Here is a 72,089-nt window from a genome sequence, read left to right as displayed (position 1 = left end):
AAGCTGTTGGAGCTTGGTTGGGATGTGCTACCCCATTCGCCCTATTAACCAGACATTACACCCTCAGATTTTCATCTCTTTAAGTCAATACAAAATTCCCATAATGACAAAAACTTTAACTCTTTGGTCGACATAAAAAAACACATTTACAAGTTTTTCGCCGAAAAACACAAGTTCCGTGAAAGATGGAGAAAGATTATGGGACAAAATGGCACTTATAATAATTCAATAAATGTATATCGAAATTTAAATGTACTGCGTTTGAATTTCCTTTAAAAATCGGCACAAACTATCCGGACAACCCAATACAACGTACATGTATATTAACTGATTTTAATGAAAAAAATTTAATATCTCGTTTTTAATATTCATTATGCTTTAAAAATAAGTATAATTAATATAGGCACAGGAATTGGCTCCCCCATAGTAATCTATCTATTACAATTAGACTATACATTTTCTCAGAAATTTATAAATTTATAGTAAAAAATTGTGAAACTGTGGTACAGTAAAATTTTAATCTTCTATTTATGAAGTATATCATTATTCTGTATGTGGAGAGTTGTAAGCTATAAATAAGTTCATACAAAATGCAATTTACAAAGGAAATTGAATGTACTATTTGAATTATATGAATATATGTACAGAGTGTACAGAGCCATAGGCGTATTCGGCATCATCGAAACGATGAAGATCTGCAAAAAAAAGTTGTCGCAAAATTGTCCGTGACCTTGAGTTTTAAGCTCAAATTTTTTCTATTGACATGACACGTAGAATATAATACAATAAAAAGAAATTTGACTTTTTACAGATCTTCATCTCTCCGTAGATGAAGAATACGCCTATGGCAGCGAAGACCAAACATTTCTTTACACCCTGTACATATATATTAATATATGTACATATAAATTATATTAATACAAAATATGTAATACATTATATTAAAATGTATTACTTCTAGTACTTATACAGAATGAGTTAAGTGTACTGTTACTAAGTATTTGTTCTAAAATTATTTCAGCTATCGACTTTATTTCTTTTAAATTAAATGATGGCTGATTATTTAGTCTACATAAGATTTTTCTAAAATGTGAGACATGACAAATTTTTAAGACTTATCGAACTGACAATGAGTAACATTTGCTTGAAGTATTTGTAAAGTAAGTAAAGTAACTATAGACCTACAATAAATTTTATGTTTCTACAAAGAAATTATTAAGGACAAAGAAGTTCTAATGATTGCAGCTATGGAGAAAATAATATAGAAAGGGCTTAATATGCTGACGCATTCTAAAAAATTGTAGATATCTTATTTGTAGCCCTTCCTTCTTACAAAAATTTCTTCCCACCCCTCTTGCCCCACTTAATTTAACAAATATGAAGTTAGTAGCTGCTACAGATTTGAAAAAACAGATTGTAACATATTGTATAGCTCACACTGTACATTTCACTGTATTCAGAAAAAAACGCTTTTAATCTTCGGCAATGATACAGGAAAAATGTTTAGGGTTTGCTAGTCGTTCATGTCAAATATTTCTGAAGCTGTTAATCGTAACAAATTAATAATTCGAATATAAGTAAAGAACAGTAATCAAGAAAAGTACTTGAATAACAGGCTATGCTCCTTTCGCTCAAGATTCTGATTTACTCTAATGATTAGTAATACATTCTTGCTTCTCCATTTTCTTCTTTCTTCTTCTAACACCGCTTTAACTCACCTCCCGCGTGAACCATTCTCTTTCCAAGCTTTTCTCCTTATCTTTATGTGTTATTCCCCTCCCCGATTCGATTCTCCGATTTTATCACTTGCGGCAGTCGTCAAGCTTCTAACCGACTATGCACACATTCCCAATGGAAACATCTATATACATAGGACGGAACAAAAGCCAAATGTTGGTTGATAACTCAACTGTTAAAGAGAACCGCTAATCGTGACTGATGGAGAGACAGGAGAATAGAACCGAGGTGCGCGTCGCGAATAAAAATGTGACAGATAAAAGAGAATGAATGTCGGGACGGAAAAAAGAGCAATAGAGAAAGAATTATAAAAAGAGGGGCGTAATGGAGTGAAGCATGTTGAAGAATATCTAAAATGATAACAATGAGCGGAAAGAAAAAAAAAGAGCACAAGTAAAATGGCGGGAGAAAGGAATTTAATACATTAAATGCAGTACTATTAGCAAAGTTTAGTAGATATTAACCTCAAAGTCAAATCATTACAGTTAATCAAATCGTCAGGCATCTTTATTACGTAAAGCAAATCTAAAGGTGTTGATGATTCCTCATTTACGGGAGACACGATTTTTCCAACAGTATCACGGAAATTTTCATTCATTTCAATCATTCGTTTTCACGTTTATGTTTTATCTTATAGCAATGTGCAAAATCTAATTAATGATATTTTTTGTTATAATTAAGTAAAAAAAATGGAGTACTCTACAATATTGTATATGTCAGCTTAAATGTAAAATGTTATTGTCGTATTTATTTTCTGTAATAATTACTCTTTCTGACAATAAATAAAGGTTCACACAAAATTTTTAATTATTGATTCAGTTTTGCTATACGCATCTTTAGAATCAGATTATTAGTAATTCGTTTGTAGTTATTCACGGCATATTGGAAACACGATGATTACGTATTTCCATACTTCTTTCCTGTACTAAAGTATTATATTGACGTTACTATTAATAATATCGACACATGACCGCCACAGCTGCATTTACAACGGCTTCTGACATAGACTAATGAATCCCGGGGGAAGAAGATGAACTGACAGAGTTCTAAGGGTGTCGATTTACTCTTATTACACCGGAAACTTGTCTTCACCGCAGTGGGGTACCGGTTGGTACGACATTCAAATGTCGATCAAAATTAGTCGAAAAAGATGGAAGTCTGCTAGCAGCTTGAACACCATGGAGATCCCTAACATGGTAATGAATTGCATTATATGAATTTTAATTGAAATTTAGAATTTGCTACGGTAACATCTCGACTTATTTCATCCGTATAATATATTATATATAATATAATAATGGCATACATCTTTGCCTAGATTAATTCGTCTCCTATTTATTCGCAAAAGATATCTAATACCTGCAAGTTACAATTAAAGTAACAATTCTATGATATCAAGTAATTATTCATTTTTTATTACAAATTATTCTCTGAAAGTTCAATTTATTTTTTATAACAAATTAGTAGTTTATATAAACAGATAGGAGAGGAAGAAAGAAAGAAGTAGTCTGAAATATTAATCAAAATAGGATTACCAGTTTTAATATCTTTTTCTTTTTCTTGCATTAATTAGATTTAAGTTAGAATAGTATTGATAGTATTGATGAATAGTAATCTTTTATCGCAGTAAATAGAAAAGCAAACAATTAAACTTTTGCGGAACACATACAATCAAAATATATTATTCATCCCACTATTGTATAAAATATGTCTTTTCATAATGTAGAATTTATATGTAAGAAAAATGTGTGGATGAGTACACAGATGATGCTAAACTTTTCATCAAATATTTAAAAATAAATTTAAGGGATAAAAAATCAATTTTCTCAATAGATTAAAACAAATAAAAAATTATAGAAATATCAATATTTTACTAAAAATTGATGTTAATATCAACTAATAATTTTGTAATTGTTTTAGTCTATCGTGTAGATTAATTTGCTACTCGCTCAAATAAACTTACGAAAGAATTCACGTTTACCAAAATGCAAACTCTGAAAACCGATTTGATATTTTTAATTCAAAATGATAAAAAAAGATAGCTACCGAAATATATTGAATATGCAAAATCATATCGGATTAGCCTCCTTCCGTTTCCATTTTCAATTTGAAGAAAAAAAAAATTCAATCCTGGTTAAGTTGAGCAAATAGGGTGGGGGTAACCAGTTTGTACACCTTTTGTCAAAGCTTTTTGATCGCCGCTCTTTTAGCCCTTTTTGAGAAATCGTCAAAGATGTAACCAGAATTCATGCACTTCTGGCACACACGGTTTTTATTTAGAGAGAAAACAACATGAATAATCCACAACAAAAATAGACGATCTTTTACGAAAATTTGCTACCGCAATCTCTCTCCCAAAACTTTTGGGATAAATCATAAATTAAATCATTCGACATACATAGGTTAACACCTCTTTATAAAGAATAAAAAGCAGCATCGATCGGTGCATAAGAAAATATGTAGTTCCATTTAAAAGATCAAAGTTGACCTCATAAGTCCTTGACGTGTTCCCCTACAAAAAAAAAAAAACTAATAATTCCAGTATATTCATCTCTAGAAACCATTTAATATCCATCCAAACATTTTTCGGTGCGAATAATAATGATAATGACCTAAATCAAGGTGGTAATATCTGGTGGCCCACCCTGTATATATAGTTTTCCTAAACAGTTTTTTGATCGCGTTATGCCGGAGTCTACCGGGTTAGAGCATGGCTCGATAATCGGAATACGGATCGAGATTCGAAGAAATCGTTTGAAAAAAGGAACCAGTCCTGTTCAAGTTCTCGATTTAACGACACGCATGGACAAGAGGGGAGAATGAGAAAACGTTGAGCTGCAAGCGACAAGTCCTGCTCACTGTCCCATTCTGCTTGAGCTGAAACGAAGGTCGTACGGACGAGAGAGATTTTGCGAGGAAGGTCGGCAGAACCAGCTGGAGAGTGGTTCACACCCCCGGAAGACGACGGTGGTGAGAGAATATCGTCTCGGATAGGTGAAAGATGAAAGGGGTGCGAGCGGGAGGTATTAAGCTGAGACTTATTCCTCCAGTAATTACGACTAATAGCCACCCCCTAGCGCCGGAGGAGCGAAACGAAATAGAGCCACCGGTATCTTGGCGCTGCCTGAGAGAGCCCGAGAGAATTCAGCGCGTCGGTAAACATCCGGACCATAAATTTTTCCAGGATTCCGAGGAATTTTCGTGCACTCCTCGAGCTCCTTGTAGATGTTCGGTGACGCTCCTTATTACCCAGAGAGGAAATGTCTTCGAGCGATTGTCGTGTTACTACTCGTCGTCAAGAGTGAAAAGATGCGACTGACTGAAGTATATCGAAATTGGAACAAATTCGCGCCGAATAAAATGCGAATCGATGGTTACCATCGATACCATATGTGCGAGCGCTATGATGAGTTTGTCTTCGACAGTTTCTGCTCGCAGACTCCGTTCCATCGAATTTGAAATTTTCGTCAGAAAATTAAGCAGTTTTTTCATTATCGGTAATATTTAGTATTTTCCTTTCTAATATTTAAAATGTATAGTATTTTAAGTTACAGAAATCGTGAAAATTCCAAAATGCAGTACCTAAAATATAAAAATAAAGAATTTGATATATGATACAATTTATTTGTATCGTCTGTTATAAACTAATGTTATATTACGTTACAATATTATATGTATAGTAATATCTATAATAATATTATAGGACAACATAAAATTGATTATCATTTATACAGTTGTAAGAAATCAGGAAATTAAACATTAGATTAGTGAACAAAGTTATGAAGTACCTCAGAAATTATAGTGATGGCCTCATATTGTATTTATAGTAAACAGTACTATTTGTGGGACTGTAGACAATATCTTCACCAGTTTTAATCTGAATTAATCAGATCATTTTAATCAGATCTTATAACAGATTCTGTTTGAAACATTCATTGCGAGTCTGGGGTTAAAAAAATTGTAATTACGAAGACTATCACTGAAATAAATGCTAGTAGCGAACGTGTTAAATTGTCCGTTATATTTGTGTGTGATTGAAGTAAAAATGTTGGTCGTTACTAATAAGATGGCGCTAGATACACATGCTAACTAATCTTGGGCAGTGTCCAAGTCTGAATCTGATAAACGATTACTCTTCTCGAAAGTTTCAATATAGGATAGAATATAATGGGGCATCTTCTGGAAAAGTTTTTTGATCCCCATCCAAATTTGTACGACACACTTACAGTGTCCCCAGAATTATTTACTTGTCCTTATTTCGGGGGCTGGGTAGATACCCCTGCCCACGGAAACAAGGATTACATAAATCTTCCGGGTACTCTTTTCTACCATTTATGTTCTTCCGCACTTTACCAACTTGCAAAACGTTGCAGACCTGTTCCTCGCCGGTCTATCTTCGATCTCGGCCATATTTCGCAAAAAGTCGGCAATTTGCTTCGACCCGTTCACTCGTAAAACGCTCGGCGCCGGTGAGAAAATCGCCACAATAATGGCAACCCTATAGACAGCCTGCAATGTATGTAGCACCGAATGGCTTTCCCCCGTGATTTATGCGCCGATCTTATCGCGTCTTTATTCCCTCAACTCATTGCAACGTTCCGGGCACGACCAGCGGGGCTTGCATTTCGATGAGACGCGAGCATCTTGCGTTCCGTACGAGAGAAACAATTACAGATTGGAAATTGCCAACAACGGTTCGAATTGATAGGTCACCTCCGCTATCGAAGTTATCGACGGTATCGTTAGTATCGATGCGACACGTTTCAGCGATCGCACGAATGTGGAACAAACTATAGCGTGATTAAAAGTTTCAAGAGTTTTGAACCATTGAGTCTCGTATAAGGGTCACCTTCGATTATGTCAATAGAATGCACAATAGTTTTCCTCGAATTCGAATAAAGCACCAAGTTCTGCGTGAAAAAAGTATTATACCACAGAGGGCTCAAAATTAATAACTGCAGGGACTTTCTCAAACTCGTTTCATTTTTTAAACATTAAAAATGAAGTTTATCGCGAGCTATCAACGATGGCCGTAAATTATTAGGACGTATTATTATTAACTGCAGAAACACTAGAAAACATTATTCCTTTACTCATAAATTTGTCTTAAAAATATTTTAGAAATTATCCATTTTAAGCCCTATCTGGTGTAATATTTTTTATGGAGAATTTGGTACTTTATCCGAATTTAAGGAAATATATTAGACATTTCATTCAAAAAACTGAAGGTGACCCTCGTATCTCGATAAAAAAGAAATGTAACAAAAAAGAAGTTGCAGCACTGTACGTCCTCCTGAAAACCATGCAACATTTGTTTGAACAATTTATTCGTACCACAAATAACATAAGAGTTACTTGAAGTCGTCAGGTTACGAGATTCAGCTTATAATGATATCCAAATGTGAGCATCTTCTCCAGTACTACATTCATTTTCATTGGTATTAAATTGTTTGCATCTGTGACTAATTATTCAAATATATACGAAGAAATATTTTTTCGTGACTTTTTCTCAGCATAAAAGTAGTTTTGATGACATTTTATTAATACATAAAACATAAATAATAGTAATACAATTGTACTTTACATTCGATTATACAAACCCACAATACCAGATGTATCCAACAATTCTGGTATGTATTTCCCGATAGAATATAACGATCAATCATTATCTCAAGTCATATTTACTTTTACGATACATAATATTTACGAGTGTAGCCAAATTTCTCGTTTTAATGTGAAAACAGATTGCGTTGTGTCTGAACATAGATAGTACGTTATTTATTGGGCTTTTGTTTTCGCGTAGACGTTATTTTACGGACATTTGAATGTAACGTACATCTCTCCGCAATTAGTCCGTTAAATCAAGCTTTCACTGCAGCATGCTTTTATTACTTGAGTCCGACCGAATGTTTATTAATCCATTTTAATCTACTCTGCAAAATTATTCGCGCGGACTTAACGTGTCCCTCCATGAATGTTGATTTACAATTATCCACGTAATTTACATAATTACGTACACAAACAGTTCCAATTTGAATCAATAAATAAAAATTGTACCGCATGTTTAGCAAAATATAATCAACGTAACAGGAGAACAACCTTTTTGTTTAATAAAGTATATTAATTAAAAATCGTACAAATTGTAGGAAAAGAATTAACATACTATACATGTAATATGTGTAATAATTAACATAAATAATTAACATACAATTATGTGAAACAGAAGCCAAGAAATTTGAGGCAACTCGAATAATCGTTTCCCCGGTTTTTGATCATGTTAACGGTCTACCACAACTGTTTCCTTTCATAAGTTGCAAGATCTTTTACCAAATTACCATGCGATTTTTTTTTTAATATTTGAAATTATGGGAACAGTTGCTTGCTGACTTTTTTATTCAATCATTTTTGCAGTTTTGGTTTCACTTGATTTCTCGTTGCGACCCATGTCGACGTAGGTTAGGCCTACCTGACTTCTTCTTCGTCGCAGGCCACACGGTTCCCACCATCAATCTGTCCGCTCCTCCGCAGACTCCTTCTTATGTTATAATACAGATGTTCGGTTGCGGATTTCAGAAGTGATACGCGGACGATTGTTCCACCCAAGGTTGTAAATCTTGGGCCCGGTTGGATCGCGGACGCGTCACTTCCGATACCGCCGATGTTTACTGTCCGCCAAATTAATCTTGAACAGCCGTTTCAATATTTAAGTGATTGGATTGAGTCGGAAGCGCGTTTCATCCAAGACCTGCTAGAGGATTCGTCAGTAAGGCTGATCTAGTAGACTCTGCCTTAGACGCGTCGGTTCTCGTTTCGTGTGATTTGTTTGTGTGTGTACGATTGCGAGAGCGTTTCGCGTCGGATCTTGACTGTCTGAGACCCGTTTTCGAATAGACTCAGAACTGGATGTCTCACGGTTCGTGTTCGATCCCACCGAGTTTTTCTTTTACATATTGTCAATCATCGCGAGGCAACAGCTGCATAGAGTACAAGCTGAAAGCCATTTTATGCCCTTCTCCGATTTCTAGCCATCTTTCGAAAATTAGAAGAATGCTAATAGGCCGTGCTCGAAGGCCGTACGCACGGCTCCCGAGGGTTTTTTAGCTGATGGCATTGAAAAGTGGCCATAAATGTCAATCCGGGAAATCCTCACTCCGCGTACCGCCCGCAATGTACCGGAGGTCCCGGATTCGAACAAAGCGGGCCTTATAGCCCGCACAAGCGTCTAACAGGCCAAGAGCCCTCTCTCGTGCCACACGTGCGCGTGCCCCTTAACCGTCGTCACCGGACCCAAGCTAAGGGGCAATAAATTCGTTAGCGAGCCACTTAGGCTAAATACTCGGGTTGTTCCGGGGTCCTGCAACTCGTTTTTTCCAATTTCCCTGGTTTGACTTGTGGGTGGAGACTTCCTCCTTGTTCCGTCGCAAGGAACAATTCAAGTGGTGCTTGCCTTCGGACAATTGTTTATGATACGCTCGTAACTAAGTGATCACCTTCAACGATTAGGCACGGCGCAACAGTGACGACAATCCAGGCTCGTATCACAGCCTGCCTTTCGTTTGTAGTCACTTCCTATGGTTACGGGACGTCATAAATTGAGTCCTACGAAGGACCACCCAAAACAAAAGGGCACTGTTCAAAAGTGTTAAGGGTCAGCCTTGTTGAGAGATCGGCATCAGCTTACGCTCTCCAGGGCAAGGCCCATTCAGCTCACCTAAACAGAGTGACAATCAGTCAATGATGCACGGATTGGGTAACGCAACATTCAGCAGAACCAATCAGTGCACTTCCTCTTCCATGAGGACTGCCCTCTCAATACATAGAGGAGTCTCACGAGACGGAAGAACTAAAAATCAAACGCTCTCACTAGTTTGATTCAGACATGAAACATTCAGTTCCAAGTCTTTTTCGAACATTCAATTCCAAGTCTTCAAACGTGAAACATTCAGTTTTGCGAAGACGGGATTTCGTCGTCGGGCTATGCGAGCCTGGCAAGCGATCAGCTTTTGTCCGAAACGATTCTCGCGAGGACGAGCGGTTTTTGTCAAAAACGATGCTCGTGAGGACCGCTCGATCTGAGCTCTCTTCTGTTCGTGATCGCGTTGCGATAACATCGTGCGTCGCGCGTGCATCCAAGGTTCGATATAGCTCAACAAGTTTCGACGTGAAACATTCAGTTTGAAACGTGAAACATTCAGTTTCAAATCTATTCAAAAAGATGGATCTCCAATAACCAAGATCCGACGCGGAACGCTCTCGCAATCGAAAACAACGACCAAGCACGAGACGAACCGACGCGTCTAAGGCAGGGCCTGCTAGATCAGCCTTACCGACGAGTCCTCTAGCAGGTCTGGGACGAAACGCGCTTCCAATAAAATTACTCGATCAAATATTGAAACGGCTGTCCAAAATTAATTTGGCGGACAGTATTCCTCGGCGGTATCGGGAGTGACGCGTCCGCGTTTCATTTCTAAAATCCGTATCCGAACACTCCTCCACCGGGGAGGGTTGTCCCGGAAGATTCTTCCCCCTCGGGTCAGCCAGCGAATGAGAAGGACTTTTCCCCCAAGTTGGGATTTTTTCTTGGCACCACCGAGGTGACCAGCGAGCGGACCCCGGGACGGACCGGGACTTAGATTCGACACTCGTTCGACTTACACTCGACTTGCGTATGACGACTCGTTAGAAACTCGTCTCTTTTACTCGGAAATTCTTCGATATTCCTTATACCGCGTGAGTCTACTGGCTCCTTGAATTAGTTGCCTAAAGTTAGTTCTGCAGGCAACAGTTGTTATGTTATTACGTTATTAATAAAGATCTATTTATACACGAACGAAACAATTCAGTTTGAGTAAAACTCGAGAGTGATTTCGACTTTCAGTTCTTCTGTCTCGTGAGGCTCCTCTATGTATTGAGAGGACGGTCCTCATGGAAGAGGAAGTGCACTGATTGGTTCTGCTGAATGCTACATTACCCAATCAGCGCATCCTTGAATGATTGTCACCTTGTTTAGGTAAGCTAAGTGGGGCTTGCCCTGGAGAGCGTAAGCTGATGCCGGTCTCTCAACAAGGCTAACCCTTGACACTTCAGAACAGTGCCTTTTGGTTTGGGTAATCCTTCGTAAAGGCTTCATTTGTGACGTCCAGTAACCATAGGAAGTGACTACAAACGAAAGGCAGGCTTGTGACTTGAATGGTCGCTACATGTTGCGCCGTGCCTAATCGATGAAGGTGATCACTTAGTCACGAGCGTATCATAAATAATTGTCCAAAGGCAAACCCCACTTGAACCGTTCCTTGCGACGGAACAACCGGCCTGGGCAACTTCTTCCCCGTTGTCGCTTCACGACCCCTACCAACAGTGTACAGGTTCCCCCCACTACTGGCTACTTCATATCACCCTTCTTTTATCATGGAGGTAATCAGTATTACGGATACCCCCCCCCCCCCGAGAGGAAGTCGGGGTTATGTGGGACTCCCCTCGGCCTGGCGGACACCCGAAGAACGGCCGACGGGACACAACGTATACCGCACTAAATCCTCCATGTCCGTCCATAAGCTCCTGGGGATACCCGTGATCCTGTGTACTCGTCCTCTCCCTCCTCCGAACCTATGCTACCTGAGACCAACCAGCAACGAGCGACGCGATGGCCTCCTCCAACTTCATACTACCCTACCGTGCTTTTATCACTCCTGGAGACAACCTTCTACATAGGATTCTAGCCCAGCGACCCCTTCTCCAACAATCCATAGGAGCATGGTGGGGGGTGTCTAAGGAGTGGGAACAAGACTCGCTTATGGCTCGCGAGTGTTATAGTATACGATAGGAATAGGGCCGCGATAGAAACAAATGCCATGCGTTTCTGGTGATACGACCGTCTGAAATAGCGGGGGAACGTCACTTCCCACCTGAGCGGAACGAAGAAGTGGGATACATAGTCGCCAGATCAAAACTTATTCCCCCACTCTAATTTCTCCTTCTACCACGCTATTCCCCCATGCTTCTGCCACGACCCGGTCACGTGATGCGTTCCGTCTCTGTGGTGCCTGTGTCACAATGTCACGTAACTACCGCGGTACTGGCAGAGAGAGGGTAACTTTTTCCCCTCAATTTGTGCTCCCTCCCCTCATCTGGTACAATGGTGGGAAAACCCTGACTTAGGCCTGACTTAGGTTACGTCTGTTGAGCTGAACTATACTTTTAAAACACGAAACTAACTGTTGATTGCGTGATCATTCGCAAATTAGCGACCGTTAATTTTGGGGCACTGGTCTAACACTGTTTGGGGACCAATTAACCCAAATTAACTCAAGTACCATACATTTTAGTATAATTTATTTTTTCCTAAGATTTTCATTTAAATTGATTTTATTTTTATTCTTTCGACCGCGAAGGGGACCCTTTGACTGAATTAGATCCTGAACTGCAGCCCATAAAGAGCGAGGTGAACTTTATTTGCTAACACTGTGTGTTTCATCCTGAAAATCTACATATGTAGTTTCCGAGACATTAAAAATAGTACACTTGTGCTATCACTTTGTCCAGGAGTGTATTTCATGGGATCTCAATTAAAATGTGAGCCACGTCTTTAGTGTTCTGCAACACAGGTAAATAATCCTCACCGGATGATGAAATTATGCGCGTTAACAGGGAAATTTCGTCAATAATCTACGGTAACGTTCTGACTAGTGTTCCTGATTTCTCAACATTTTTCATTTCTCGAGAAATGAGAAATAAGACTATATTTCTCGATAGTTCTCGATAATTCTCGAGAATTTTTAATAAAATAAAAAAATTTTGGGAAATTTTTACCAAACTTTTATAAAGTGAAACATTACGCTTTTCTTTTGAAATGACTTCTTAAGAAGCATAATGCTTCTAATGTAGAATCAGACGATCTACTTCTTTTTTTTTTTTGTAACAAAATCTGTAGCCGTAGAAAAATTTCTTCCATTTTGTGCGGATGTTGGCTTTATCGTATACAGAACAGAAGATTGGGTGTCCTGTTTTCAGTGGACTAAAAAATTTGGAATTCCTTTGTTAGAGCCTGGAATTTATTTTCTTCTGCCGCTAAACTCTTGACACTAAATTCTTGAAGGCTATCTGCAATTTCTAATTCTAACTGTTTTTCCAGTGATAGTTCCTCATTCTGAGAATCTGAAAGTTTTTCACTATTTTCATAAGAATCATTGTAATATTTTCCAAAAAGTCTGCTTAGAATTTGTTTTGCGATTTTATACGTGTTTAGTCGTGCACCTTTTGAGTGGTGCAGCTGGTGCAAGGAACACTCTTGTGCGTGTCGGTTTGCACTTTCGACTCTGACATTAACAGAGCCGAAGAAATAAAAAGAAGTACGCGGATTTGGTGGTGGACTACGACTCTACGGTTGCTCGGAGGAGTAGTGGTTTATTCGAGGCTACTTGGTTGACTGGTCTTGTCGTCTCTTGTCTCCTTGCAGCTAGTCTCGGTGTGGGTGGGGTCTAAGAATCTCTGTCTTCTAATTTGTTCGTGATTGGTTGACGCCTACCATTGCCAGAGGGAGGGTGACCTTGTGCCGAGGTGGCCGCGTGGTACCCTCACTCGATGGGTCCGGAAAGGCGTTATAAACCTGGGCCCGGTAGGGTGTTGTAAATTTTGTCCCGGGCCGCTACCATAAATGCTAGTGCATTACAAACGTGGTAGACTGGAGGTAGGCCGAAGTCTGCCACCCAGATGTTTGTTTTCGTCTTGTGACGGAACAATACGTATCTGCCTTGGATGTTAAACAAAAAAATGTATCTTCTGAATCTTTTTACAGAGATTCTGGATTATGCAGATATTTTATAGGGGATACAACAATCTTGTCTCTTCATTTAGATATTTCTTCTTTAATAACAACAAGAAACTCATTACTCGATTCAGTATTCAGTTTTTCTAAAGTTTTAAATAAGAAGTTAAGAGAATTTAAGAATTTATGTTATAAAATAAATGAGATTCATAAGAATTTTCCTAAATTTAAATTTCTTGAGAAACACTGGAATTTTTCACGAGAAATGAGAAATAATCAATTATAAAATTTCTCGAGAAATTCTCGAGAAGGAAGACTAGTTCTGACACAGAAACTGCGAAACACGGTGACGCATCGAACGACCCCCGGGTGGTTTATCCTTCAACCCTATCATCAACCTTATCTTTTGACGTGTTGCCTGCAACACGCTCAGCTAGAGAATGTGCGTTTCTATGAAGTATCTAGGCGGCCTCTGCACAGCAGAAGCTAACGCGAGAGAGATATGTTTTATGGGGTAACATTTCCTTGGCGGTGTTGGCGTGTACAAGCAGCTACGGGGAAGTATCTCATACACCAGGAGTACACACCGTCTCCATGAAACCCCAAACAATCTCCCTATTCCATCCACATACCCCTCTATTTCATGTTATTTCTCGATCTGTATACCTTCTTGCCGTGCTCCTAGCGCTCCTTGTTTTCTGCCCCATCGTTTCCCCCTTATCTCGATACACTTTTTCGTCCCCTCTTTTCTGTCCTATGTCCTCTTCTATATCAACTTCAAATAGCTTCACGTGTTTGCAGTGACACGTCACACTCGAGTACTTCAGCGGCCGGCGCGGCGCGGCGGCGCGACGGTGGCATCGCGTTTATGTGACTTTTTTCGCCCAACGGTTATCGACTTGCGTCACGCAAACCGGACTTTATTAATCCCCTGCCTACCAAATTAAAGCACAGGTTTTTAGCACTCTTTCTTTCGTTCTAGGCTACAACCGCCACTGGTGCTCTGATCATTTGCATTCTGAGTATTTAACAGTGAAAAATAATATACAGCGGATGGTAAAACTATTAGATCCATTTGCATTACTTGACGATTTTACGTTAGAACGATCAAGTTTTAACCGCAATTGTATCCTAGGGTTTCTCATGACTCCAACAAAATTGCTGTATACAACTAATTCTCGCTACTGTGTTGTACGATAATTGTAAATATCAAGTCTCTTTCACTTCTTAGAACATTTGGATTATTTAGTCTGAAATTATACAAAATATATTCAAAGGTATCTTAGAAAATTTATACAAAATTTTAAAAAGGTCCTAGTACGATGCTTCGTAATCTGAGTGAGTGAACATTGTTTAAAAGTTAAATGAAAGCTTAGCTACGCTGAATTTTTAAAATACAAAAGCACATTTAGCAGCACTGTAGACAACATTAATCACCACATGGTAAAAAAATGTATTTTTGTACTGTGACTCTAATATTTTGATTATTACATAAAGTTCATCCGACCAAGCTTGAGTTCCAGAAATATCTTACGTATTAATAATAATAGAAAAACTCGCCCGACAAGAACGTGATTAGGTTTAAAGCGGCACAAAATGGTGTTAACAAAAAATTAAAAATTTCAAGGACACCGATGTCATTTAAAAAATAACTGTATATTTTTATTACTGTCACGTAATAGCAAACGTCAAAATAAATTCAATGAGAGTTGATATTAAGACATCTATGTGACCTTGAGTATGAAAGACAAATCGAAATAAATATAATAGAAAAGTAAATGCAAATAAAAACTGATAAAGAACTGCATTTTAGCATCGTTCGTTTATCGTCGTCACAAATTGTGCAATATCTACTAACCCCTAACTTTGTTTTGCTACCTAGGCTACACAGAATGTTACATAAAGGTCCCGTGTGCAAGGATCTTCGTCCATAAATCATTATCACGTTTCCACTATGTGTAAGCTTACGATGTGTCAATTGCCACTGACAATGAGTGAGGTATGGTTAATTTCTTTAGTTCCGTAAGCAAAGCTGCAATGTTCCGACTGTACTAAAATTTTTAACGAAGATTTTGAGGTCAAGTACGGTAATGAATATTTAACACTACGACCTTATTTACCGCGGTCAAATGACCGGTTTTAGATTTTACAATTATTGAAATTAAAAAAATTCATTTGTAGAAAATAATGAAATAAACCTGTCCAAACGTCTATTTTAAAAATTGCGGACAATCTCGATAAATTTAGCCATTTTTATAAGGCATCCTTTGCCAGATACTTCTAATGCTTGGTAGATTTAGTGTTAAAAGATAAATGGACGTACACTAGCCTCTCGACTGTACCGTAAAATTGTAGACGCCCGGAAAATAAAAATTTCTTTCTGTAATTGTTTTTTATCTGTTTGGTCTATCTTTGAACATATATGAACCATGTTTTACTGTACATTTCTTATAGATTCAAGGTTCATAATTATTAAAATTTTATTATTTTATACATTTATTAGACTATCATTATTTTATGTAGCCATTGAATTGTCATACTTTACATATTTATGAAACTAGTATATTGAAAACATTTTCATTTCTACGTTATACTTGCGACGTACAAACATAAACTTATTTATTTTAAACAATTTAGTGATATAATAATTGTAGACCATAAATGGGGAAATAATTACAACATACATACAGTCGCGTCTGTATTTAAGTTGACGCGGTCGAATTCCAAGAACCCGTTGCTTTGTTTTTCTAATGCACATGTTGTACTTGATCTTCTCGTCCTTTGCTTCTGTTACCATTGAGCATGACCACTGTCGCAGTTAAGCACAAAGTTTCGAAGCGAAGGATCGCAGTAAGCGTAGTAATTACAAATATCTGAAATCCTTGTCCATATTTTACCAGCCGGAAAGTAAGTTGAAGCAAATAATTTGTTCATTTTCCAATCAAAATTCATGGTGTATAATTACTTTTTGATAATAATAGTCATAAAAAGTTTAATTGTAAACCTAGATAAAACCATTTCAAGCATGATCATGCTTGCAAAGAAGCTATTCTGAAACGAAAACTATAAACTACAGAATAAACTATCACTCATTTTTCCTCGTTATCGAGTTCAATACGTGCATGCACCTTCTGCATTCCCTTGCTAAAGCCAGACTGGTTATCCGGTACCATTTCATTTCCTTCTTTAGCCTATTTGCAAATACTGACACGTACGTATATTTTATATCCTGTCACATTAACGTCGCTTCTCTATAATCCTCTAGTCTCCTGTGCATCTGCCTCTTTCATTATTCGAATCCCTCCTCATCGATTCCTCTTATATTTTTGTACATTATTTGTAGAGTATTTTCCTTATCATAACTCACGATTCGTTTTATATGTGATTGTAGCACTGACGCTCTACACTCGCACGGCCGTCAGCAAGTCTTCCTAGACCCAGCTTCACAGTTTCAAGGAAAACGACAAATGTTGTTCCGTCTCAAGACGAAACATATGTTTTATTATATGCAAACATCTGGATGGCAGAATTCGGTTTACCTTCGGTTTGCCACTTTTCCAATTGTACTAGCAATTAAGGTAGCGGCCCGGGACAAGGTATACAACACCTTAAGAGCCCATCGAGTGAGGGTACCACGCGGCCACCTCGGACTCTTCCCATACCCAAGGGGGTGAGATTGCTGGTAAACGCGCGCACGAGGTTACCCTCCCTTTGGCAAAGGGAGGCGTTGACAAAAGTCAATCACCAATCACAGGCAAATTAGAAGACAGCGTGACTAGCTGCAAAGAGACACAAGAGACGACATGTCAATCGATCAACCACTCTAACGCAGTCAAGTTCAAGGCAATTAGTCTTCCTCCAATCGACTAAAAGTGTAGAATCGGAGTCCAGTATCGAAAATTTCACGTATTCTTTATTCTTCGGCTCTGTAGCGTCAGTGTCGAAGGTGCAAGCCGACACGCACAAGAGTGTCCTTTGCAGAAGCTGCACGAATCACAAGGTGCACGACTAAACAAATGTAGAATGTATTGAATAAACTGTGACGTGTCATGAAATATTTTGTAAATGTTTTTAATGTAAACTTTTTAAAAATAGTGTACTCTAGTATATATTATGAAATAAATTAACTAAATAACCATTTTTACGTAAATATTAGAAATGTGTCTGGGTCTAAAAAGACCTACCGGTGCGACTGCCGTCAGCGTAAAATTTCGTCAGAGTCAAACACAGGGTGAGTCACGGAAAAGATAACACTTGATTTTCTCTGTTGGTATGAAAGATAAACGTAAGTTTCAAAAGTGAAATGAAACCGTTCAAAGGGGGCAATATAATGATATCGATCGATTGTGCGATCAACATTTTATTTTACGTCATTTCAAGGTCATCGATATTTTTTTTAATGCAACAATGTATGTTTAATCTCATTATGCGATGGCTAATGCCGAGACGAGTTCAACGACCTAAGGCACTATGATCTTGAAATGATCTTAAGTCCATAAATCTGAGTTCCATTACACAAAATCCCAACGTTTCAAATTGAAATTCCTGAGCGCCTGGTGAAAGATAATCTCCATTGTAGCCATGAGTAAGGATTTAATCAGGATATGCTGGATAAAAGAATTTATTTTTGGGTTAGGAACAGGGGTACAGGAAAGTGAGGTATATGTATAAATTCATTCAATTGCTCGCATTATAAATCACAATCATGCAAACTTTCTCTCATCACACGTATACTCTAGCTAGGTTCCGTGGTATTTTCGCAACCGATCCGAAGATGCTCTGTCCTCTCTCGCTCGACAAGGCGTCCAGGTATTATCGCCGTACTCTCCTTGTCGAGACGAGCGGCCAGGAACACTCTTCCGTTCCCTCTCGGCAGGCGTCCAGGTATTGTCGCCGTACTCTCCTGCCGAGCCCTGGGCGGCCAGGAGTTGACCCGTTCTCTCTCGTTCGACAGGCGTCCAGGTATTATCGCCGTACTCTCCATGTCGAACGAGCGACCAGGAACAGACTCCCGTCCTCTCCCGTTCTCCCGACAGGCGTCCAGGTATTATCGCCGTACTCTCCTGCCGGGGTGCTAATGCTAACCAAGAGCGGCCGTGGTCCTTACCTCGTCCTCTCTCTCGGAATAGCAAATAGGCCGAGTCCCTCCGTGATCCCTCTATTTATATAAATTCGTTGCTATCCGCGAACGTGAAATCAACACCCGGTCGTTAAGCGTGATTCGACTTTTCGAGCGCTCCCCTCGCGTCGCTTCCCCGCGTGATTGCCTACAAACTCCCTTCGCGAAACTTCTAGAAGCTTGTCGTTCCGCGTTTTGTTTTACTTTTTCCGTCTCGAATTTTCTATACATGCTACACCATCTAAATGTATTCAAACAATACACAACTTTGAAACATTTACTACGTGTCATTGTCGTCTACTCATTGCAGCAGTGTATCAGTATCAGTTCGTCGATAGACGTCTCAATGTGCATTCTTCAACACAAGAAAAGATCGATTTAATTGTTGTGTATAATGAGAGTCATCAGTGACTTAGAGGAGCCGTTTGTCTGCATGAGGAGCAATTGCCTGAACGCAATTGTCCGTACCCTTCGAATTATTCAATTAAAAAATTTAATGAGACTGGTAGTGTCGAAAATAAAAGATATGGGCGAACGTAAACTGCAACAAATTCAGCAAATACGGTGAATATTTTAATTACAGTAAATATGAATCCACACATTAACAGTAGACAGCTCGTTCGAGAAAGTGGAATTAGCCAGTCAAAAATTATGCTTTTATACGAATACTGTATTCCCAAAAATTGCATCTCTATTACATATCAGTTCATCAAGAATTCCAGAACCCCAGGGGTTCGCAGGCCAATGCTAGAGCCTGGCAGGTTCCTGGCGTGGCGGCACGAAGGCAGAATGAACAAGATGTATTTATTTAAAAAGCTATCAACCAGCACTTTTCAGAGTTCGTCGTGGTAATAGATGAGGAATACGTTGTTAAGGAATTTAAACGTTATAACAAACAACATAACAATTTATTACTACGCTAATAAACCTATCTGCGCCTCAGCCGCGCCTGTAGGAGAGTCCCCCCTATCTTTTGACTCAAACCTGAACTTTCTCGCATGTTTAGTTTTTGCGTAACACGTCATTTTTTATCAAAATCATGCATTTTTACAGAAACCAATGTTTATCGAGAACGATGCGTGATAGAGCAATTCTGCTTTCTAGACTTCGTTTTAGAATGACAAAGTTTAGAATCACCCAACAGGTATTGCATAACACAAAAAAAGTTTTGTTTTGTTGGACAGTGTAATTTTATAAAATAATTCCTCATTTTTCCGTTTTTATCTTTTCAGGTTCCTCCCCATTTTCCTTTCTCTCATTATTAAATATGTTCGAAAATTATGTGTATTTACGTTTGCCTCTTCTGCCTCCTTCGATATCTCTTCTAATTATTCTTCTCCGTTTCTCTCATAAATAGCTGCTGGTCCATTTTCGTATTTATCCTCTCTTCCTTTCCTTCTCCTCAATTTCCTTAATTCCCTCGTCAGCTCTGACCCCTTGTCCAATACAGTCCCTCCGTTCCTTCTGTTTCTCCCTCTCCCCTCCCCCTCTCACTCCTCCTTCAATCATCCCCTGCATTTCTTTCCTGCTCCCCCCTGCAAATCTATATCTTCCCCACCTTCCACTCTTTGTCTCTCCCACTTTACCTCTTGTTGGAATGTTCAAATTATGCGCCATTCCAGAAAATTCGTGGACCTTCTTTCGTTCTAGTTTCTTTTGTTTTTGACCGCTGTATTCAGAGAGTGTGTGTCTTTTTCGTTTGTCTCTTGTACGACGCGCGCGTATTTATTTTTCTTTATATGTATCCAATATGTAAAACTAACATTATTCAAAATAAAACTAACAGGTTATGGGCCCAGGAGACCCTGAAGACTCAAAGTCAGGTAGTACATATGAGTAATTAAATGTGCGAATAGTGACCGAAAAAAAAAGTAAGGTTATCCTACGTGCCACGTGTTCGACAAAAAGAATCGAAAATGAATATTGCTAAGGTAGACCAAGTTCAGAAATTAAATTCTGCAAATTACGATACATGGAAAATCCAAATGAAGAGCATACTTCGCTACAATGGATTATGGGGGTACGTAGATGGAAGCGTTACAAAACCTGCAGAGAACTACCAGGCATGGACTATAAACGATGAGAAAGCTCTGGATTCGATTATCCTCAGCGTACAACCTGACCAATACAACTATGTCAAAAGGGCAGAAACCTCTGCAGATGCATGGCAAGTATTGAAAGAAAAATATGAATCTAAAAGCCCAATGAGGCAATGCGTTTTGTTTAAGCAGTTGTACCGTCTAAAGAAAGCTTCAAATCAAAGCATGACACAGTTCATAAATGAATTTATGAACATAGCGGAACAACTAGAGGAATGTGAGCTAAAATTGCCAGAAAATCTATTATCTATTTGGTTGTTGAATTCATTGCCTCATGAATATGAAACTTTGTGTATAGCAATTGAATCAAGAGAGCAAATGCCACCCTTAGAAGAATTAAGAAACAAGATACTCGAAGAGGAGTCAAGACGAGCTGAGAATACAAGGGAACACGAAGGAGGCGCAGAAGAAGCACTACTGTCGAGTAGAGGTAATTCATATAAGAAAGGTACACACAAAAGCACTACACACAATGAACAAGGAAAGAAGTTTGAAGTTAAGTGTTTTACATGTGGTAAAGTAGGACACATTGCTAGAAATTGCAGATCAAAAGCAAAATTAGGAAATAAGAGAATGACACAGGATGCATTTACAGCCACTGCTTTCAGCACTACCACACGAAGAGCAGGAGTTTGGTGCTTGGATAGCGGAGCAAGTACACATATGTGCTACGATGAAAAGAAGTTCCACAATCTGGACAACAATGAGAAAACGAGAATTTATACAGCAGCAGAAGATAGCATTAATTCGCAGGGACAGGGAGAAATAAACATAAATATAAAAACTCCCAAAGAAACAAAAAGTATCAAATTACAGCAAGCAATGTATGTTCCAGAATTTAAAAGCAACTTATTATCTGTGTCGAGTATTACAAGCAATGGATATTCTGTGGTGTTTTATGAAAATCATGCACTCGTGAGACGCAAAGATGGATCAACAGTAATGAAAGCAACGATGGAAGATGGCTTGTATGTGATAAAAGAACAGCAAGTGCAATCGGCTATGATCTCTCAACAGTGCAATAAGAATCTAATGAAATGGCATCAAAGAATGGGCCACTTGAATTTCGAGGATTTAAGAAAACTTAAAAAGAAAGAAATTGTAGATGGACTGAGAGACGAATTGTGTTTGAAAAATGAAAACCCAGTATGTGAAGTATGCATGAAGGCAAAAATTCATCAGCAACCTTTCAGGCAATCAACAAGAAGAGAAAACGACGTCTTAGATTTAATACATACCGATATTTGTGGGCCATTTAAAACCTGTTCGCTAGGGGGAGCGAAATACTTTGCAACCTTTATTGACGACAAAAGTAGATACATTGAGGTAGCAATTTTGAAGAAAAAGTCTGACATCTTCGAAGCATTTAAAGAGTATAAAGCTCGCGTTGAAAAGCAGACAGGGCGTCAAATAAAGAAGATTCGAAGTGACAATGCCAAAGAATACCTATCTCGCAATTTCAATGAGTTTTTAAAACAAGAAGGTATTCAAAGAGAGTTGAGTGTGGAATACACACCGCAACAAAACGGCGTGGCTGAGCGCGCAAATCAGACGCTAGTAGAAATGGCGCGTTGTATGTTGTTGCAATCTAATTTACCATACGAGTTGTGGGCTGAGGCGGTGTGCGCAGCCGCATACATTAGGAATAGATGCCCAACCAAGGCGTTAAACGATGCAACTCCTATTGAAATATGGACCAAAAGGAAGCCATACGTAGGATATTTTAGAACATTCGGAAGCCGAACTATTGCACTCAATAAAAATAACAGAGGAAACAAGTTCGCAGCAAGAGGAGAAGAATACATTTTAGTCGGATATTCTCAGGAAGCAAAAGCTTATAGATTATGGAAAAAGGGAACAAACCAAGTAGTGAAACGAAGAGATGTACGTTTCATAGAAGAAATTCCAGAATCAACGAACTTCGAAAAGGAGAAGCAACCAGAATCTGAACTGGAACATTTGACCTACGATATGATTGAGAATTCGAAAGAGCCCATGTATGAGGACCTGGACAAGGAAGAAGAGCAGCATGAAATGATAAATGAAGACAACTATAAAGATGATCCTGAAGATTCTCAAGAAGAAGAGGAAGAAACAGCAAGAGAAGAACAGGAAATTAATCAAATGTTGGAACCTACCCCACGAAACAGAGGTTGCGGACGACCGAAATTGGAAAGAACCGGACGGCGTGGTAGACCGCGAAAATTGTATCATAGCGCTAATGTTGCAAAATGTCACGAATGCAAAGTACCGAAAACGGTTGAGGAGGCGATGCGCTCGTCAGAAAAATCATTCTGACTAGAAGCTATGGAGTCTGAGTTCAACACTCTAAAGGGCAACAATACCTGGAGTTTGGTAAGTAGACCGTCGAATAAAAAGGTTATAAAGAATAAATGGGTTTACAGGATAAAGCGAAACCAGGATGGAAGTATTCAAAAATTTAAAGCCAGGTTAGTTGCACGCGGAGACCAACAAATACCAGGACAGGATTATGACGAGACGTTTGCGCCTGTAGCAAGATTTGAGATGTTGAGAGCACTTTTGGCTATAAGTGTTGAAAATGAAATGTTTGTCCATCATATGGATGTCGTTTCGGCCTATACGCAGGCTGAGTTGTCCGATGAGATATACATGGAACAGCCAATATTATTTGTAAGGAAAGGACAAGAAGATAAAGTATGTAAGTTACAGAAATCATTGTATGGATTAAAACAGGCAGGTCGCGAATGGTATAGTAAATTAAATAAGTATATGATAAGTATTAACTTTATTAAGTCCGAAATAAATCCGTGTGTATACGTTGATAACTCAAATGGAAGTGATGTTATAATAATAATCTACGTAGACGACTTGCTAATAGCCTCTGCTGATTTTAAGAAGTTAAAAGTTGTAAAAGACTTACTAAAGAAGCAATTCGCCATGAATGATTTAGGGCCAGTATCAAATATCTTAGGCATTCGCGTTGAAAGACAAGGTCAAAAGGGTAAGATAAAGTTAAATCAAAGTTTGTATATAGAAGATTTACTTGAGCGATTTAATATGAAAAATTGTAAAACTGCGAATACACCTCTAGAAGCTAATGTGAACCAACAGGTAAAAGATTTGAAACCACCAACAGATTCGGAAATCGACGAAATGAAAGAAAAACCATATCGGCAATTAGTGGGAAGCTTATTGTATTTAGCAAATACAACTAGACCAGATATAATGTTTGCGGTAAATTTTCTATGTCGTTTTTGCGAAAACTCAAGAATTATACACTGGAAAATGGCAAAGCACGTATTAAGATATCTGCGAGGGACATGTGATTATAGTATTAAGTACGAAAAGACAAATAAGTTATTACAAGCGTATGTAGATTCTGATTGGGGTGGAAATCTTGAGGATAGACATTCGAGTTCCGGATTTGTGACGTTTTTGGGTGGAGCACCGATAAGCTGGGCGACGAAAAAGCAAAAATGTGTCGCGCTTTCCACCATGGAATCGGAATACATAGCCCTCTCGGAAGTAACGAAAGAGATTGTATACTTGCGAGAGTTATTGAAGCATATGAAGCAGTCCAAATTTGTTTCCAAAGAGACACAAGTATATTGCGACAATCAAAGTGCAATCGCGTTGTGTACGAATAATATATATCATGCTAGAAGTAAACACATCGACATACGATTTCATTTTTCTAGAGAGGCCCAGGAACAAGGGCATATTAAGGTTGAATATAAACCTACGAATGACATGGCAGCTGATATACTGACGAAATCACTGCCAAAACTGAAACATGTAAAATGCGTTGAATTGTTGAAACTATGTAATTGAGAGCTTAAAGCTTATTTGTAAGACATGTACCTTGCGAATAGAATTATTCTGCGTCGGCCCACGAATTAGGGGGAGTGTTGGAATGTTCAAATTATGCGCCATTCCAGAAAATTCGTGGACCTTCTTTCGTTCTAGTTTCTTTTGTTTTTGACCGCTGTATTCAGAGAGTGTGTGTCTTTTTCGTTTGTCTCTTGTACGACGCGCGCGTATTTATTTTTCTTTATATGTATCCAATATGTAAAACTAACATTATTCAAAATAAAACTAACACCTCTCATCCTCACACATTAGGTGCACCTCCGCTGGTTAATGGTCGAATTCCACTCCCTCCCCGTCTACCGTTTTTCTACCTCCCCATATGGATGTCTATCTCCAGCCGCATAATCTATTACCGATTTCTCTCCTACCTCTGTAAGAACCCACTTTCTCACGTCTTCCTCATCTCTTTTCTTTTTTTCGCGTCAACATCCTTCCTCTGTACATTCCCCATGACAATTCCTCTATCCTTATTTATTAACCCCTTGCCATATAATATCGAACCCGACCCACGATGGACATTTCAAATAGAATTTCCTATACAGGAGTGATATTCGCTTCTTTCAACCCTCGAACAGCGGACCATTTTTATATAGTTTAGGACCATTCACTGCTCCATTTATAAATTTTTTGAAATATACTTTTGTAGGTACTTCTTGTATATTAAATTCGTAAAAATAGTTTAATCATAGGCATTAAAAGAATGCAACTGAAGGAAGTATTAAGGATTTCGAGACCGATCTTACACACAAATTTTAGGAATTTTTTTCAGAAGAACTATTGAACTTTGGGCATCAGAATTTTGCACACGCATTTATGGATATTTTGGAGTATATACGTTATTTTTTAAATTAAAAATATATTTTTTTATAGAGTATGTTTTAAGATACATGTGTTGACTGCTGCCATTATTCCGGTCCATCTACTGATCAAAAACAAAAAAATGAGGAAATATATTAATCGAACCTTGATTATATAGAGCCTTGATTGTATAGAACCTTGATTATTTACAAAATGGTGGCATTTTCAATTCAGGTTATTAATGTTTTTATATTTTCCGTCTTCAGCACGTTAAACGAATAAGAAGAAAACGACGGATTTTAACAGGGTATGTGCTGAAGATCCTCTAGAACTTTCAAGTCAATTGGTTAACTAGAAGTTTCCAGCAGTTTCGGAAAAAGAGTGGTTTCGAGAAAAACATTCTTCAAACGCCTATAGTTATGTTAATATTATGAAGTCAAACAAATCCTTTTGCACACATATCCTGCAACACTTGTACTTGAAAATGAAAAACCAGAATAAGTACTGGCGTTAAGTGACTTGCGATTATATGAGAAAGAAAAAGAAAGGAATCCCTGGTCACGGAAATGTTCGGTGGATGATATGAACTTTGGTGACGGCTTGAACAGTATGTGTTATCTTAAGAGCTCTCTAGCAGCGAGCATAGAAGGTGACACGAAGTCCTTAGATTCAGATCAAGTTGAAGTTTGATGGGTCTTCGGATACGAGCGCAAATCGTAAAAGCTTGAAACAGTACCGCCTAAATCGAACGAAAGATCTTTATACCTGAAGGCTTAGCTACTATTCAGTCTGCCGTCACGACTTTGCTCCTCTGTTCTTGGTTTTATAAGAGAATCTAGAGAGGGAAAATAAGATGAAACGTTAACTTACGATCAATGACAATTTTAGGGCAAATCCTAGTTTACCCAGGGTCTTCAATTTCGGTGCGTTTGACCTGCAAACAGGATTGGCCAGACGTTGCCGAGGCTTACTTCTGACGTCAATCCGTAAATCATGATCTCATTTTCATTGAGAGCTACAGTGGATCCAAGAAGTATTTGAATTTTTCATTTTTATTATTAATTTTATTCTAGTCATGATGTAGTGGACGAGAAACTGAAGGCGCGTTTTTTCTCAAAAAATGCTAGGTATATACATTCTGCGGAAACTCTGAAAAATTTTTTTCGATCACTGAAATTACCATAGATTTAAAGATTAAAGCTTTCTATTTACAACAACACCTTAAAAATTGTTATACGAATCTGTTTTCGGATACGCTTGAATGTGCAGTATTTTTTCATCGGTTATTTTAGAATTTTTGTTGAAAGACAAAAACATAAACAATCTTTGAAGTATGAATTATTTACAAAACGAAAGAGTGAAAATGAAGAAAAATAACATGTTCGTGCTAATCCCGAAATCTTTGTACGACTTCGACAATCGATGGAAATGCGCATCCCTGCGTGCATGGAATGACGCAACACCTTCCTTCAATTCAGCTTTCAACGTTAACCGTTCCGGAACCTACATACATACGTTTGAATAAACACTTTTGCTATTTCAACGTGTACAATATGTAAAAATCATAATAAACCAACCTTATTTTTTCAACTGGTATTTTCTGCCCCTTTTTAATCGAATTTCACATTTTTTATGTACTAGCATTGCGCATAGCTATCATGCCTTATTTTTCACGACCTACGCAGCCGATTCAATGCGCAATATTGAATGTCGATTTTATTCTCAGTGACGATATAAAAAAATCATATTATCTTGCGCAGCGCTAAAATTTCTCACTATTCCATTTCGAGGAAGAAAAAAAAATCTGAACTAATAAACATTAGTACATTGTTCGCGTAAAACGAAGAAATAGAATACATTCGAGAAAGATTCGAATAGCATTTAAATATACTCAAGACAAATTGTTTTCTGGTGTTTTTGCTTATGAATAACAAAATATATTAATTTACTTCTAACAAATACTGAAAATACGGCACGAGAGAGATACGAGGCTTTTAATACTTCTAACAATTTTTCTAACATTTCTCGCTGTTAAATAGAATTAGATGACTTTCTGTGATATTTTGCAATAAATATTCAACTAATTAGAGAGTTTTGAAAATTTACAAAAACGCGGAACTTAATTCATTTACTTCAATTATTTACTCTTAAGGGCCCCAATAATTTTTAGATCACATCGAACTGAGAAAACAATTTTTTTAGGACAAAAGGACCAAAATAGTAATATACAGTAAACATCGTCTGAACACGTCATGAAAAATATATATTTGTTGTCAAAACTTCTTAGTTCTACCAAAGCGTCATCTACATTAATCCCCTCCTTCATACTTTACTTAAATCATCAGTGGGTGTCTTTCCAATTTTGAACGCCAGCGATGAAGTAAAGGCCGCCCACACACTCTCCGTCTTATCGTCCCTTTTGCTTGTCACAAGTCACAAGTTGCACTGCAAGACGGAAAAAATCAACATCATGGTGATTGCGTTCATGCCGGACAATATTGACGGAACGCACGCTCCAAAACGTACAATTTTGCCACACATAAGCCCCGCTTTGCATTACAACTTATGACTGCGCAAGCAAAAGGGACAACAAGATGGAGCGTGTGTAGCAGCCTTTAATCGTCCTCCTCAAATGAAAATAACAGAACGGTGTTTTTAAATTTGCCCGACATTTTCAGCGGTTCGTATTTCATCCACTCATTTTCGCATAAATGCATAAAATCCGTAGTCTAGTAACAACAAATTCGATGACAAATTAACTCGTCGTGCTCAGTTAAAAGTTCAATGTACAAAAAATTTCAGTGTATATTGTATATGAAAAATTGTCTATCCAAAAACATTTATCCGGTACTATATTCCTGTAAACGATAAACCGCTAGTAAAAACAGTTTTAAAACGGAAATTAAATCAACCCGGGATCCATTACTTAATCCCGGACAAAAAGCATCGAGTAAGTTGAGGGGGGGGCGGCGGGGCTGTTTGTTATCCCACAGCCGTTCTCTTCCGTCCCTCTTTGTTCATCAAAACGAAGAATCAATATAAATCACCTGCTCGCAAACAGCTCCATCCGAGCTAGAAATCAAAGCGCATGCAACGGCGTGCCGGGCGCAACGCAGCGCAATGCAGCGCAGCGGCCAGCTAAATAATATCCAACGTGGAGCCAGCCGGTTGCTAGACGATACAGCCGTTGTCCCAGATCGTAATATCGCTTTAATTATGTGCACCGTATTTGCGCCAGGTCGCGTTATTAATTTCAGGTCCTCGTACAGAGAGACTTACCATTACGAGCTCGGAGGTTACGTTGGGGATCTCGACAGGCCTGTGCCATGAAACGACGCCGACGAGCCGGGCAACGAAGAGGGTGGCGCAGGTTAGGGGTTGTTGGCTCCTCTCTCAGAGTACTAGTCGACAGCGTGTGCTGCTGGCCGCATTGCATTCGCCTAACGCGACATACGGCTCATCTTCGAGATGTTATTGCGCAACGAAAGCGCCCCGTCGTCGTCCTGCCGTATGCAAATTATTTCGAGCGGCAAACTAAACAGCTCAAACTGGGACGTAGATGCTACCCGCAAGATAAGTCGGTCCCGTCGACGACGCAAGTCGAGAGAATCCCGTTCGTAAATCATCGTGTACCAGCTCACTGTTACCTCGTGACACATACCGTTACGTTACTGCAAAAATAATTGCGGTTTTATGTCTTGAATTTCAAGGAGGCGAGAGGGGAGGGGCAATACACCTACGAGGTCGAGAAGTGAGCTTACTTTGAGAATTTATTAACCCAACAAATGGTTACATTAAAAAAACATTTGGTACATAAGTTGTGTCGTACTTTCACTTATAAAATACGACATTTTCGTTAAAAAATATCCAATAGAAGTGGAACGGAAACCACGTTTATGAGACAGTTTTTCAAAACGGTAACCATCATATCTCAAAAACTAGACCAATATTTTTTAAATATTTTACAGGAATACTTGACATAATTATCTATTTTTTGTCGTAAGATTTTGTTCCTAAATATCATAGTTTTTTTTTAAATAGAAGACTATCATATTTTTCGCGAAAAAACGACCCCTTTTACGTTGAAATGTCCGCTATTTTGTGAAAAATGGAGAAAACCGAATTTTTCCTTTTTTCATTCGAGTAAGAATAGCGAAGGTATTATACAATGGTTACCACAAACGTCTTCGTGGAATTTAACTCGAAGGAAAATTTAAGCTTTAACTCGAAGGATGGAAACTTTAAATGTTTTATGTTGAGGGAACTATTTTTAAGGTATTACAGGGACGGCAATAAATCTTTATTGAAAATGAGCTATAACATTATTACATTATCAAGGATTAAATTACGCAGCATTTCTTAACTACCTTCGAAACGGCTGTTATGTCTCAGAGCAGGTAATCGAGGATCGCCATAACCATGACAACTCAGATCCCCGATGACAGCCTCAAGAGATCGTATACTGGAATTTGTGGTCAGTTACACATCATACGCGACGAAATTTCGTTTTTGATGTACAGGATGTCCCACATAAATGGGAACACCTAAATACCTTTCGTATTTACAGTCTTATCAGAAAACTTCAGAGGACAAAGTGACACTACTGCAGGGGGCAATATAATGGTGAAGAAAAAAATTTTTTATGTCGTGTTTTTTTAATGAAATAGAATAGTACGATATATTTTTTACGATAGCATGATAGACAATAAAAAACTGAATTTAGTGGATACCACCTTTTTGACCTTGAAATGACCTTGAGCAAGAATAATCACGTTGAAGCGGATGAAATGTAGAAGTTTAAAACTTACGTGTTTCAGCAAAGATTGCGCGTTGTTTACGTCGGGTTGACCTTTACATATCATAGTAAATGTTCGAAGGTCATTGGTAATTGAAACGCTCAAGGTCATTTCAAAGTCAAAAAGGTGGTATCCACTAAATTCAGTTTTTTATTGTCTATCGTGCTATCGTAAAAAAATATACTATTCCATTTAAAAAAACATCGGTGACCTTGAAATTTCATTAGAAAACACGACATCAAAAAAATTTTTCTTCACCATTATATTGCCCCCTGCAATAGTGTCACTTTGTCCTCCGAAGTTTTCTGATAGGACTGTAAATACGAAAGATATTTAGGTGGGACTCCCATTTATGTGGGACACCCTGTATAATTCATTACTAAAATAGCAATATTCACACATCCCAGGACAATCGAGTAACGCAGGAACTTCCCAATCGATATAACTAAACCGCCTTTATGCGTTTGACAGGTAAGTTTTGAAAACGTTAATGAAATGGAACATTTAATAAAATAATTTATTAAACTGTTACGAAACATGCAGTGCAAAAAGCACTGTTTTCGTGAATGTAAAAGAAATGTAAGGCCTCAAACTGGCTGTATAAAAAGTTAATTGCATTTCAATTGACCTTTTTACCGTTTCAATTCCATAGCCACTGACACACAAGTTATGAATACGCTGACCTTTCCGCGTTTATAGCGGATAAAATTTATTAAAAATTGATTAAAGACAAAGTTAATTGCAATTAAATATACTTTTATATTGTTTTTCATTATTTAATTATTTAATATTAAATTTAATATTTAATATTATCTAATATTAAAACGTCCTACTAGATAATACATAGAAAAATATATCAATCTATCCAAAAAAACGGAGTTGACCTCCATATGTTTTCATTAAACATAACGCTTGGACCAGTGAATTCCTCGCCTTAAAACTTCAATTTTTGGCATTTTCTCATCAAGGTGTACAGGATTATATAGTAAAAAGTTAACAATTTCTGGGTTACCAAGGTGAAGTTAAGCCAAATAATCCAATCACGCTTTCTACTGATATTGTACCTTCGATACGAATACAATAAAATACACGCTTTGGAAATGAATTTCGCTGTGCTGACCTTTTGACTTGGAAGGAACGGTGTCGTGTGAAAAGATTGAATTCTTCGCTGTGGCATGAAATATAGATATCCTCTATCGTTCTGCTGTTCATTGTGCAGGCGCAAATTGGTTACGGGTCCAACCAATAGTGGCCAGGTTCTATTATTTTTACCGATGTAATTTCTCCTCGTTTTCCAGACAGTTTGGTTGGTCGTCTCGCGGAAAATGCAGCCGCGGATTGCGGTTACCGTGAAAATAAATAATCCCCGAAGTCTCTTCCGTTTCTCGTTTCGTTCCGCTTCGCGTGTCTCGTGTCTGTTACCTTTTTTATCGTGATACCGTCATCTCGTTACACTGTTCCGGCTTTTCCGTCCTCGTTTCGTGGTTCTGCTGCTTCTATCATCCACGCATCCTTCTACCTGAATGTAATATGGTGTTTTTGAAAATCATCGGATGACAAATCGCGCGCTTGTTTATCGAGCCGTGGCCCAAAAAACAAATCCGGAGAACACGGCGATGACCTGGATGGCCGTTTCGAGGAAGGCGATAATTACACGGGTCTTCATTTTCTAACAACTGATAATAAGTTCATAAAAAAATTAGTTCCAACAAAATTTTAATTTAAATTATTAGTTATTAGTTTGTGGGGTATTATGGTATATTACGTATTTATGCAAATAATCGGCAGTTCACAAACGTAGCGGAAAATGGTTCACGTAGAGTTGAATGGTATTGAAGTGGGTAAGGAGATATAAAATAGCAGAGATTGTCCTCGCTTCGTTTATTACTAATATCGGTAAGCGCGAATGTCAGTGCAGTGCTGGTGTTGTTGTCTCGGAAGCTTACAATCGACTGGCGACTCTCGTTGCAATCTTAAACACGACGGAGTTAGAAAAGGCAAAAAGATAGGGGAGAAAAAGAAAAGAGAATAGAAAAGGAAAAATTGAGAAGACAGTGACAGCGATAGGGACAGCGGAAAAGAGTCATAAACAGACAAAGCTAAGAGGTAGGCGAAGGACCGAGACTAACGAAAACCAGAACCCTCTCGACGTTCTCAAGGATGCATTGGAAATTCGTGAAGGGCCGGTTACCAAACGTGCGACTAGCAGACAGGAAATAGAGAATAATAGCGTGACAGAGTTGGAAAGGAAAGAGAAATTCTTAGAAGAAATATATGCATTGGCGTACGTGGTGATATTGCCACCACAGTATCAAGAAGGGCACATTCTGACGTTAACAGTCTTTTTATTAATTAACATTTGATAATTAACTTTTTCAAAAAATGGAAACCTATTTTGTTGCCTCATTTAATGCATCTTGATATTCTTTACAAGAAAGTGTTAACCTACTTACATGAAAAAATGATTTATTTAAGAGATATGAGAGGTTCAATGTGACGATCATTTACAACTTAACATCCGCAAATATTGGAGAAGTATTTTAGAAGAGAAGAAGAGACGGGAAGACAAATAATGAAGAAGTATCGATTTTTTCACATAAGTAGGTTAACACTTTCTTGTAAAGATTATCAAGATTCGTTAAGTGTTACAACAAAAAATATATGTTTCCATTTTAAAAAAAGTTAATGACCTTTATATATCCTGTACGTGTCCACCTATAAAAAAAACTATTAACATCAGAATGTGCCCCTCTTGATACCATGTAAATCAAGTGGTAATATGCGGAGACCTACCCTCTATAATTTCTTTTGAACTCTTTCCACGTAACGCTATTATCATTTGAAAATCTATATGTATAAATGTTCAAATCGCTTGATAATTTTAGTGGTGCTGTAGTTATGCCAGACAGTGTATCCAGCTGTATACGTGTATGCGTACCTAATCCATATGTACTACCATAAATTAAAAGTTTCATGAATAATTCTGTTTCTGAATGAAAATAATAAAACGAATATTGATGTTCTTAACGCGAAAAAAGAGACACGTCGTCCACATTCTTTTAAGTGTGAATAGAAGTGATTCAGACGGTTGTCCTTGCCATTATAACAGATTTTTTAAAATTCTTAAGGAAAGTAATCCGAATGAACTATGAACTTTCGGTTACCACAACGGTTTCGAGAAGGGGTCAAACTTTCAGACCTATGTACTTACTGTATATGTGTATTATAGAAATGCAGCAACGTCAGGAGCAGTTGTTGCAAACTTTACTCCGTAACATCACATCGTCCTATGCTTTCGACGATGCTCCGGAAGTTTCGGTATCAATACGCTACGTACAGCCTGGTGTAAAGACCTTTAATTGATTTCTCATCGTATGTCGTTACTACCGACTAAATTCCGTTGGCAGAGTTGAAGTTGTGGGGCTAGTACATTAACACTAGATTTACGGGACCCGTCAAAATGACGGGTTCTAATATTTTTAATTAAATATTATTAAGATTCTAAGGATGCATACATAAGAAATTATTTAGAAAATTTATTTCTTTAGGTATATATTATTTTAAAAATATTACTAAAAATGTGGGTAGCACGTTCTTGTTATTTTTATGAAGTAATGCAAAATATTCGCTTTTAGTGCTCCGTAAACCTAGTGTTAAACTGAATTAGAACTCGTATGTTCCTAAACGAACTGCACGCGCAAACTTATACAACAGTCAAATTCTTTCGACAGTAATCAACTTTAGCATCGTACGATTCCTCTATCTTCTGAGGAATTATAAAAGCATAATTAGTTATCGAACCTACTTGGTTGTCTCACAAGTTTGTTTTGTCTTCGACCACTATGCGCAATACGAATCTAGTATATTATCGAAATAAAATTTCGATAAGCTGAAATAAAATATCAACAAACAGCTACAGTATATAAAGTTTAGATTGTTTTTGGAATAAATATGATTTTTCTCCTTTAAGGTCATGTGAAGGTCAACATATATTTGTATCGTTGAACTCGCCTTTCTATGAGCTGAACGGTGGAAAACCCTATTAAGTTCTTAAAGGAAACAAAATTACTGACAAAAATATCATAATAGACTATATGTCAACCACGTGTTTCTCAATCAGACTATATGCTACTTTGCACCGGTCATTCTCTCTGAATATTTTTTCCCGTATCATGAAAAGCAACCGAGACACATATTTTAACTGCTCAAGTTAGACAAGACACCCTGCGTGCTATACTGCATGTAGTATAGACTGGAGGTGCGTGTGTTTCTGTTGTTATGGGGTCCATTACATTGTACAAAACTGAGACTTGAAATTAGGCACTGGGTTAAACATATTTGATTTCTGCTGCATTTTCACTGTGTACAGCGAATAACATTCTTCTGGAGCATTAATCTGGGATATGTTTAATTGAAATCAACTGTCATTTACCGGGATCGAGTGGAAGTTCAAAAGGCAGGCGTAACGAGGGCATTGTGGACGAGTTTCTTGGTCGAACAATCAGACAACTTGTCAAACTTGAACATGTTCCCAATGAGTTCTTTGAGTTTCGCTACACCACGTTCAAGTGAATTCGAACTCGTAAAGCATGAACAAGCATCTCACTTTGTGACGGTGACCATACTTACAAGGGAACATATTCAGATGCGAAAATCCGATTTTGATGAAACTTACGGGAGCTTATAGTTCTTTGAAAAATATTTGACAAAAATATTTGTTTTTTTTTATCGGCAGACATCCACTTTGAAGGGATACAGTTTTATACATTCTTAAGACACTTTACGTTTCCCCCTCTCTCACCCTAACAACCAATAGAAATATTTGAAAATATTCGTGTTCTTCTGAAATGCTATATATAACCGAGGTAAAACTGATGTGCGGCATTTGCCACCAGCTCTTTTCAGAGCTATCATAAACGACGAGGGAAACTCCAGCTTCGAGGATTCACAGTTTAAAAAGGCTGCAGGTATATTTTAACCGAAGGCCCAACGACTGCAGAAATTCACAGGCGAATTGGCTATAAAAGTCGGTACCCTTACTCCACCGCGGTAATTAGCACCGCGTCACGCTGCTACCTGCGTCACCTTCTTTAGCTACTAATAAAACAATAAACGACACATAACCCAGTGGTATTGTTTAAAATACTATACACGTTTATACTAAATGCTTATATTTCGATGAAACAAGCCAGAATTCCTTCCTACGCACGCCAGGTGCAAGACTATCTTCCATTATGCATAATTATTGTTAAATGGCAAAAACAAAGAAAATCCTGAAACATGTATCCCCTATTTTGGATCAAAGATCACACACCCAAGTTTACATTAAAATGAACTAACAATAAATAAAAGAAACTGCAAAAAAAAATCAAATTTTTAATATATTGTTTAAACAAAAAACTTTTGTTAAAATTTTCTTGCGCGACTACATTTCCCATTGAAAAACACACAATTTAAAAAAAAAATTCAAATTTTTTCGACCTCTGGTTTCCGAGATATCTCAAAAAATATGGTTTTGACCCCCAACTTTGAGGGCTGTTTTCACCCCTTCAAAGTGGATGTCTGCCGATAAAAAAAAACACGTGTCAAATATTTTTCAAAGAACTATAAGCTCCCGTAAGTTTCATCAAAATCGGATTTTCGCATCTGAATATGTTCCCTTGTTAGCCAAACAAAAATTCGTCAAAGTTTCGTGGAGACACATTTTTCTAAATCCTGGATATAGTAAGATCAATCGTCTCTTATCAACTCGTATTATTTTTAATTTTTAGATATATGAATTATATTTAACCTGTGGCGACCATGGTGCGTGGGAACGTGGAATTTTCGGACGCGGAAATTCCATCCTTCTCAAGTGCGTACCATGGGAGGTCGGGTTGAGGGCTTGGTCATTTAAGTGACGATTGCCAGAACCTCGGCTCGACCGTTACAGTACCCTTAAGAGTGAAGTCCCCGGATGCAATGTGTGGGGGAGGAAACTTTCTCCATGCCCTTGTGGGGGTGGAGAACCTCTCCCAATTTTAACGGTTTTTCGGGGACATTATTTAACGCGCCTCAGAAACGAGAAGGGCAGAAAGCTTTGGACTCTCGCGGAGAACGATAGCTCCAGAGAGTTTTAGTCTGAGTCACCCGCGACGGTTTTGTTATACGCGACGTAGAGTTTCCGTATGTAAGGATCTGCCGAAATGAGCTTAAACAAGGTTTTGCACAAAGTATGTTTATTTCACAAGTATCTTAAGTCGTTCGCGCTATTCGTACAACAACCGCATCCTTCCTTCTTCTGCTCGTTATATCGTTTTTCGACGTGGGCGGTCGCTTTTTCGGAGACCAATCGCGAGAGGCTTTGAGCCTCATATACGCCCTCGAAAAGGCGGCGAGGTAAGGGTAAGTGGCTACTTCTATTGCACCCTCTTCGTCGTCTACGTAGGACCCTTAACGGTCCGCGTTTGGTTCGCAGATGTTTTATGGTACGTCACGGCTATTGAGACCTTTAGCTAAAATACGACATCTCTAGTAAATTACCGAAAAACAGGAAGTTCCGCTAAATCTCAAAAATAGCCTAAAGTCACGTCCGCACCATAAACATAAACTGCGTCCCTGACTGGTCTACGGTACTCAGCTGCGGTCCTCATGGGCCGCAGTCCCTCGAATCCCTTACACGTATATTTTGGTCTTCGCATTTTTCTCACGGACTCAAGTTTTCTCGTCGTGTTTTATAGTCTTTATTATTTGTTAATTGTTAACCAGTTCTCGTGAATAAACTATATTTTTTGTTACCCGTGAAACCATCGCGTCACATATCATTTCATTTACCCCACGTCACCTAAAAACCAGTTAGTAAAATGAAGGAAGGCTAATGCAATGAAGTGACAGGGGGATAGGAAAATTAAAGACTACAGAGGTGAAATAAGTAAGAAGAACAGTTTAGAACAGAGCTGCTCAATATGCCTACACTCCTCGTCAGAAAGATAGCCCAGGTGTGCTATGTTTAATTTCTCAAAGACGCATGTTAAGTTTTACGTTTGTGACGTATAATATCAAAACTTTATGAGCTCAGAATATGCAGGTCGTTGAAAATAATTAAAAATATTATAAGGTTTAGTGTGCAACAAAAAAAAAATTGTTTTACTTTAAGAAAGAAATGATAGCACATGTACAATAAGAAAATAATAATGAATATAAATTTTAACTAACAATAATTACTTATCAAACGTATATACTTATTTAATAATGGGTACATCCTCCTTTATTTTCTATTACTTCTATTGTACGATTTGGTATCGATTTATATAGTTTTTGGATGTATTTTTGACATTCGCGTACAATTGCATTTTTTAATTCTTGTACGTGTTGATACTGCTTTCCATTCGCGTATACGCCGCGAACAAGTTCTGCCCAGCAATTTTCAATAATATTAAGGTCCGGGGAGCGTGCAGGCCACGGCAAAACAGATATATTATTTTCATTAAAATATGATTGGACCAATCTTGATGTGTGTACAGATGCATTATCTTGTTGAAAGATGTAATCAGGTCCAGAGATGCATTCTGCATGATTATTTATTTGTTCTTTGATTAAATTTATGTATTGGACACTATTCATTCTCCCATTGATGAACTTGATACTTGTCGTGCCGAAATAACCGATGCCGGCCCAAACCATTACGCTGCCTCCTCCCATTTGTCGTCGGATTGCTGACATTGTCCCTTTTCTTATGTCATGAAAATAATATTCGAACCCATCAGGACCATCCAGGTTAAATTTTTTTTCGTCCGAAAATAGTACTCTTTTCCATTTTTTTCCCAATGCACTCTTTCTTTTGCAAAGCGTAAACGTTCTGCTTTGTGTTTCGTTGTTAACGGAGGTTTCTTTTTTAATTTTAGCCTCTTAATATTTTTGCAGGATAGTAGAACTCGACGAACACTCGAAACACTGGCACTAACACTAGATTTTCCATTATTTGCTTCGTTGTTAACTGCGAGTTGGAAGCTACACGCATAATTGCTCGATGACGGCCGACCAGTACTTTTCTTTTTGCCATAATCTTCAACATTTTTTTAAGCAATTGTGTATTACTTTACGGCTTCTTTTTATTACTTTCGATATTTTCGCTACTGATAACTGTTGCTGTTTTAGTTCAAGAATTTGCTTTTTTTCAGACTCGTTTAATTTTTTTCCGCGTCCCATACTTACAAATTTATATAATATTGTACTGTAATCTTTACTCGTTGATAGATCATGAAATACTGAGCATTTCTAAACATATTAACAGAGTGTGCTATCATTTCGACCTTAGTATGGAACAGTTTTTCTTTGTTGTATACAAACATCTACGACATTGTGATTTATTTCCAGCAAGCCGCATATTCTGAGCTCATAATATTGTTTTGATATTGTACGTTACAGACGAAAAATTTTACATGCGTCATTGAGAAATTAAAGATAGCACACCTGGGCTATCTTTTCGACGAGGAGTGTATTAGCGGGCAAGTGGGCACGCCGATGCCAGTGGGTACAGCAACGGGCAAAGCTACGGACATGTGACTTACAATTAGCGGAGTCGGCAGCTTAGCCGTAGCTGGCCACGTAGCTGTGACAAAGCGTGTGACAAATGCATGCAGCCTTGCCCGCAGAGGCGTGGCTTCGCGTCCGCCGTGCCGTTCTGTGTATGTGCCCAAGCAGAGTCGCCAGATCAAGACTTGTTCTCGCACTCTAATTTCCCCTTCTACCGCGCTATTCCCCACACTTCCGTCGCTGCCCGGTCACTGTCTCTGTCGTGCATACTCCGGTACGAGCAGAGAGAGGGTAAGTTTTTCCCCTCAACTTGTGCTCCTTCCCCTCTTCTGGCGACACTGTCCTCGGGGCAAGAAAACCGCTGCCCGTACGTGCAGACATTGATCAGCTCTGGTTTAGGGACTATTATATGTGTTGTATTTGTGACCAAATACTTTTTGAATTCACTGTACATCTTTAAACAAACGTACCTTTCTTAAGTGGTACTTAAAAATTTATTCCCTATTCTGTGTTTACTAAATACTTAATAAACACAATTATAATTTAAACGTATGTTAATGCGTTCTTGAATACACACCTAATAGAATTCAGCATCAGGGAGAGGGGCATTGTAATAAGACTTCCCCTAAGAAGCATTCGTGAATCGAACTATTTACGGATTTCTAGTTTCATTTTTGCTCTACACATTATTGCTCTTCGACTAATAAAACTCGAGCTGACAATCTGCCGTAGGTTCTAACAAATGGTAACAGATAACGGATACGAAAAGAGTCACACCGTTGTGAACGATAAGGCGGAACGACATTGACGAATAGGCTTCCGTGCAGTTCCGCGAGGTTTTCGCGAGTGCAATTCCATTGGCAATGGACTCGAAACCGCTATCATGCACGGTCCAGAGCAATTCCAATAGGCGATCCATTATCTTAAGCGGCGTCAGACCAATCGATTCGCCACTCTCCTTTTTCTGATTCCGTCCCTCCTCCCTCGTAAGGGCCTCCTTCCGTCGCATTTTCATTTTCGCGAAATGTTAAATGTCATTTATATATACATATGTATATTTTTTTCTAAACCGGCTACAATGCGCCGCACAGACAAATTTTTGATTTTTATGAAAAAAAATTGTTTTTGAATAGCCTAATAGTACAATTTTTTTCGGAGATACACGCCTGGGAAATAACCTTTTGTCTTCTGGGAATTCATCAGTTTTCAGAGCAATAGTTATGTAATTACTCCGCCTATAATTGAATACTTAGGGGTCTATAAGTTATATGGGTTATTACAAATAGCTTAAACTATTAACTGGCAAAATAAATTTTTCACAAATGTTGTTTAACAGTAAGTAATATAGACTAACCGGAAGCCACGTTGCGTTGCGCTCATTTTTCATTTATGCAGGAATACAAAAAATCCTTTAAGAGACATCGATGTGACACTAATCATTTTGGCAAGGTGTAATACTGATCTGGCCCCGAGCGGGGCATGAAGACTCCGGGAGCTGTGGGTGGACCGAGCTGGGGCTCGGGAAGCTCAATCCGAAGGCTCCAGGGATGGGGACACCGGGCGGGTCCCTCCGCCCGGGGTCTTATAGCGTAGGCAGTGGGGGAGGTTAACCCCTCCCCCGGGGTATGATGATAGCTGGGGGGTGTCCTGTTGAGTACTCGCGTGATCCAGGCACCTCCCGTGTAGCTTAGGTGGGCGTGAGGTTTTAGTGGGTAGTCTCCGGGGGCTTCGCCCCCCGGAGAGAATCCCACATAACCCCGGCTTCCCCCAGGGAGTCGGGGTATGTATAAAACATTTCCTCACGATAAAAAAAAAAAAAAAAAAAGGTGTAACACTGATCTAACTTTGAGACCCTTGGGTGCAATGTAAGTTTAAAAATCAACTTTCAGAATTTCTGAAAAATTTCTGAGAAAATCTGAAATAGTTAATTAGAATTAATTTTTTAAATAAAAAATTTAATAATAATTTTTTTACGTTAAATAAACAAAGTTTTCGTTCACTGGACCACTGTCGCAAAATTGCAACAAAAACGGAAAAACGAAAGAAGAGAAGTGAAGAAAATATATAAAAATAAACTATAATAAATAAATAATAATAAATTAACGATAGATAATAATAAGAGGGACTAACGGCACTCCATTTGAAGGCGTTGCCTAGTTATGCATTTGGATTGTCTCACTGGTCAATAAAAGAAATGATAATCGCTTCTTGAAATCACTGTTGTTACGAGCCAGGGCTATGAGCAGCGCGAGAGGCCGGCGAGGGGATTTTTACCCCGGGAATATGGTTTCAATTGTTAGTTAGGTACGCGGACGCACCCGATGCGAAATCGAGGAGCCGCTAGGATAGTTGACGTCGAGGACGCACCTGATGCGAAATCAGGGAACCTCTGGGAGGTTGGTGTCAAACGCAGACGCACCCGATGCGAAATCGAGGAGCTACTAGGAGGATGAAACTTCGTGCACGCACCCGATGCGAAATCGAGGAGTCACTAGGGAACACGCGGCGAACCCGATACGAAAGGAGGTTGTATAAGAGCGCGGACGCACCTGATGCGAAATCAGGGAGCTGCTAGGATGCGGAAGAACCCAATGCGAAATCGGGGATCCGCCTAGGATGGTATAATTTCGTGGACGCACTCAATGCGAAATCGAGGAGCCACTAGGTTGGAGAAATCTTCGTTGAATCGAATTTAAGTATTAGTAAGCCTCGTAACTTCTATATAATAATTTAATTGATACAATCCGAGCGGTTAGATTGTATCGTGTGGGAACGTTCAATTATTATATTAGGATTTTAGGCAATAATTAAGGGTACGCGAGTTAACAAACAAGACAATTTATTCTGAATTGAAATTACTACAAGTGTTGTTGTTTGTGTCGCGAATGAATATAATAAATGTACAATTAGAGGAATTGTTTACCTATGTTGCACGGTGTTGACGCACTGGCAATGCGGGGTTAGATGGCGATTGTTGAATGCCAAATAGAATATATACCGAACTAACGGAATCTATAAGGTTATGAATTGATTCGAAAGGGACTTTAACCCGATCTCACTAGACTTGACGCGACGTGACTGCACGAGTACTGAACCGCGTCTGAATCTTGACTGAACCGCTTCTCGACTAACCGAAGAGGATGAAAATGAACGGGTTTATATACCTTGAAAATGAAAGGGGTACTCTGTTTAAGATTTAATGTCACGTAGGGTCACAGTCACATTTTTTGTCGTTTCTAATGAAAAGCAGGCCTCAGTTAGATTTTCGTTGAAAGGGGTTAATGAAGGTTATCCGGGCTATTTCCTATCAGAATATTGATTAACGGATGCCAGAAGGGAGTGTCTAGAGATTTTGGTATAAAGAAGGCATACAGTATCTTTCGTTAATAAAAGGGGCCTGTTGGGACGCTTTTCGTTCTCAGAAAAGAGATTAGAAATTCTAATCGAAATAAACGTGGAGAACGTCTCCATACGTAACACTGTAATAATGATCGTTGTTTCAGTGATAAGTAACTTTTTGTAATTAATATTTGTTGTTAATTTATTATCACTCATTTCTTACAATTTATTTTTATATATTAAAGATAATTACTTTTTATCTAACGGTTTTGTCATTCTCTTCCCTCCACTTTCCTCCCGTTGTTCCTTCCATGTTCATTGATCCCTCAAAATCAAATCAGATTCTGATAGTATATTTAATTTGCATTTTTGGTCATAAATATCATTGTCATTATTAGACCAAAAACGCGTGACCAAGAACGCAGTAGAATAAAAGTATTGAAAAGTTTTTTTATAAATTCATATACAGGATGTCTCACCTAACTCGAACATCTAAAGTATCTCGCTTGTTTTTTATGACAGAAAAAATTGCAGAGGAAAACATTAGTTGGTTCAGAGGGGCAAATATTATAGTAGGCAAAAAAAACTGTTGAAGGTTATATTTTCTGAGATTTCAAGGTCATCGATGTTTTTTTAAATGGAATGATATATTTTTATTATCGCTATATGATAGCCAAGGTCAAGACGAATTCAACGACCTGTAATATTATCACCTCCGCGTGACCTTGAGTTTGTTATCACCAACGATTCTACACCACACATTTACACTCCATAGACGCTGGTGTACAACTTGTCGAAGTCATTTCGGGTTTTCAATGCACCAATAATGCATATTATGTGTATTCAGTTGTCCATGGTTAGAAAAAGTAGCTTCGTCAGTAAAGAGAACGTCATAAAAGAAATGTTCATTTCTTTGTATTTGCTGCAATGTCCATGTACAAAAAGCAACACGATTCTCAAAGTCATTGCCACCAAGCTCCTGATGTAAGGAAATATGGTATGGATGAAAATGACGTTGCAATATTCGGGACACACTTGCTTTGCAAATGCCTAAGAACGTCCAATTTTTCGACAACTTGTAGTAGGATCAATATTGACTGTAGCCAATACAAAAGTTTCGGCATCTTCTCCAGTTTCAGGCTTTGCTCGTCTTCTGTTTAGTGATTTAACACTCCCTTTTCTACAAAACAATTGACCTATGCGGTCAAAACTTTGTCGAGGACGATGATTTCTCTCAGGGTATTTTTCTGCGTACAGTTGAGATGATTGTACTGAGTTACTTTTAGCCTCACCCATAAACTAAAATCATCTCTATCTTTTCTGCATCACTGTACACTATCGTTTCAGAGAAGTAACGTTATCTTTCACAATCAAATAAATCCCGAAGAATTTCTTAAACGTACTGATATCAGTCATCATAAGGAGAAGAATTTGTATCAGTGTTTACAATTTATTGTAAGCGTGTTTACAGTCAATAGTCAAAGTTCAAGAACATTTCGTGAAACCCTAGGGGACATGTCATCGTTGTTTCACTATTTAGGTCAAGTGTCCTACTTTTATGAATTTTGCGTACTCGACGTCACGTGAAGGTCATAATATTACAGGTCGTTGGATTCGTCGTGACCTCGGATATCATATAGCGATACTAAAAATATATCATTCCATTGAAAAAAAACTTCGATGATCTTGAAATCTCAAAAAATATAACCTTGAACACATTTTGTTGCTTATCGTAATATTTGTCCCCCTGAACCAACTAATGTTTTCCGTTGACATTTTTTTCTATCATAAAAAACAAGCGAGATATTTTAGATGCTCGAGTTATGTAAGACACCCTGTATAAAAACGTGCATGAACTTTTCAATCTGTATAGTTTACACTTTACTAAGTTTCAATTTATAATATTTTCGAGAAAAACCGTGTCTTCAGTTTTCCACCCACTACATCATGCACCACATCTGAAAAAAATGATTGATGGGTTATGAAAGCGTCAGCATTATCCACGGTTTATTGTTATACGATTTCTTTTTACGAAAATATAATAGTTTAAATATCGACAACTTATCGAAAATTGGAAATTTACTGTTCAATTATGCCTTCTGGTACCGCTGTACTTTGAAACTGAAAAAAACGCTTTAAGAATTTAGACCTGAAGTATCTCTTTTAAAAAATTCAACGCTTGAAAGGCTACCAGATAATTGATATTTTAAGGGTTAAAGACGTGAAAGGCGTTTCGACTCTTTAATAAACTGATGAAGTTCATTGAAAACTTAAAAAGTTTCACTTTGGAAGCTACTCAAGCTTCACTTGAATAAAAACACACTTTCCATTCAGTGTGTACTTACTTGGGAAACCTAACGTAATTTCGGCAATACTTACCCTATCTAAATACTTAATGATCTTTCTCCAGGTTGCGGTAGCATAACGCCGAAATCCACGTGGGGTAAAATCGCGACCATGGGTTACGCCAGCCTCGGGATCCCGTTGACTGTGGTTTACCTATCGAGCGCCGGAGGTCTGTTATCCAGATGTGCCAGAGGTGTCTTTACACGTGCTCTTTGCTGCTGCCTTTGTTCGAATTGCGGCTATTGTTGCTACGATGAAAGAAGAATGGAGGTGAGCGAAGAAACATTAATTGATAGAATATTTCTCGTAAAATGTCAAATGAAACACATCTATAGTACAGGTACAATTAACTATTACATTGTCCCGAATCTAAACTCTGGAAGTTCCATATTATTCGAATTCAAACGAGCATTGATTAAAGATTTTTTACTTTTCATACATATACAATACATATATTGCTCTTTGCTTTGTTGCTCTCTTCCAATTAACAATGTCTTGATAGGTGGAAGTCATTTGTATCCCAAATAGATACAGATTTTGCATGAACTCTGCACTCGTACAGGAACGAAAGGACAAGGAAATATATTTGCTGTTTATAAATGAATATATTACAATTTAAAGATTATTAGAAATTATTGGAAGTTTTAGTAAAACAATGTGATAACCTATTAATTTTAGAGGAATTCAACACGATCGTGAAAAAAAAGAAAATAGTGGAGAGTCTTGCACACGTAAATTCCTTAGGCATATGTATATACAGTCAGTCAAAAAAGTCTCCGTACACCGTACAAGAATTTATTTAAAGTTGCATAATTTTAAAGGAAATGGTAATAAATAAATAATTCTTTCGTTGTTATATTCAGAAATATAACATTAATTATTAGTGCAAACAAAAAGATGTTACATGGATTTGTTAACAAATAAACGAACTAAAATGACGAGCATAACAAAAATGAGGTCAAAAAAGTCTCCGTACAGAGACTGTGAGCGTGTAAATTTATTTCCTTTGTTAACGGTTCAGCTGAATGTTTACAAATAACTCTCAAGGAAACACTCTATGGTCAAGTATAATTTAGTTGCTTGACTGTTAGCAAGAATAAAAGACGTTTTCGCGAAAAAATTTCTCCGAAATGGAAGTACCACTTGCGACCAGAGATTTAATTATAAAATTAAGAGAAGATTCATTATCCATTAGAAAAATAGGTCAAATAGTAAAAAGGACACATTCTTCGGTACAATATATTCTTGAGAAATACGCAAAAACTAAATCTATTCAAAGTTTACAACGTACAGGTCGACCACAAAAATTAGATACTAATCATAAACGTGCAATCCTACGAACAATTCGTTGTGATCCACAAACGAGTGCACCAATATTGGCCAGTATGATAGAAAATGACTATAATATAAAAGTAGTGCCTGAAACTATTCGAAATGTTATGAGAAAAGCTGGATACAATAGTCGTACAGCCAGGAGAACACCGTTCGTAAGTAAAGTTAATAAAAGAAAACGTTTTGAATTTGCGAAGGCACACGTTAATAAGGATCAAAGCTTTTCGAATAATGTTATATTTAGTGATGAATGTAAATTCACTATTTTTACTTTGGAGGGAAATGTTAAAGTGTGGAGAAAACCAAATGAACAGATGAAACTCAAAAAACTCCCATCGTTTAAATAAGGAGGCGCCAGCGTGATGGTGTGGGGGTGTATGAGTGTAGCAGGGGTGGGAAATTTAGTCTTTATTGACGGTATAATGGATCAGCATAAATATTTGAACATTTTGAAAGAAAATTTAAAAAACAGTGCCAGAAAATTACATCTTGAAGAGTCGTTTATCTTCCAGCAGGATAACGACCCTAAGCACATGGCTAAGAAAGTAAAGGAATGGGTATTATACAATGTCCCGAAACAGCTGCATACACCTCCACAATCTCCCGACATTAATGCAATCGAACATTTGTGGGGAGAAATAAAAAGAAATTTGAAAAAATACACAATAAAAAACAAGGAAGACCTAAAATCTAATATATTGTTGGAATGGGAAAATATTCAGCCAAGTACAATACAAAAATTAGTTCAAACAATGCCAAAGAGGATGCAAGAAATTATAAAATTAAAAGGCGGTCCAACTGATCACTAATTAACAAATTATGAATAATAGTGTTACATGTACAGAGACTTTTTTGACCTCGTTTTCGTTGAGTTTTACTTTTTCCTTTGTTTATTTGTTAACAAATAAATGTAATATAGCTTTTGTTGCACTGTTAATAAATGTTATGTTTAGTGAACATAATAACGCAAGAATTATTTATTTATTACCATTTCCTTTAAAATTGTGCAACATTAAATAAATTCTTGTACGGTGTACGGAGACTTTTTTGACTGACTCTAGGTACTGATGCATGAAAAGATGTATGATGTTCAATCCTCATGAGACCGAAAAGCGATACATTTCTCTTGCACGGTAAAATATGAATATCTTCACTATTATACAGAGTGAATGTAAACTGTGGTACAGCAGGAAAGTGGAGTTATATTTCTCAGAGGAACAATAACTGATAAGTAGAGCAAATGAGAGATTAAATATTTTAAAATACATGAAATACAACACTTATTATTTACGTAATGTTAAAAAGGCACCTACATCATATTCATACATATATTATTTTGATCAATATACATATATACAGGGTCCCCCCGTTAAGTTATGTCACCATTTTTTAGGCATTTCCGATAGTGCAATTAAAAAATGGTTTTAGACAAAAGTTTGTCAATACTTGGCGAGTTACACGTCCGCATATTCTTAAATCTAAAAAAATACTCTTTACGTAAAAAAGTAAAGGTCACCTTGACTTTTTTAAATGGCACCACATGTTTTGGACATAATAGAATTGTTGCTGACGTCGAGATGAATTCAACAGTGTTTTATACTATGACCTTGAAATGACCTCAAACTCGAAAATTTTGTGCTAACGTAACTTTAATGAAAAATTATTTCTTCGTTTTTTCATTGCATTAATGTTTATCGTAAATGAAAATATTTTCCACATTGAAAAACTGAATAATGATAATAATAGAAGCATAGAAGAATTTGTTTGAGCGAAATTTCACGAAACAATTCTCAAGTATAACCCTTCCTTTGGCGTCTCTAGATGTATGTAATCCTCGAATAATTTGTGTATTTTTTTATTTGCAAATCCGTGTACACAAAGTTTATCTTCCCATGTTGATCTTGATAAGATAAATTTGGAAAGGAATATTGCAAAACAGTGCGGGAAAGTGAAGGCACTTTCTTGGTAGATCGATCTTAAAATTGCTTTTAAATTGACATGGGCCCAGGAGAAGGAGAGGCGAATGAGGAAGAAAAGGCAGCAGGAAGAACTGGCTCAGCAGCAACAGCAATTGCAGTTACAGGAGCCCTTTTATGTCCGCGCAAATGCGTCAACGTTCACGAGCACAGTGGAAATTAAGGCCAGCCCAAAGGACGAAGTGTCGAGTCTTGGCTCCGGTGACAGGCCAAACGTTACTATACTCGCACCAATCAGCATTTGTCTCGGTGCAATACTGTGCTACATTGTGGCAGGCGCTTTTACTCTGCACAAGTTGGACGACTGGTCCTTTGTGGGTACGTTGCAAAAGAGAATCCCGATTTTTCCCGAACGAAACGCATTGCCTCAAAAGGGATATATAGTCAACGATATGCATCAGAAAATGTCAAAAATTATTTAACGTGCCTTACCTACCACGGAAGTGAATTTCTAATTTTCATAGAGATTAGTATATTCCAATTAAAAACGATTACCTGATGAAATATTTACTGATTTACTGATTGAATGCGGACGATAAAGAATTCAGATAGCATCGGTTCGGATAATCGAGCTTATGCTACATCGTCAATTAAACAAATAAATATGATCCAAATCGTATTAAGTTTGGCCTCTTTATGTTCAGAAAAATGTCACAAATATAGTGGTGAAAATCTCATGAAAAAATAAGTAAAACCAATAAAGTTTTGTCATTACATTAGTAATGTCTCAACGATCATGTCATACTATCGTGGGAAAATTTTTCTCTCCCATATATTTATAGGGACATTACACTGTGGTCCTTTATTTTAATAGCAATATTGTGTGTTGAAAATCAGTAACAAAAAGAGTCCAATTTTTCCAAAATTGAGATTTTGATACCTGTAAAATGTTTCTAGAAAATGAGGCCAAACTTTTTTAGAAAAATCCCAAAATTAACTTATTTTTGGAAGAAATTTTTTCAGCAGAACTATTATACTTTTTACATTACGATTTTGCGCACACATTTATGGGTATTTGAAGTACATAAATTGTTTTTTTTTTTTAATCAAAAACAATAAAAATGACGAGTTATATACATTTTTATGAAGTATGTTTTAGAAAATATTTGTTGAGCGTTGCCATGATTCTGGTCCTTTTGCTTCTGTTGGTTGAAAACCAAAAAATGATGAATTATATTTAATCAGTACACATAAATGTGACTAAGTCCGAATCAAAATAAATTGAAAATCTTGATTATTTACAAAAAGGAGGAATTTTCAATTTTGATTTTTGTAATATTTCTCCGCGTTTAATATCATTATTTAATGTGTAACTATTAAGAGCCAAGACTCCGTAATTCACAATGAGGTAGAGTGACTACGTTACCGACAAAATTAGGCGGAACATGATTTTACGTGTCTCAACTTTTCGTCCTTATATGAGAATATTTTTCACTGGGGAAGGGCTCACTCTAAAGAGGAGTGTTCAATCTAACGCTCTGGTCATGAACGGACGAAACTATGCAGATATTTGGCAATATAAATATTAGAAGTAGACCAAAAACCGCACAATGTACATGCCGTGCAATCCAAGCATTTTTATGCCATTGGATTAGTTTTCTGGATGAAATCGAGAGTAGCGCACGCTAGAAAATATCTCCAGAAACAAATTGAGCTATTTTTTGTCTTGATTCTCTGCGAAATAAAGCCAAAAACTTGAAACACGTTTCTGGCGTCAGAATTCATAATATCGATAATGCAGAGCAAAACATGTGACAACGACCCGTCGGATCAAACCAAAACGGATCTTAAGTCTGTGTCTGAAGACTGTGAACGGAAATTATACAGCAGTTACCGACCTGCTGACTCTGAAAAAGACTCTGAAAAGTCGACTCTGAGAAGTCGACCTTCGCCCTTAATGATATAAACATTTGTGCATTTAGACGATTTATCTGAAATGAATATTCGATAGAATTGAATTGAATTGTATTTTTAATATATTCAGTTGTAATATTAATAATGTACAATTATTGAGATTGTACCGATGCATCTATGAGAATTTGTTCAACAAACTTATTTCTTTGGGCATATATTATTGTAATAATGGCTCAAAATTTAATAGATAAATTCTTGCTATTTTTATAAAGTATTGTAAAGTATCCCATTTTAACGCTTCGTAATCCTAATGTTAAGGATTAAAGAAAATGGATTCTTCGAAAGTTCAAAACCAAAATACCCCCTTAAATCTAGAATCGGAAGGCACTTGGATTGAAGAACCGATAGATTTTCATTTAAGATTACGCCAGCAATGAAAGGGTTATATTGTGCATTTAACCGTCTTGTTTCTTATTTGATCGCAGATGCAAGCTACTTCTGCTTCATGAGCATGAGCACGATTGGGTTCGGCGATATGGTTCCCGGTTCCTACCCCCGTCAGAATCTTTACGAGTCGAGGAACGTAACCATTTGGTTTTGCTCCTGCTACATAATGTCTGGGATCGCAATCACCGCGATGTGCTTCAACATCCTCCATGATGAGATCGTCCATAGGCTCAGCCATCAGGTGGAAAAACCGGAGCCGATCAAAGCCAGTCCAAGTGTGGACGAGCTGTCAACGGATCCTTTCGCGTTGACCTCGTGACAATTTCCGTCTGGCAACCTGTGCCACAGGAACGGCAACGACGAGAACGACATATGCGGAACAGATCCACCTACCAGTCTGTTCGCCCACGAGAACGAAATCAATATCTTAAAGGACTGTTTCAATCAGGTAGACGTCACTAGAGACTGCAAGCCGATTCTGAAGCTCGAGGATCACGTGCCGTCGATTCCTAGTGTTTACATGTTGCCGAAAGTTGACGAAGAGACCGAGGAGAATACGGAGATGTAAAACTTTACACTTCTTGTAGTCCGAACAAGTATGCTTGATCTAGGCAACAATGTGAAAAGTAACCCGGCGGATATAGATGAAACGCAAGATATATGTATGTTAAAAATAGAGTAATACTCGTTCTATTATAACGATATAACGTGTGCACGCGCGTGCTTCAGCGTATAGCGAAAGGTCGTTCGATAAAGTTCATCGTTCGTGTTGATCGCAAGAACAATTTTTTTCAATCGTCTTTCCGACTGAATCTTCTCGGGAAGAGAAATACTCCTTCTAGACCAGTGCCGGGCACGTTTGCTTCAATTCAGGCAAAATCGTCCCCACCATAGCCCGCCCACTATCCCCTTCCAGTGAGCGCCGTTACCGTGGGGCAACGAAAACGCGAGACACCAGCGAACGCGACGAAAGCGTGCGCTGCACGGAGGACCGATTGATGGGGGAAGCAAGCGTTCGAGGGGCCCCAAACGTGCCCAGCACTATTCTAGAGAATCAAGGAATCCATTGTTTTTAAACACTCATTTAAATAACAGATATTTAACTAGCGTTGTCGTGCAGAGTTATTTTCGACTGTACATTAACTGCTCCGAAGAAATAATTCCGAGCGAAACGCAAAATACAAGCAATGTATTCGCATTGCACACGAGAAACACAGAGATTTCAAAGAAAGTACGTAAGTGCAATGTCGGTTCCGAGATTAACATAAAAGTGCTTCTTTATCCCAGTCAATTTCAATCTTGTCGCTCTTATCGAATACAATGTTTCACAATTACAAACTAGCATCAAACTTTTTTTACAATTACTTTTCAACTTTTGTGTTACGATAAGAAAAGGGGTGATTCCACATTTAAAAAATAAGTGGGAAATGTAGAATGAAATTATGTCATATTCTGTTGAATAGGTATCATGTGACAGGTCTGTTCACGACCGACCGATTCTACTCTCTGCAAATGCTAGGCGCGCGGACTTTACGGGTTTTCAAAGACAATTTTCTCGAATACAAAGCCTCGTGTGAACAAATTTTATTCTACATTTTCGACTTATTTTATTACGTAGAATCGCCCCCTTTTCAGTTGTACCACCAATTACACCGATCAATTGGTATATCGAAAACATATAGCAGCCAAGTTCATTTGTTTCAGTCAACCAATCGAAATGGCGATATCCGTGTAAACCGAGCTCAAGCTTAAGCATATAGAGCTAGTATACTCATCGGCACCATGTTTGATAAGTCCGGTAATGGTACCGTAGAAGTTCTAGCAGCAAGTAGGATGTCTTGAAGGTGCACGAAGTGTATCCTAAATGTTCCACGAATTTCGAGAACTGTCTACAAACGTTTCTACGTTAATTCAAGATTGCTCTTAACGAACTTTGTTACTGTACATCAGTTTTGAAAATGAATGACGACATGAGAAATCAAATGAAATATTTTCTAACTGCTGATATAAAAGTGATATAACAATATCGCTGATATAACAATATCGAACGATTTTCTTTTTAATGTGAGTTCAGCAGCTGCATAGTTGTTTCTATTCGGCACTCGGAAATGACATACCAACTTACATTGAAACGGACTCAATGTTTTTACATTACATCCCTACACAGATAAACCTTGTAACTCCATATTTAAACATTCGCAAAATAAAAACATTCTTACTTGTAATATAACTGTATTAATTTCTGTGTCTAGTCCGTGAGATGGAACGTTTCTATGTAATAAAATACGTGTATGCATGCGTATACACATGTACCAGTGTTTCTCATGTTCTACGCATTAAACGATTGTTCACATACAAACGATTTGATTGAAATATTCTCCACCACTGCCGTAAACAAAAACTGTTACCTGTACGAATTTTAACGTATAAGCGCTGATAAATCTAATACCGTAACGGATGAATTTTCTACGAGGAAGGGAATTCGGTAAGCTTTTATACCCGTAATCTGTAAAAGTTCAATTTTTCAAGGAAACTTTAACTTTTGTACATATCTACCATTATTATCGATTTTTACTCGAAAGTTTTTATATTCTATAATACTTTTAACAAATTGTTTGTAGTATAAGTTCGCAGGTTGCCCACAATACCGTGATCGATAATCAAATAACAATTATGAGAATGGAATCGATCACTCCTAGTATAAATATTCCACCGAGCCAACGACTAGACGCAGAAATTATCTGTGACAAATGAAATCACATTCCACTACTGTGCTCAAGAACAATAACTAAAGTACTGTTACAAGATAAGCACTAATCTTTAAGAGTGTTGCGTATGAAACTACCCATATTGTTTAATATTGATATTTGTCATAGACTATGAGATTATGGAGTGCGTAATGTATAGTCTGTTACAGTTAGCTGTAAAATACTGTTGTCCTCGTCGAGTACAATGCAGATCGCATAAATTGCAGAACACTCGCGTAATACTTTTTGCTAAATTATAACAATGCAATTGTTTTCCTTCCTTCTCCTTGCCGGTAACTTTTAAAATATTACTTTTACAAATCGAAGAATATTCGATTAATTTCTGATATTTTAGCTACGAGGAAATCCAATAAAAACACAGTGCACGTAATACAAACAGTAATTTATCAACATTTTACTTATAATCGATCAATCTTATGACACACGGCAAAATTATTGAGGTAATATGTGCTCAACATTCTGACATTTTCCTACTAACAAGCAAACTTTTTAGTCATCCAAAATTCATACTGCAATAGATTGCTAAGATTACCTTGATGACGGTAACATAGTATGGTAAAATGCGCTATGTCACTTAAACTACGCCAAACTTAAATACCAGCTATGTATGTTGCACGATTAATCTGCAAAAGGAGAGTTAATTCCAACGAGCCTACAATAAAGGATAAACGATTATTCTGCAATCCTGAAAATAGTGTGTGGCATCTGCTCGGTACGTCCGACGAAAAAACATAGTGTGTAGTGGTGACTTAGAAGTGACCTTTTTCTGTTTCTTGTAACATATCATAAGATGTAAGCGAATGAAATGCTGAGATCTTTTCGCATTGGAAAGGAGGAGAAGAAGAAACGAGTGACCGATAAAACAATCGACACAGTCCCAATCTTTGGATCGCCTAGCATCGGGCCATTGGTTTCGACTGTGCAGCAAAATTGGCAAGCGAATTTCGTACGGCGTCTAATAACAATCGATATTAGCTTGAGCAGTTGCTAGAGTTATCGTTATCACTCCGTTGGTGATTCGATGGAGGATCACGGACGGTAACCAAGCCAAACTTTACTTTGGTACTTGCACCAGCCCATCCAGCCACCGATTCAACCCAGCTAACCGAGCAAACTTCCTCACACTCATTCGATATCATTGTGAAAGGCCATACGCGTTTCTAGGTGCCGACATTTCGACAATTTATAAGTGTGAGTCATAATTATACTACCTCTGTCGGAAAGTATTCCACCGAATAAATCGAGCATCTCTTCTAAACATTATTCACATACAAAATCTCAATGCTAATGAAATGGCCATCTTTAGTAAAAATAAAACGTTAATTTAGAAATATGTTTTCCTTTTTCTCGGTGGTACGAAAAAATAATCGAAGCAATAAGGGTTAAAAGTGGTCTATATTTATCACATTGCTTACATCATTCTCTGTAACGTTCACATTCAAGTGAAACTGATTGTTTTCTTTGTATATGGCCGACTGTTCTTCTCTATTTCTTTAAACTACGAAAGGATCATTTTTCATTTCGAACAGGGTAAGGGACCCAATTACTGTGACGGTAAGAATTACTGTGCGCCTATATCAATTATACTTATTTTTAAAGCATAATGAATATAAAAAAGAAATATTACATTTTTTCCATTAAAATCAGTTGATATATACATATTTTTTAATATTCATTACTTACATATGCTTTAAGAATACGTCTGATTAATGTAGGTACAGTAATTGAGTCTCTTACCGTATTCATTCAAATAATTGCTTCAGTTATCGCCTAATTAATGTAGGATTGAGACGGGTAATGGGCTAACAAATTGTTTAATAAAACAAAATTTTATTATAAAATGTCCAGAAAATATGATCAACGATACAATCAACCTCTCACGCTCGTGGTTCGGCGACAAAAGACCGCGAGGCCCGGCACCTCTGAGCATTTTATTTGTTTTTCCGAGTTCTCGAATTTTCCATGATCGTAACGGTCGCCATGCTTCTCGAAGCTTTCCATCGCAACGTTCCGAAACGTCGCATCGAGACACCTTCGAGAGGGAACGCTCGCGCTCCCACATTAATTTTGATTGGAACTGCTCTACCAGGAGTAGTAATTTCCCTTTTAATCTCGTAACAGTGGAGACAACGAATCAGCGGACATATCGATGATTTCGTTAAGTTTAAAGATTTGTGACAGGCACACTTGTGAAACAATCTTAATCCTCATATAGTACATTCAGAGTCATTCTGAAACAGTTGTGGCCGTGTTTATTTATGTACTGATTCTTTATCCATTTATGCGATGATTAACATAATTTTATATAAATACAGTAAAAAAAGTACATGAACAAATTGTCAATAGTTGGATTATTTTGTTTAAAAAAATAGTACAGCAATACATATACCTGGACTGATTTTAAAGCTCCAAGCCTCTACTTTCGCGGACCACCATTCATTTCTTTTTAGGATACTTGTGCATAATATGAGAGGTGAAAAACTGAGGACGAGTTTTTGGTCGAAAATGCTATACATTGAAAAGTCTGAAAAAGCATAAAAAATTTTGTTTTCTGAATGAATCGATTACAGATTTCAAGATTCAATCTTCCCTTATACAACGACTGCTTCAAACTTAATTTACGATTTTCTTCTGACTCTTTTATAAAACAAAAATGAGTAATGAGTTTCATTGTGTGAGGATATTGTTCCTTGTATTATTGCAGAGATGGCAATAGACCTTCCATTCGAATTTCAGTAAATCGGCTAGAAAAAAATCGTAAATCAAGGTTTAAGCATTCGTTGTAAAGAGGAAACTTCAATCTTTAAATCTACAGCGGTTTCAGTCGCGGGAACAATTTGTCAATGTTTTTTCAGACGTTTCAATTTGCAACATATTGGAGACCACAGATATTTTCAGTTTACGAGCGATTGTGACATACAAAAATATCTTAAATAAAAATGAACGATGGATGGCAAAAGTAGAGGCTTCTATCTTTAAAATGAGTAGTCCAGCTAGATTGTTGCAATATTTTTTTAACGAAATTTGTTTAACGAACTTTATTTGTTTTCTATAGCAATCGGAACCATTCGTCTTTCGGATAAGGTGAAACTAAATCTAAGCTGAAGCAATTAAGATTACTCTTTTTAAGGACAACTTCGTCGAATTTGTTCGGTGAACCAAAATTCTTTCCTCAAAATAATTCAGAGTATCCAATAAAATTCTTGAAACTGCAGACGGTCCGGAAGTAAAGCGAACATAGCTATCGAAGTAAACAGTAAAGGAAAGTTTATAGTACCAACGTACTCGTTTATACGTCGCATAAAATTTGATATCAGAACGTAAGGAATATGTTTTAGAAGCTTCGTTACGTTATTTCAGTTTTAACGATAGGATTGATGGCGTACGCTTCTCTGCTGCTTCAAGACGTTATACGGTCTGACAACGGAACTTGTTTAAAGAAGTTGTAAAATTCTACTATTCAAACAAGTAATCTCCCTTTTTCAAATTGTTATAAATATGAAGTAAAAATTATTTTATGAAATTACATGTTCTGTTTAGAGAATGCTTTATCTGTTGATAAAATTTTTCATCTTAACATACTAGAATAAGGGAAGATGAAACACTGAAGATTAAATAATTACTAGACTGCGAAACTTTATTCAAAACGAACATGTTCTTCATCGATTATGAGAAGCAGGAATTGTATAAAATGTATTTCATCCCTTAATAATTTTGATACATTGAAAAAAACGTATCGATCTTCTTAGATTGTTCTAATCTTTTACTGTTTTATTTAACGCTCGGCCAATTTTTCGTAAATGCATAAAAATCCGCAGTCTAATAATTAAATTAAATTTATGAGCATATGCATCATTAAAAAGAATTAATGACGAATATCTTGAATTTCATACCTGCAGAGATGTAAGAAGTTTAGTTTTACAACAATTGTATTTCTAATTTGAATTTGCAAAATTGTCAACAAGTACCCATTGAGTCAAACGATATTTGGAATTGCCTTCTTAGATTGGCAAAAATTACGTTTAAAACTCTCTGCAAAAAAATGTTAATTTCGCTAAAAATATGTACACCCTTTGATCGTCTTGTAGTATAATTTCTGGTGTTGCAACACAATATGTAAATCCCGGAATTAGGCCACAATAAGAATTAAAATAAAATTATGAGGCATATATGTGCATTATTAAAACTAACTTCTTTTTTGTTAACCCTTTCGGCAAGAATGCCGGATATATCCGGCATCCATCTGATGACCTGTGTGTGTACGAGCGTCGGATATATCCGGCATCCATGTGACAGCCTGTATACACGAGCGCCATCTATAATGGCGGATTTTATATAAATGCCTTTTAATATTAAAACTATAAACGCCACTTGTTAGAGGAAACATTGTTTAATTAAACACAGTTCTTATTTAACGTTTAGGAAAATCTTCATACAAAAGACAACTGACCACGCGCTATGTGTGCATTTTCGGAGCGGCGCACAGTGTGGACAAGCGGGATATACATATGTATCTCACTACACGTGCATATCACGATGTACGATAAATTCCTTTGGCAAATTACATATTAGGAGGAAATTGATATTATTAATCATTGAACAATCATTTAACAATCAATTTTATACATACATATTGTTAATTTTTTTTTTAATTCATTAATTTTATTGTTAAATTTCATTTTTTGTGAATAATTACCATTACATGTACATTAAACTTGTATAAATTTTCAACGGTGGTTCTATTTATTAATTGCATATAAAACTTCAAATTAACATATAACAAAAACGGCAAAATACATCCTGAGATTCTACATCCTGAGAAAATTTTGCCATTTATCCGCCACATTCACAGTGCGGAATTTACTTTTATAGAAAAATTCAATATTCGTGTATATCACGAATTATTATTAATAATCAAATAATAATCATTTTTACGCATTCTGAATTTGTTTTAATATATGTTTTATTTTATGATCACATTTAAAGTACTGAGAATGAGTCGGATAGCGAGTAGCGATTTGTTAAGTTTGTTAATTTTGTTTACTACTATTATAATTTGTTTAAGTTTCTTATTATTAACTTTACGTATGGTTAATTTATTTATTTATTTATTTTAATTTTTTAGTTTTTATAAATACATTTTTTTCAATAAAAATTGTTAATTTCTTGTTAAACTTATTAATTATATTGGTAAATTTCATTTTCTGTGAAGAATTACCTTTATATATACATTAATGACCTTTAGAGAACTGCCCAAAAATAGGCCATTTGTCCGCAGTGTGCTTCGCTTCGTACAGCCGGAGTGTCACGGCGACAGAGCACTCGTACCGAAAGGGTTAATTGTTCGAATAGCATTGCTTAAGTATATTTTGTTACAACTTCGACATAGAAAACTGTAAGCCTTTTTAAAAAGATATCAGTCTGTTTCTTACTTCAATCGCCAAACAACTATGCATCTGATACTATACTTCGATTATAAAGGTGTCCCAAAAATGTTGTACTTCCTTGAAAGAGGTGATTCCCGAGGTCATTTGATGTAACTTTTTCTTGTGTGGAAATGTTTTCCGTGGCTTTGTTAAAGAATTATTACCGAAAAACACGTACCAATAAGAACGCGGTTACAGCGCCTCACGTTGAGTGTGGCGTCAGCATTGGCCGAGTTGTAATCTGTCCACTGTAGCCGCGCTCTGATTGGTTCGTGTTTTTCGGTAATAACTCCTTAACAAAACCGCGGAGACGATTTTCTCAAAGGAAAAAGTCACTTCAAATGAGCTTGGAAATCACCCCTTACGGGGAAGTACAATATTATTGGGACACCCTGTATAACTAATAACAGTGTTCCTTTATAACACACGATCTATGTCCTTTTATCTTAGTCGGTTCCTCTCTAAATCAATATCGTTGATTAAACAAATATCTTTTTCCGTGATTTCGTTCTGTTAAAATTAGCGTAAATCTATATTCACTAAACTCTGCCTGACACACGTTCACAAACCTGAACTAACAATCCACAGCAGACCTACATAATTTTGGAACTACATTCGCAGTTTCAATAATATCTCCTCTCTCGGCTCAGTATTAAACTTTAATAATTCCCAAGTGGATAATCAATCTATACTAATGTACTTGTGCTAAGTACTTTAGCTTGATATTGTGTACAGTGACGATAGCAACTTATTTGACTTTAAATATGCACATTATATTAATATATGAAATATCCCTATCAGTGTCGGTACACAACTTAACTATGTCGAGTCACTTGACACGAACATTGGAGCAGGTAGCGATAAAATTCTGTCTAGAGTTTTCCAATCTGTAAACTTGTTATGCCTTGAGTATACCAATTTGCACAATGAAATTGAAACAAGATCACAAGTGCATACCGTTAATAAAATATTAAGGTAGTTAACAAATCTTATACCTAATAAATTTAAAATAATAAAATTCAATCATTACTTTTTCAAATGTATACGAACACACCAAACATTCTATCTTAAACACTCTTTACTTAATTTGTTTATCAATGAAATCACCGAAGGTATTGCAAATGGCAGTTTTTAAATCTATGCTGATAATTGAACGTTAGAAATAGTTTTAGAATTAAATTTTTCCATATTTTGAAATATAAAAAAAATTAAGTTTAGATTTTAAACGGGTAGATATGTGTATTATTAAGTAAGGTCTATCTAAAAGAATTATTTATTGTATAGTATTTCTACTTATTATAAGCACCAATACATGTCCATTAGTCAAATTTTTGATAGTTACTGATTTGAAAATTAATCTCCGTATGAAAATATGGCATATATGTGAATACACGTATATATCTTTCTGTATGTTGCGTAGAATCATTCTTAACTTATTTTACATGCAGCTCCTTTCTTCATGGGGTTACTCGAACGATTTGGTCACAATATCTAACATCTATATTTATTTTATCTTACAATTGCTATTCCGTATTGCCTCACTTGAAGTTGTTAATATTTCTTCAAAGATAAAAAACTGTGCCTTTATCCTTCTTCACTCTGGTATACATATAGTATATAGTATAACAAAATTCGTTTTCTGTGAAATACAAAAAATTCATATTGAACAGCAACAAGTAATCTTATGTAAGTATGTATCGGCAAGTTTTCTTTTAAAAGCTATACAGGATTCAACTAAGTGTGCCACCTAAATTATATGTAAACTATTTGGTATATGAAAAAATGGTTCAAATGAAAGTTGTATACTATCAAGAGTAGAATAAAGGTCACCTTCGAGTTTCTTTATCGTGAAGGGTAATCTTCTGGTCAAAGGGAGAAATGAATCCTAAATAAACAAAACTATAAGTGTATGTGGGATGAAAAATTAATAGTTACTGAGATAAATAGATAGATATAGATTAGAGATAGATAGATATTATTTCTCTAGTAATGATTTTTAATGCAAGTAATGCTCAAATTCCTTGAAAGTCTTTGAAGAACCTTGAAGAAGTCCTTGGAAGAACCCTTTAAAGAAACTCAAGGTGACCTTTATATCTCGATAAAAGAGCACATTCATTAGCTGAATCACCCTTATAATCTGATAAAATTTTTCTATTAGCATTATCGGGATTAAGTAGTTCCAATGTTATTTTACAGAAGCGCATACTGCGGTTAACAATACCGACACGTCGAATCCATTTTCACAAAAGAACTATCTTTTTCATGACCGTATACTATTATCATGTTCCGGTCCAGCGTGTATTCCCATTGAAGATTTTCTTCCCACAAATCTCTTGACCTTGCGTCCTTACGTTCTAGCTTCTTCCCCTATACCTGAGAGAAATATAACCAAATTCAAAGCACTCGTCGACCGCCGTGAAAGTTTAACGCAATAATTTTGCAAAGAAAGTGTCCAGCCAGATTCTAATTTATAGATTTTCGCTTTCGAAACAAACAGGAAAATCTAAACCTCGTCTGGCCACCTTACCGAGTTAATAAATCTACTGCGCTGTTTGTAGTTTCCAAAGGGAATCATTTTAATACTCCACCGGAGATATCATTCACTTTAATACAATTTTGGTTAAATATCTTGTGTTTCTGTGAATTTATTCAGAAGAACATTCAAATCTAAATTAATTTAAATTTTAACCAAACTTTATAGTCATTTTTCATGTTTGGGTATTGTACTACACGAATGTCAGAAAATCAAATTAAATTATTTCGTTTTGCATTGCATCAACTTAATGTCTACTGTTACACCCGATCATTACAATACGGGTGTTATGCATTCATGACAAGATCGAGATGGAGCAATTTAAAACGGTAGAAACATTGAAAGAATTTAAGAATGTCAACATATCATTTGCAACTTATTAGAATTTTTAAAGAAAAGACGAAACATCTATACAGCTACTACTTCTGACAATTGATGCAGACAATTTTTATTTTGCATTGAGATCCGCAGTCTAGTGATAATATAATTTTTATTTATTTTAGATCGTAAATCATAGCCGGGGAACTTCTTCTGCATGACCCCCGCCATTAATTTTCGGGTCCTCCCACTCTTCAGCACCACTCCTAGCTTGACTTTATCTTCAGAGGCGGGGAACTGGCGCGGCGGCACGCGGGTCGCACGCTGTTTCTATCATACGATACCAGTCAAATGGTGGAAGACGCTGGTAAGCACTGAGAACGAGAACAGGGGAAAGAAGCAGTGTGTGTCTCGTGGGTCAAGAGTCACCAGATTAAGACTTGTCCTCCACTCTACCCTTCCCCTTCTACGACGCTATTACCCCACGCTTCTGCCACTGTAATCCGTTGTAATAATCTGTTGTGATCCGGTACTGGCAGAGACAAGGTACATGTTTCCCCTCAATTCGAGTCAACTGCCCTGATCTGGCGGCTCTGGGCGGTCGGTTCCCCGGCTCTGTTCTAGATTATTCAGTTTTGTTTTGTCTAGAAAAACGGCCACTGATGTTCAATATTCTTTTATAATCTAAAACTAAAAAAATGCAAAAGAAAATGTGTGTCCATTGCTCAAGCGAAGGTGCGAATGAGGTGTTAGACGGAAAGGATGTTTGAAGGAAAGAGAAATGATACAAATAACTTTCTGCCCGTTCAATTTGCACAGTTATCGAATTGGAGGGATTTGCTTCTACCGTCCTTCCGATGCGGCGAATTCTATAAGAAATCGCGGCGTACATACTGTACTCAAACTCGACTCGACATTCTGCCGAATGTAACTAATTGTAAGCACTCGAGGATAAGCACGTATTATTAATTGGTAAATGATTGCCAGATGGAAAACATTATTAACGGGTCGTAGACAGACATTGATACTCATAACGAGATGAAACGTTGCCGAACTCTTCTGTAATACCTTGTATATAAGATTGAACGTTGTATAATATGAACGATACATAACGTAATATTTAATGTTAGAGAAACGTTATCGATACATTAGGACTAAATTTCTATTTTCACTTTGGAAACATTTTCGTCTAAACAAAAGCTGTAAGGACTCACATAAACACGTGCTATCAAAGTTTCTTATAGACTGATCATGGTTTATCGACATTCCGAAGGAACACTTTTATGCACTTCATAGAATTCACTATATTACTCGTTCCATTGAATGTAAATCTTTGTACAGGAGGATCAATGTCTCGAATTAAATGGTATTAACAATAGCATTAAAGTTTATTTACATCGTTGTTAAAGTCTATTTCACAAACAATCCATTAATTTTTAGTACCGTTTTGTTTATTTGTGTAATGTACGCACGTGTATGATTAATAGAAACTGATGTTAATATTTTACACGATGATGACAGTGAGCATAATTATCATTTCGTTCGAAATTATAGAAATTAATATTAAATACGCAAACGATTGGGCATCTATTACACAATCATATTGTTGTATAAAAGTGTGGAAATTTCGAAAAGGAAATTAACAAGCAAATGCTCCTAATTTTATAAATTTATATAAACATCACTTTTACACTTTTTGACGCATTCGATTATGTACAACAAAATGTTCATAACAGTCTATTAAAAAAGAGGGAGAGAAGCCAAGTACTCACTGACATAATGTTAAATTGTACACATATAAATATATTTTATGAATTGTCGTTTTTATTATAAAAGCACTGTAGCATTTGCACAGTCGCATTTGAATTTTATTACATTAACTTAAAATACCAAACGTTTGAATGGAGAAATACGCCGATCCTAAGAACGTTAGGCTAAGAACGATAACAATAATAATGTTCACAGTTCCCCCATACCCTCACTTTCATTAATAAATCATCTCACATATTTGTACAAATCGAACGAGTTTAAAAGAATGGCAAACGACATACCGAAAGAATAAAAATACGATAACAAATATTTCTTTCAAACTTGCCGCGGATCGTCGATCAAAATGAGTTTCGTGGAAAATGGAGGCCGAGTGCCATACATACTTATACGTAAGATTTATTTATTTATCATCAAGTTATGCAGTTTCGTTCACTTATGAAAATTTCTCCTTTCATCCGTTATCTTTGTACGTATCATTTAGTCTTCAGATTTTTTGCGAAAATCGTGGTGTATGAAACACATTGGAACGTCTCCCACACTTTTTCATTAAATCGCTTATATCAGCGCCCAATTTTTGTAACGGCGGTATATGTACATTGACAGAAGTATGTGTGAAAGCGAATAAAACAGAGAGGAAGAATACTATTTGGAACCTATGAAGCAGTGTTTCCAGTTGGTATCGTGTAAGAAATATAAACATCAATTAATAATTTGTAAATAGTTAAGGAAGTAAACGATATGGGAGCGCAATCGGCGTCATTGTAAATACTCCAAAAAAAAAAAAACAAATTGCTGAGTACTATACGTCTGTATAATCGTTTGTCGAACAATGTATCTTATATTACAGGATAATAAAAGAAAACTAACTTATCAAATACTTCGTCTCCTATATTTATACCCCAAATCCCAATACATGATTTTAATTTATTTTCACTTTACAACTGAAATTTGTTTCCATAGACTATTTCAAGATACGTTTAATAACATATATTGAATAAGTAAAATCAATTTGGGTTTTACCAACCTGTTTAGTTTTATTTGACAAAAATAACATTTTTGCCAATATCTGGCGGAACAAAATGATAGCACACGTGTATAGAAACTTAAAATATCTACAAAGTGAATGATATTGTGTATTTAATATTTTGTTGCGCTTTTTTTATATTTAATGACAGGAGTGGTTCTGTTGGGTGAAGATTTATATAATTTTTTAATACTTTTCTGGATAAATTCTTCCCACTTATCTTGAGTACATTATTTAAAATCATTCAATAGTTTCAAATTGTCTGCTATTTTTGTATACTACCCTGACAAGATTTCTTGAACTATTTGTAATAATGTTGAGATCAACACTAGCGATCGCTTGCTTATGTAGCGTGGCCAGTTGACCACGCGAACATAGTTAGATATATATAGTATCGATTAATGGCGCGGAGAGGCAAATTTAAATATAAGATGTAATCGCGTATTTCATACATACGTATTTTATTTGGGCGCGATAGTTTAGAGTAGGTAAAGAAAGACCGGGAGAGTTCCATAGAGATCCTTGACGAAATTCGAGTCGGCGAGACTAATTGCGGAATTTAGAGAAAGTCACGCAGCCTCTTAGAGTAGCTTCTCCAATTCTACATAAATTAGGGATAGTCGAAGTCCGGAATCAGTTAAGGACAAGAGGTCATAAATTCTCAGTCAAGGACCTCTTGGAACTCCCTCGGACCTCTCCCTTGTTCGGTCCCACATGGCCCCACGTCCCTTGTTTTGGCGGGGCTTCACCCTCATGCGTACCCCACTCCCGTGCGTGCGCTATTAAGATCCATCCACTGCCAATCACCATCAAGCAGCAACCGGAAGACGAGTCATCCGACGAATCAACGCCTAGCCAGAAGATCCCAATTTTCCTATTGGCTAAGGAAGCGAGACGAGAAGGAAGAAGCGGGGAAAGGATTTGAAGCTCCAGGATGAGACAGAACTCATTGTAGAACCGAGGGAGTTACATCCCAAAGAACTACCAATAAAATCTATAACAATTTTCGCCATTTACTCTGTGAAGAAAGTTTATTTCTTAATTTCCACGAGCAGACTGAAAAATGCCATAGCATGCAATGCCTACATATGTACGTGTACCTGTACATAATACATAATCTAAAGAGTTCTTTATAAAATTGTCTTAATAACTTAACATCCAGCAGAGTACCAATGGTGAAACCCAATGACATTTCCTTTTCTTATAAAGAGTTTTACTCACTGCAAAACGTGACGTAAATTGTTTAAGTAATAAAAATGTGTTTGTTTAAACAATATTTTAAGTAATAAAAATGTACTAGTTTAATCATTTGTTTCAATAATACAAATGTACTGGTTCAAACATTTGTTTTAATAATAAAAATTTATTTGTTTAAACAATCGTTTAAATAATAAAAATTTAATTGTGAAAACTAGCGTTTAACTAGTAAAAATGTACTGGTGCAAACATTTGTTTCAATAAAAATTTATTTGTTTAAACGATTGTTTAAATAATAAAAATTTATTTGTGTAAACTAGCGTTTAACTAGTAAAAATGTACTGGTGCAAACATTTGTTTCAATAAAAATTTATTTGTTTAAACAATTGTTTAAATAATAAAAATTTATTTGTGTAAACTAGCGTTTAACTAGTAAAAATGTACTGGTGTAAACATTTGTTTCAATAATAAAAATTTATTTGTTTAAACAATTGTTTAAATAATACAAATTTATTTGTGTAAGCTAGCGTTTAACTAGTAAAAATGTACTGGTGTAAACATTTGTTTCAATAACAAAAATTTATTTGTTTAAACAATTGTTTAAATAATACAAATTTATTTGTGTAAGCTAGCGTTTAACTAGTAAAAATGTACTGGTGTAAACATTTGTTTCAATAACAAAAATTTATTTGTTTAAACAATTGTTTAAATAATCAAAATTTATTTATGTAAACAAGCGTTAAAAGTTTAAACGATAAAAAGTGTTCGATTATTAATGGTAGTCACTGTACCGTGGTACGTATTTACGTATTATGGTTTGGCAACGTCGGATAAAAAAGTCGGCCATCCGAACATCGAATACAATTTCGAATAAAAGATACATTTCATTTTCATCTCTGCCAAATACTCGTCCCGAATAAATCCTCAAATAAATCGTCTGGCCACATCGAGCTTCGGATATCGAATAAAAGTTACGAATAAATTTCGCCGCGACATCTGCCTTCGAATACATTCTGAAATTAATTTTTATTCGACGCCTAAAATCGTTCGGATGGTCGGCGGACGCCGAGTATCTACAAATAAATCCGTCGAATAAATGGGGGCGTTGCAATCGACCATCCGAATAAATCCTGACGTAGCCAGAAAATCATCCGGAGGCACGTCGAATACAAATCTCGAAACCAGACGCTCGTCGAATAAAGATACAAATAACTGCTCGCGATTCATCCGACTTCGAATAGAAACAAAAGAACAGAGAACTTGTATCCGAAGGCGCTTCAAATAAATTTTTCATCGGATACTGCCCAACTCTGTTATCTACCCTCTTTGTGCTCGAGAAGCAAGGGTCCGGACTCGTCGGCGAAGCCGACGAGGCGCAAAGTCGCCGCGATGCAGCAACTTCGCGCCGAGGAGGGGCCTAATCTTCCGAAACAAGTCTTAAATTGATCTGTCCGTCCTTCTCCTTCTTTTCGACCCCTTCCTTTTTTCTCCTAAAATCCTTCGTTTCCGAGAAAAAGCATCTTCCTGCTATTTCTAAGCACTTTTTGGAAATTTTTTCTTGCTCCCCGAAACCTCCTACGCCGTGACGTATTGGTTTAGCATCGACAATCCGTAGCCGCAAAAAAAAAAAATTTTTTTTTTCCCGCTCAAAATTGGTAGCTATTGATAAACTATTGATATGAATATTAATGAACTATTGATGTGTGTATTGATATCACTCCCTACTATACCACTTTATTTTATTTTGTTTAGAAAATTATTAAGAAACACTAAGATTGTTCATTCCTCAATATTTCTACTCTACTCCACTCGCGGTTTATGCAATATCAAAACTCTAACTAACTTTCTTCTCTAATGACTTCCTACAGAGAAGTTTCCTTACACACAATAGTCCTAACCATAACCCTAAAAACTTAACCGTGACCAACAAAAACCTAACCGTACCTCCAATAAACCTAACCCTAACCATTCACACTAGCCCTGAAACCTATCCCTAATCCTAAAAGTTAACCCTAATTATCGAAAACCTAACCCTAATCCTAAAAAGTTAATCCTAACCAAGGATACCCTAACCCTCTGCCGCCGGGCCCAGGACCTGATGATCCAATGCCTGGCGGAGTGGGGGGTTGGCCTGGCCGTCGCCACGGAGCCGTACAGGGTCCCGGACCATCCACACTGGTCCGGTGACCTTGACGGCTCCGTGGCGATGTGGTGGGATCGCCATCCGGCGAGTGTACCCCCCTGCTCCGTGGTCGAACGGGGCAGGGGGATGATTTTAGTGAAGTGGGGAGGACTTCTGGTCGTGGGGTGCTACAACTCACCCAGCTGCGACTCCGCCGAACTCGGGTTGTTTTTGGACCGGCTGGGGCTGATGATAGCCCCATATATAGCCGGTCCGGTGTTGGTCCTGGGGGACCTCAATGCGAGGTCCACCACGTGGGGTAACCCCAGGACCAACACCCGAGGCGGAGTCCTAGAAGACTGGGCGGAGGGGATGGAGCTCCGGTTGATTAACCGGGGCTCCGTGCCTACGTGCGTGAGGTGGAACGGCTGGTCCATTGTGGACGTTACGTTTGCGACGGCCGCCGCCTCACGCCGTGTGTCCAATTGGCGGGTCCTTGATGGAGAGACCTTGTCGGACCACTGCTACGTCCTGATGGACGTGGCAGTGGTCTCGGACCCGCCGTTGGACACGCCCCTCCGACGTGGCACCCCTTCAGCGCCAAGATGGGCGCTGAAGCGACTAGACGGGGACCTGTTGAGGGCCGTGATTATCGGCTCCGCCTGGCCTTCGGCCAGGGAGCGCGGGGTGAATGAGGGGGCGGCCTGGATTCGGGACACGTTACAAATGATTTGTGACGTGGCGATGCCCCGGGTCCAGGCTCAGCCCCCGAGAAAGACCGTTTACTGGTGGTCGGGCGGGCTGGCCGAACTCCGTTGTTCGGCCGGCCGTGCCCGCCGCCAGTACACCCGCGCCCGTCGCCGCCATTTCCTGGGCGGCGACGCGGAGCCGAGGGTCGCCGAGCTGTACAGGGAGTACAGATCGGCGGCCGTGGCCCTCAAGCGAGCTATTGCCGCAGCTAAGGCCAGGGCCTGGGACGAGCTCCTGCTCACCCTCCGTGACGATCCGTGGGGACGCCCATATAAGGCGGTGCTTGGGAAGCTCCGCCCCCGGGCGTCCCCTGTCACGGAGAGGTTGGACCCGGAACTTCTGGGGCGCGTTATCGATACCCTCTTCCCCCTCGCGGAGGAGGGGAGGTGGGTACGCGCCCCAGGTCCGACCATGGGATGGTCGGACGAGTTCCGGGTCACCGAGCTGGAGCTTGACCGGGCCGTCCGGGAGCTCCGGGCCGGGGGCAAGAAGGCCCCTGGCCCCGATGGGGTTCCCGGGAGCGTAATGGTCTTAGCCATAGAGGTCGTCGCCCCGGCGTTCAGGAGCGTCATGGACGCGAGCCTGCGCCGGGGAGTCTTCCCCACTGTTTGGAAGCAAGCGTGCCTGGTTCTCCTCCACAAGGAGGGGAAACCCGCAGAGTCTCCCTCTGCATACCGGCCGGTATGTTTACTCGACGAGGCGGGCAAGCTATTCGAAAGAATAATTGCCGCCCGCCTCGTCGAGCACCTGTCGCGGGGTGGTCCCGACCTGAGCGACAGCCAGTATGGATTCCGGAGGGGGCGCTCTACAATAGACGCATTAGAGCGTCTGCGCCTCCTCCGGGAAAGGGCTGTCGCTCGGGGCGGGGTGTTGATGGCTGTTTCGTTGGACATATCTAACGCTTTCAACACCCTGCCCTGGTCGGAGATAATGGGGGCCCTGGACCATTTCCAGGTGCCCCCTTATCTCCGGGAGGTGGTCGGCGACTATCTCCGCGACAGGGAGGTGGTGTTCACCGGCCGGTATGGCATGGTTTATACGAGGGAGACGCACCGCGGGGTTCCACAGGGGTCGGTCCTTGGGCCACTCCTGTGGAACCTAGCGTATGACGCGGTGCTGCGGGTTGTCCTCCCCCCGGATACGGGTGTCATCTGTTATGCAGATGACACCCTGGTTTATGCCGAGGGGGAGGACTGGAGGAGGACCAGGCACCTTGCTGAGGCCGCCCTGGACTGCGTGGTCGGGCGAATCCGCAGAATGGGTCTGACGGTGGCCGCCGCAAAGACCGAGGCGATCTGGTTATACGGATCGTCTCGGTCGCCGCGGCCACCCCGTGGTCGGGACCTGTGGATTCGCGTCGCTGAAACCTCCGTCGCGATCGGGCCCAGGATGAGGTACCTGGGCCTGATCATAGACGGCCGCTGGCGATTCGATGGACACTTCGAGCTCCTCGCCCCCCGACTAGAGAAGACGGCAGCCGCATTGGCGCGGCTGCTGCCGAATGTCGGGGGGCCGGATTTGAATGTACGCCGCCTCTATGTGGAGGTGGTGCGGTCTATAGCCCTGTATGGGGCCCCCGTATGGCACCGCTCGCTCGAGGCCAGCACGCCCAGCCGCAAGCTCTTTGAAAGAGTGCGGCGGCGGCTGGCCTTGCGGGTCATACGGGGGTACCGCACCATCTCCACCGAGGCGGCGGGACTCCTCGCCGTGATTCCACCCTTCACTGTGGTGGCGGCGGAGCGGGCGAAGCTATACCACATCGCCCGCTCCTTCCGCCGCCCGCCGGGGGTGGAACTCACGCGCGAGGAGGAGTCGGAGCTCGAGGGCCAGAATCGCCAGGCCCGGACGGAAGCTTTTTCGGAGTGGAGGGCGCTGCTAACGCCCTCCACACGTCCGATTGTCCGGGCCCTCCTGCCCATATTTTATATATGGTGCGGGAGGCGGGGAAGGTTGACCTTCCGCCTCACGCAGGTGCTCTCCGGCCATGGCTGTTTTGAAGAGTACCTGCACAGAATGGGGCGGGAGCCGACGGCGCAGTGCCAACACTGCGGCGAAGATGTCGACACGGCGCGGCACACTCTGGAGGAGTGCCCTGCTTGGGCCGGGCCGCGCCGTGTCCTGCGAGCCGCAGTGGGCGGGTGGGACCTCGCGCTGCCGACCGTGGTCGACCACATGGTCGACAGCGTGGGGTCGTGGAATGCGGTGGCCTCCTTCTGCGAGGATGTTATCAAGCAGAAGGAGGCCGCCGAGCGGGCCCGGGAACGGGACCCGGGCTCCGCGAGGAGGGTGTGGGCGCGGGGACGACCCCCGCGCCGGCGTGTGCCCCCCACGAGGGGGGCGGTGAGGGATGGGAGGGCGCGGGGGTCTCCCCCGCGTCAACCATTGCCCCCGGGAGTGGGGGGCGGAGGGGGTTTGGCGCGGGGAGTATCCCCGCGCCCTGTTTCGCCCCCACCTGTGGGGGCGCTGAATTTGGGGGCCCGGGGTGCGAGCTGACCCGGGCCCCCGGGGGGGAGCGTAGCTCCCCCCGTGATTGGCCGACACCCTCGGGATAGTTTTCCCGGTTAGTGGGGGGTGTCGGTCCCCCCTCCCCCCGATAGGGGAGGGGGACCGTGGGGGGTTTTTGGGGAAAGGAAGGGTCGGGGCGTGCCGGATCGCGCCTCCGACGGCCCTTCCTTCCGGTGGCGGCGTCCTCTTGCTCTGGCCGGGGCTGGTTCCTTCGGGACACCGGCCCCGAGCGGGGCACGAGGACTCCGGGAGCTGTGGGTGGACCGAGCTGGGGCTCGGGAAGCCCAATCCGAAGGCTCCAGGGATGGGGACACCGGGCGGGTCCCTCCGCCCGGGGTCTTACAGAGTACGCAGTGGGGGAGGCTAACCCCCTCCCCCGGGGTGGCATGTATTAGCTGGGAGGTGTCCTGTTGAGTACTCGCGTGATCCAGGCACCTCCCCGGTAGCTTAGGTGGGCGTGGGTTATTAGTGGGTACCCCTTGGGGATTTCCCCCAAGGGCAGTCCCACATAACCCCGACTACCCCCAGGGAGTCGGGGAATGCGTAAAGCATTTTCCCACGGAAAAAAAAAAAAAAAAGGGTTAGGGTTAGGGTTAGGGTTAGGGTTAGGGTTAGGGTTGGGGGGTGTCGGTCCGTCCCTCCCCGATTGGGGAGGGGGATCCGTGGGGGGATTGGGGAAAGGAAGGGTCGGGGCGTGCCGGATCACGCCTCCGACGGCCCTTCCTTCCGGTGGCGGCGTCTTCTTGTCTCGGCCGGGGCTGGTTCCTTCGAGACACCGGCCCCGAGCGGGACACGAAGACTCCGGGAGCTGTGGGTGGACCGAGCTGGGGCTCGGGAAGCCCAATCCGAAGGCTCCAGGGATGGGGACACCGGGCGGGTCCCTCCGCCCGGGGTCTTATAGCGTAGGCAGTGGGGGAGGTTAACCCCTCCCCCGGGGTGGCATGTATTAGCTGGGAGGTGTCCTGTTGAGTACTCGCGTGATCCAGGCACCTCCCCTGTAGCTTAGGTGGGCGTGAGGTTTTAGTGGGTAGTCTCCGGGGGCTTCGCCCCTCGGAGAGAATCCCACATAACCCCGGCTTCCCCCAGGGAGTCGGGGTATGTATAAAACATTTCCTCACGATAAAAAAAAAAAAAAAAAAAAGGGTTAGGGTTAGGGTCGAAAGAGCCGCGGAGAGTCGAAGCGTTCGGAAAAGATGAAAGACTGGCGTGAGCTCAGGCCTTTTTAAATAAAAAAATAAACTTTTTCATTATTAATTATTTTTCTATCGGACTTTCACCAACATACTCGTGGCATTTTTCTAAGGAAAACGGTACCAAATATGACAAAATTCCGATGATATTTACTTGTGTAATCAACGACGGAAGTTTCGGACGCAAAGAAGGACAGCATATGAAAAGAAAGAGACGCGGCGAGTCCTTCCCGTCTCGAGTTCGACAGCTTGGTTTTCGCCGCGGACAAATAGATGTGGTTACTAATGTATATGTATTGACAATTACTCACAGAAAGTTAAATTTAACAATACAATTAATGATTATACATAAAGTTTATTGCTTATAAAATATAAAGAATATTAAATGTAAAGAAACAATTCTATAAGGTATAAAAAATAGCAAACAATAGAATTATAATTAAAACTTAAAATGACAGACACTTTTCAAAACTTTTATCTCTAGCTCTATGTTAGGGATACACAAGCTGAAAA

The 72,089-nt window shown here is 38.7% G+C and overlaps 2 protein-coding genes across 2 annotated transcripts; both read left to right on the top strand.

Annotated features, from left to right (window-relative positions):
• Positions 1-43,992: 43,992 nt before the first annotated feature.
• On the top strand, positions 43,993-50,294 carry LOC143363485 (uncharacterized). Its single transcript, XM_076804061.1, has 4 exons — positions 43,993-44,128; positions 44,429-44,634; positions 47,705-47,990; positions 50,012-50,294. The coding sequence occupies exons 1-4, from the start codon at positions 43,993-43,995 to the stop codon at positions 50,290-50,292; spliced, it is 909 nt and encodes a 302-aa protein (XP_076660176.1). The 3' UTR covers positions 50,293-50,294.
• LOC143363470 (uncharacterized) lies at positions 45,495-46,505 on the top strand. The gene is made up of 2 exons (XM_076804044.1): positions 45,495-45,851; positions 46,278-46,505. The coding sequence occupies exons 1-2, from the start codon at positions 45,495-45,497 to the stop codon at positions 46,503-46,505; spliced, it is 585 nt and encodes a 194-aa protein (XP_076660159.1).
• Positions 50,295-72,089: the final 21,795 nt, after the last annotated feature.

This window comes from Halictus rubicundus, unplaced genomic scaffold (genome assembly GCF_050948215.1).
Source record: "Halictus rubicundus isolate RS-2024b unplaced genomic scaffold, iyHalRubi1_principal scaffold0049, whole genome shotgun sequence".
Classification (NCBI taxonomy): Eukaryota; Metazoa; Arthropoda; class Insecta; order Hymenoptera; family Halictidae; genus Halictus; species Halictus rubicundus.
This window is presented reverse-complemented; position numbering and strand designations above follow the sequence as displayed.

Excerpts from the sequence above, each read along its gene's own strand:
- LOC143363485 (XM_076804061.1), top strand. The coding sequence starts at position 43,993 with ATGGGTTATGAAAGCGTCAGCATTATCCACGGTTTATTGTTATACGAT. Across the intron at positions 44,129-44,428 it reads TTATGCCTTCTGGTACCGCT|GTTGCGGTAGCATAACGCCG; the intron begins GTACTTTGAAAC and ends ATCTTTCTCCAG. Across the intron at positions 47,991-50,011 it reads GGACGACTGGTCCTTTGTGG|ATGCAAGCTACTTCTGCTTC; the intron begins GTACGTTGCAAA and ends ATTTGATCGCAG.
- LOC143363470 (XM_076804044.1), top strand. The coding sequence starts at position 45,495 with ATGGAAGTACCACTTGCGACCAGAGATTTAATTATAAAATTAAGAGAA. Across the intron at positions 45,852-46,277 it reads CAGCCAGGAGAACACCGTTC|CTGCATACACCTCCACAATC; the intron begins GTAAGTAAAGTT and ends GTCCCGAAACAG.